This window comes from Cricetulus griseus, chromosome 5 (genome assembly GCF_003668045.3).
Source record: "Cricetulus griseus strain 17A/GY chromosome 5, alternate assembly CriGri-PICRH-1.0, whole genome shotgun sequence".
Taxonomy (NCBI): domain Eukaryota; kingdom Metazoa; phylum Chordata; class Mammalia; order Rodentia; family Cricetidae; genus Cricetulus; species Cricetulus griseus.
In genome coordinates this window covers 129,373,619-129,445,707 of record NC_048598.1, presented here as the reverse complement: position 1 = coordinate 129,445,707, position 72,089 = coordinate 129,373,619, and the positions used below count along the sequence as shown (strand labels likewise).

The window sequence follows — 72,089 nt, the reverse complement described above, 5'->3', positions numbered from 1 at the left end:
AAGGCAACTATGTCACCAAAGCCGAAAGCCCAGCATGGGTTATAGCTCAAGAAAGCTGCATCCTCAGAGCTCCCTGTCCAACTTGCAGTCATCTCCACAGAAGAGAGTCTCTTCCCTCTCTGCCAGCCATGGCTTGTTGATTATTTACTGCTGTGGAGGGGCCTGGGAATTATGTAACTTCCTGAGTCTCTGCACGGATAGTGAGACTATTATTTCTTCAGCTTCCTGGGATTTATGGCCCGCACCTCCCCCCCCACACACACACTCACATTTCCTTTCAGGGGAGACATTTCATTTTTTAAAAAATTTTATTTATTTAAAAGATTTTTTTCATTTTACATACCAACCACAGTTCCCCCTCCCTCTCCTCCTGCTCAACCCCACCTTTCCCCCACCTAACCCCCCATCCATCCTTAGAAAGGGTAAAGCTTCCTATGGGGAGTCAACAAAGTCTGGCATATCAAGTTGAGGTAGGACCAAGCTCCCCCACCCCCACCCCATATCAAGGTTGAGCAAGGTCTCCCACCATAGGGAACCAGCTCCAAACAGTTCATGCACTAGGGATAAATCCTGGTGGCCCCACAGATTGCCCAGGCCACAGAACTGTCACCCACATTCAGAGGGCCTAGGTCCTTTGCAGGTTCCCCAGCTATCAGTCTAGAGTCAGCTGTCTCTGTAGGTTTCCCCATTATGATCTTGACCCCTTTGCTCATCTAATCCCCTCCTCCCTCTTTTCCACTGGACTCCCAGAGCTCCGCCCAGTGCTTAGTTGTGGATCTCTGTATCTGCTTCCATCGGTTACTGATGAAGGCTCTATGATGACAACTAGGATCGTCATCAATCTGATTACAGGGGAAGGCCAGTTCAGGCACCAGGGGGGGATATGTCAACATGGAGGAAATAGCTACACAGTGAGAAGCTAAATTTGACATAAGTGTGCCTTGGAGATGGGAGAAATTAGCTACTCCTCATTAACTTTATCCCAGCTGGCACATGCAGGCCAGGAGTTTGATGACGTAAGCAAACTTGGAATAAAGCCATGGTCCTCTCTCAAGAGTCTAACCCATAAGACAGAAAAGTCACTCCAAGAGAAGGCTGCTGCCTCTATCCCCAGCTCTGAAGTAGTGGCTCCGAGATTCTGCCCACGAAGAGGTATCCATAAGAACAGGACTATAGCATTGTCCTTGTAGGAATCGACTTTATTTGGAACAGGACACAGGAGAGCACTAAAGGTGTTCTTGCAAACAATGCACACTTGGGAGGTAATCAGGAGGCTGGTAGCTCTCTAGAAGCAACAGGGTATGGAACAGGCAAGCTAGTTTACCAGAGAGCCAGGGAAGGGAGCTATTGACGGCCCCAGGGGCAGAACATACATCAAGACTAAATTCAAAGCTCTCTCCACAGACTTCCTAAATTCAACTGGTTTAAATATGGCTTACTTTATGCCCCAGCATGCAATCAGCTACCATTTAGTGGAGGTTGTAATATCATACAACCAGGAAAAGATGAAGAGCACAGAAAATCAGTGTTATCCCAGAGTGATCCTGTGCACCACCGGGGTAGCAATCTCTGAAAACCAGCACTGAAGGTACTGGCCCTGAGTGCATTGTGTCAGAAAGATGGATGAGGGGGTCCTGCAGGCTTCATACAGGGAAAAGAACCCCTCGGAGAGTTAAGAATGAAAACCTGGTGCAGACTGACTTCATCAACCTGGACCAGACTTCAGGGAGACTAATGCTAAGCAGTTCTTTGTCAGCATCATGTAATACTGTGTTTGTACAGTCCAATAGGGAAAATGCTTCCAGACAACAATCATTCCAGTTCCAGGTGCACAATAAAGCTTACGGTGTGATGACACAGAGAATCTTTTTTTTTTTCCCCCACAGAGAGAGCAGATATTAGATAGTGATGACCTTTGGATTTTGAAAGGGAAAGTGTGGACTGTCTCCAGGCAGACAAACTAAATGAAAATTAAAAACCTCAAGACAGAGTAGAGACAGAGAATTTTTACAAAGTACACGTGACCATCAAGTTGGCTTCAACAGCTGAAGGACCTAGAGTGGTCTCTGACGGACAACATAGAAGTCAGCAGGCCATAAAGGACATGTGGCATCTCCCCCAAAGAGGATAATGGTTTAGGGAGGGAAGAATCTGGAATAACCATTCTGAGGAGTCAGGGTGAGCCCTGCCTCCACAGATAGCAAAAATATCACCAGGACATTAACAACCTCCGCTCTCAGCTTTCTGGATGGAAGCAGTTGATTTTTCTCTCCTCCATTAGGAGACACCCTGCATGATTAACACTCCTGGTTCTCTTGGTGCTTCTCTGTGAGCACAAGAACCTCTGTGTCCTCAACAGCCAGACATGTTCGTGTCTTTCCACAATGTCAGAATTTATTGAGTCACAATGGATTCACAAACTACATTAGTTTTGTTGCCTGAAACTTAGAAAAATCACCCCAGTTTCTCTTGATAGATGACCATTCGCAAACACAGGTTCTTTTATTCTAATCTTTGCTAATATTAACTCTTGGGTAACACCTCTCTCTCTCTCTCTCTCTCTCTCTCTCTCTCTCTCTCTCTCTGTCTGTCTGTCTCTCTGCCTCTGTCTCTGTCTCTCTCTCTCTCTGTGTTTTCTCTCTGTGTGTGTGGTGGTGGTGGTGATAGTAGTAGATGCCTGGTTACAAAAGGGTCAAAGAGACCTACTACATAGAGGCAGAGGCAGAAGGCAGAAGGCTGATTGGCAGAGTCTATGTGTGGTAGAGAAAAATTGTAGGGTGACAAGTCGGAGCTGAATCTCAGGGTTGAGTTGAGTTGTTGAAGTAACGAAGCCATAGAGTGCAGAACCAACTGCATTCAAGTAGGCAATGTCAGCAGTGCTGACTGACTGAGTTGAAGCCCCTGGGACATGCAGGAGTTCTTTGTCAGTCCCCTGATGCACACAGTGGTGCTGGTTGGCAGAGCTCCACAGTAGTAGATGTTTTCTACTTTTGGAGGTCCAGATGAGGGTGTTTCACCAGTGCTTGGTCTGGTGATGCAGTGAGTTCTGGAGCCTAGTTTTCAGGATACTCTCAAGTGGTCACAATTGACTTGATTATTTTGTGGGAAGTTGTTTTCTGTTTAGAAATAAGTTATCAGTCTGTGCCTCATGAAATCACTGGAGGGATGATGACATATATGTGTATGTGTGTGTGTGTGTGTGTGTGTATTGTATATATTATATAATATATTACTTATATAATTATATATTATGTAGTTATATATAATTATATATTATCTATATGTAATTATATATTATATGTTATAAATCATAATATCTGATAATGTATCATGTAATTATATATATATATATAGATATATATATATATATATTACTAAAAATGAGTCAAAGGCTGCTTGTAAAATGGGGTTACCCAGGACAAGGCATAACATGAAGAAAATACTTTTATTTTACATGGTATCTTTTTAAAATTTTTTTATTGGTTTTTCAAGACAAGGTTTCTCTGTGTAGGTTTGGAACCTGTCCTGGAACTCGCTCTGAAGGCCAAGCTATCCTGGAACTCATAGAAATCTGCCTGCCTCTGCTTCCTGAGTGCTGGGATTAAAGGCCTGTGTCATCATTGCCCAACAACATGAAGTATCTTAAACAGGACACAGGCTGCCCTTATAGGCATAATGTAAGGGAAATGAATGTCCTCAAATAGTCTTGCCAAATGACTAAAGAAACAAGTAAAAACAATAAGCCATTGGATGTGTGTGAAGAACTTCAGTAACATCCACAAACTAAATTTTGCTATAAACTGTAAATATAATAAATTATTAAATCTATAGGAGTCGACTTTAGACAAAATAACTGTGACATATTAAAAGAAACAAGAAAAATTGGCACATAAACAGAGAAAAATGATGATGGAAAATTATGTATCAGAGGGCCCAAATGGCCAAGTTGACAAAACATTTTAAAGGAGCCTTTCAAAATATATTTAGAGAATGCTGGGTGTTATTGGCTCCCACCTTTAATCACAGCACTCAGGAGGCAGCGCAGGTGGATCTCTGTGAGTTTGAGGCCAGAGAAACCTTGTCTCAAGACACAAAAAACAGGCCAGGCACTGGCCTTTAGCCCCAGCCTTTGGCCCCAGCACTCGGGAGGTAGAGGCAGGCAGATTTCTGTGAGTTCAAGGCCAGCCTGGTCTACAGAGCCAGTGCCAGGATAGGTTCCAAAGCTACACAGAGAAACCCTGTCTTGAAAAAAACTTCAAACCAACCAACCAAACAGCAACAAAAAACCAAAACAAGCAAAGAAGAACAATAAAAAAAACCTACATATTCAGAAAGTCGAAGGAAACCACACTTATGAGGACAAGAATCTATGAAGACATCAAATACAAGCTAGGGACAGATGGTGTAGCAGTTACTCTTCTGTCTCTGTGATAAAATAGCTTGATAGTAAGCAAGCTAGTTCTCTTGTAGTGTACCTCTAAAATCCCACCACTTGAGAAGCAGAGGTCTCTCTCTATAAGTTTGTGGTCAACCTGCTCTACATAGCCAGTTCCAGGACAGTCAAGGCTGACTAGTGAGACCCTGTTCCCCGAAAAACAAAGAAAAAGAAAAAAGAAGGAAGAGAAGCAAGGGTTTATTTGAGTTCACAGTTCTAGGGTGATATGGTGCCCTATGGGACAGAAGTCTTGGCATCAGCAGCATGAGGCCAGTCTGACAGCCAGGAACCAGGCATATCACATTTCCTCCACACACAGGAAACAGAGAGCTGGAAGTCAGACCAGGCTATGAAACTTCAAAGCCAGCACCCAGCAGTATACTTCCTCCTCCAAGGCTCCACCTCTTAGAGGGTCCATAGCCTCCCCGAACAGTGCCCCATCCGGGCACTAAGCGTTCAAAAAAGGGAGCTTTGGGTGGACATTTCATATTCAAATCATAACAGATGGGAATTATTGTAAAGAGCTAGACAGAAATTCTCGAGCCTAAAAGAAAAAGAACAGAAATGAAAAGGCCAGTAGATGCTTTACTGTGCACCCTCTTACACCAAGCTCCTTTAGGGACATACACTCAGGCTTCTACACTTATGTTTAATGTAAGTGATAATTTGAGGCACACCCCTCCACACACATTCATGTTTTATAGTCTTGGTCCTCAGTGCAGCATTAAAAGATGGAGCTGTGAGGGAGTGGTTGGTCTATCATGGTTGCCTTCATCTTTGGATTAATCATTGATGGACTCCTTATTTGACAGTCGTTCAAGAGCGCTCAGAAGTAAGATCCTGTTATTCTTGGGGTTCTGGTCCTGTCCTGTGACCTTTCCTCCTCTTCTTTTTTTTTTCCTCTCTTTTTATTATTATTATTATTAATTCAAGTTAGGGAACAGGCTTGTTTCACATGTAATTCCCCTCTCCCTCCCCTCACCCCCATTCCTTCTCCCCCACCTCCAACCTACTCCCCACCCCATCCACCCACCACTCCCCAGGCAGGGTAGGGCCCCCAACCGGGCCTCCACCAAGTCCACCAAATCTTCCTGTGCTGGGCCTAGGTCCCTCCCGATTTCCTCCTCTTCTTATGACCATTATATGAGCAGTTAGCTGTGGCCACGGCCTCCCACATTGATTCTGTCACCACAGCCCAGAAACAATGGAGACAAGTGACCACAGATTGAAATCTCTGAGACCTTGAGGCAAGATAAATTGGTTTCCTTTCAAGTATATTGAAGGCAGGTTAGATGTAGGCCTCCTCCTTCCTCAGGGATCATTGGCCACCAGTCCACAAGAGTGGAGAGAGCAGAAGTGGGAACAGGGTTTGGATGACTGTTGTATATGTTGGAGACAGCCCTCTGGGATATGACTTGAGTGAGACAACCCAACTTTATTCCAGAGCATAGGAAATATATAGGATTGGGAAGCCTGGGGACAAACCCTAGTTTGCATTAACTGGTATGCCCCTATCATATAGCTGGCCTAGCAACATGGCTAGAGCATTACCCTAATTATCCTGGGCTGCAGAGAAGAGAATTTGCAGGGAACTATGTCAAGGGTCATCCCTGAGATAAGTCAGGCATCCAGGCCTAGAGACATCCTCCAGATAAGGTTAGGTAGGGAGCAGGAAGTCCCTACCTGTAACAGGGAGTCCTCCATGTTACTGAGCTTGGAGAGAGCTGTAAACTGAAACCTCTGACCAGCAGGGCCTCCCCACAGTTACAGGACTCAGTCCTTTCTGGAGGCTTTTCTATTTGTTTGATTTCATCTCTCTCGTTCCCCCCCTTTCTCCTTCCTTCCCTCCCTCCCTCTCTAGAGCTGAGGACCTAACCCAGGGCTTGCTAGGCAAGTAAGTATTCTACCTCTTAAACTAAATCCCCAGAGAATGTCAATGTTAGCTGGTTTTGTGGCAGTTTATAGCCATGATCCTAGCACTTGGGAGGCTGAAGCAAGAGGAATGAGAACATTGCCATAAGAGCTAGGCCCACCTGAGCTAAAAAAACAAAAACAAACAAACAAAAAACCTGTTAATTATAAGTATTTATAGTTGTAGGCACCATTTAATGTTTATTTTTTGTTTTCTTCAGATGAGCTAAGCTGTTTGGGATGCAGAATGTTTGATAATTGTTAAAACCTATACTTGTGCCTGTCTTGAGTGGAAACTCAACTGAGACACTCCTTTTGTGGCTTGGCTGCTTTGAACACTTGAACCTTCACGATATCTTGAGGAAACCACACTCCAGCTTCCAGCATCTCTGCTATTCTAGCTGCCCATGCCTCCACTTCTGCCTCAGCCTTGACTGCGCTAGCCAGCCTGCACCTGGACAAGGCAAGCCTAGGGGAATCCTCCAAGCCTAGTCAGCTTGTGCTAGTCTTTCTTAGACTGGAAAGGAAAGAGTTTGCCTCTGCACCTCAGGAAAAAGCTGTGATGGTTACAATGAGAAGCTTGAGTGTGGTCACTATGTAAGGTTTATTATTATTTTCTTAATTCCATCTTATTTATTTCTTTGCCTCTGTTTCTCTGTCTCTGTCTCTCTGTTTCTGTCTCTCTCTGTCTCTCTGTCTCTCTGTCTCTCTGTCTCTCTCTCTCTCTCTCTCTCTCTCTCTGTGTGTGTGTGTGTGTGTGTGTGTGTGTGTGTGTGTGTGTGTGTGTGTGTTTGTGTATTTGTCCCATGGTGTATATGCAGATGTCAAAGGACAACTTATGAAAACGGGTTTTCCTCTTCCATCATGTGGGTCCCAGGGATTAAACTCAGGCCATCAGTTTTATCGGGAGGTGCCTTTTCTCACTGAGCTAGCTCACCAGCTCCTATGTAAGATTCATGGTTGATAGTTAAACAAGGTTGTGCTTGCTGGAACTGAAAGCTTTGCTGTTATTGATGCAAATTAGAATCCTGCCCTTTTACATTCCACCCACAACCATCTGGCTCTATAGCTAGGCTGCTTGCTACACTTTAAAATATGTTCTGAAATCACATTTGTTTATTTATTTATTCTGTGGGTATGCAAATATGCAATGCAACAGTAAATATGTGAAGGTCAGAGAACAATTTTTTAATGGTCAGTTCTCTCCTTCCTCCAACAGGGTGCTGGGGATTGAACTCAGGTGGCCAGACTTGGTCTAAAGTGTTCAGGCTTGGTGGTAAGCACTCTTACTTGCTGAGCCATTTCATTCTGTCTGTCTCTCTGTACTGTTGGGGACTGAGGGTTCCAGTGCCCAGGACTGAGAGTTATAACAGCAGCCACTGTTAGGGACCAAGTGTGTGATTTCCCTAGACACAGCCTTAACTGACACTAAGTTCTCCTCATGTGAATGGCCATAGAGAGATGGGGAGTATGCTAGCAGCGGTGAGCCAGACCCAGGTAAGGAAGACCCACAGCAATAAACACCTTCCTAAGAGCCTGGAACTATTAGTCTCTGGCTTCTGAGGCTTGGAGCCATGATAACCACTGATCCAACTTCAATCCTGGGACCTATCATGCTCATGAGCTACAGAGACAAGTTTCTGAAGCTGTTAGACCAGTCCATAAACCTGGTACTCAAAGGCCTGGGGTGCCAAATCTTACTCACGAGTTCCATCCAGCTACAGCAAAAGGACCCAAGCTAGCTGATTGGTAACAAATTATGTCAAATATTTTGTCACGGCATTGAAAAACTGACTAGCAGTGAAATAAGAGATTTAGAGCATTGTGCATTGTTGTGAGGTATCTACCAGAGAAGACCACTCTGACATAGGTTCAGGCCAATAGAAAGTCTGTATTAGCCGATTGACCACTGTACTGGGTTGGCTGTTCACTGTCTAGAACCTTTCTTGGGCTGAGATTTTAAGCACAGAAATGACATCCTGGGTTGACACACCTCAGTTAGCAAGAATAGTTATCCAGGAGTAGAACTACAGAAGCCAAAAAGCAAGGTACATTTAGAGACTTCCCCAGAACTATGGGCTTTGATGGGTGAGGTCTTGTTGGCAGGTGTTGCTTGGTTCCAAGGCCTGGATGGTACTTCCGTCATAGCATCAGTCGTGCTAAGATTTAGGGGTCTTTACAGCATGACTGTAGGGAGAAACCCTGATTAAAGGCGCTGCTGACCACACCCACTTGGGCGTGGTCAGAGTTACCTGACATGGGTTTAAGGAGGAAGGCACACCTGTGGCTCTCTTTTTGCCTGGCTAAGCTGACTAGGAAGCATTTTGTGCCTCTGTCCTGCTCCGGTGCAAACCTGGTCACTGGTTCCCTTGCCTGGATACTTTTTCCCAAGAAACTACTGTTTATCAACCTATTTCTGACTACTTTGTAAACATCAATACATGACCATCCTTTGAACCAAGCAACCTCTATCTTGGAGAGATCAGCTATGCCCACTTGCAAATTATCACCACCATCTACGATATGTGGCTTTGCCCTATTTGAACATGGCCTCTGGAGGGGCGAGAGTATATTGGCTGGGGAAAACTAGGGGATTGTGGGGAGCTCATTCTGCTGGCTAAAGGTTTTCCAGATATGGACTTGGTGGGGAGAAGTACCCACACCCCTGTAAGTAGCCCCTCACCCACACTCTGTAAGGAAGTCCAATTAACTCATTGTTCTCCAGTGTAAACTTTGGTGGAATTGTGCCTCAGTTTGTCATTGGGACTTTAGGTTGAGGTAAAAATTATTTATATTTCCTACAGGGAAGGGACTTTAGCAACAAAGAAATAGAAGGAGAGCCAGTCATGGTAGTGCAGACAGAGGCAAGTATTCTGTGCGAGTCTGAGGCCAGCCTGATCTACATAGCAAGTTATAGGCCACCCAAGCTATATATTAACACACACACACACACACACACACACACACACACACACACACACACGGGTGACGGATGAATGAATGTGTGAATGAATAAAGAATACTGATTTAGAAAAAAGAAAAAAGGGCCAGCAGGATGGGCTTAGTTAGTGAAACTCTTGCAATGGAAAACCCAAGACTTGAGTTAAGAGTCCCAGAACCCAGGTATAGAAGGAGAAAACTGACTGCATGAAATTGTTCTCTAGTCTCCACATACATGTCATGGATCACACACCCTCAATAATGTAAAAAAAAAAAAAAAACCAACAAAAAACAAAACAAGCAATGACTATTGTTCTTTTGCTTCAAATGCTAGAATAAAGCTGGAGGGGGGTTCCATGGCAGATTCCATGGCCGGCAAGGGTGATCGAGGCGGGGGACAAACACTCCAGGCAGACAGAGCTTGAGTGAGAAGTTTTATTAGAAAGGGGGAAGGAAAGAAAAAAGAGGTAAAGAGACACAGAGACATGGAGGGAGGTCAGAAGAGAAGAGGGAGACAGGAGCAGAAAGAGAGGAGAGCGGAGAGAGAGAAAGAGCAGAAAAAGCAGAAAGAAGAGTAAGAGCAGTAAGAGAGCAGAAAGAACAATAAGAGGGGGAAAGAGCAGAAAGAGAGCAAGAGAGAGTAAGTGGAAGGGGGTCTGTCTTTTAAAGGTGTCCTTTGCACCTGCTTGCAGACAAGTACTCATGGAACCCTGGGCTGACCAGGGTACTTATTGCCTGAGTGCATTCTGCCAGATGACAGCGACAGGCCAACATAATGCCTGAATCCTTACAATGACACCCCCCCCCAGAGTCCCATCAGATGAGACCCCTCCAAGGCTATTGCCAACTCACAATCAACTGAAACCTCCCACCCAGGAGCCCAATAAATAGTCTATTTTTTAAGTTGATTATCTCAGTATTTTGTCACATGATATAAAAGTTGACTAATATACTCCAAGTTGAAAATACATGAATATGCCTTAAAGTTGACCTTACAATCCAAATTTGATTGGGTCTTCTGTATTTTATCCCTACAAAGTTGGTGGAGACATGTATGAAAGTGATTGTAGTAGTATTGTTATGATAGCAAAACCTAGAATATAAATAAATTCCAAGAGGGAACAGTGAATAAATTGTGTAGTAATTCAACAAAGTATTAATTCAATAAAACATTAGGCAGCAGAGAAAATGAAGAACTATCACTATAAAGTAACAGCATGAATACATCTTGAAATGTTAAGTTTAAAGTTAACTTGAAGAATATGAATTGTAGATTGCAACTCCATTTTCATAAAATTCAAAATCAACTACAAAATAAGTATACATGCCGACTTCAACTTTTGACCTCCACATGGGCCTGCAGGTGTGTTCGTGAAAACACACACACACACACACACACACACACACACACACACACACACACAGAAACAATCAAAGAAATGCACCAATTCTTTCACACTCTTAAATAACTTTTCTAAATATCAGTATGACTTCCAAACAGAAACACAGTTTCAAATACAGAATGCTAAACAACAACAAACTTCTGGGAGAAGCTAAAACGTCAAACATCCGGAGAGCCGATCCAGCCAAACCGTAGTGTGTCAAGTGCTCTTTACTAAATACTGTGCTAGATTGTTAGCGGCAACAAGGGAAGAAACAGCAATTGTTTCCGAGAGAGAGGTTGAATATTAATTACTAGTAATAAAGCCACAAATTGAACACCCAATTAAACAAGTATACACTGTAGGGGATCTTGGCGATCAGGAAGAACAAGGTGAGTTCCTTTCCTAAGAAGTTCTCTTTAGATCCTCTTCTCATTTGGACCGAGGTTGGGGTGGTTGGCTTGTCACTGTAGGGTCACTTTAAAGACAGGAAGGCAGGTTAAGGCCAAATTATAAGAGCCAGGTGGCAAGAAGACTTAAGATTTTTTTTGGGGGGGGGACGCCTCACTGTTCATTGAAATCAAAAGTCTTCACGTTCTACCGACTGAGCGAGCGGGCACATTATTTAATATAAAATGAATTAATTTATTGTGAGTCAGGGTCTTTTTATGTAGTCCTGGATCTCCTGTAAATCACAGAAATCCTCCCGCCTCTGTCTCCCGAGTGCTGGTATTAAAGGCGTGTGCGACCACGCCCGGCTTCTTCGTTGAACTTAAAAAGAGCTGATCTCTGCACAAATGTTTGGGCAAACGTCAACAAAGAGCTCCGCGTTTTCACGCACGCGCGAAAAGGGCTGCAGGAGCTAGGAGTGGCCCGGATGAAGGCGGGGCTTGAGGTCCCGGATAATACGTCATGGGGGCGCGTGTGAGATGCAGCTGGGTTGGCGCGTTGGGACCCGGTTCCGGATGGCGGTGGTTTGCCAGTGGTGAGCGAGCATGGAGACCGCTGCGGACGCCGGGACCCGTCCCGTGGGCGCGGGGACGCTTGCAGGCGCGGGGACCCCGCCGGGCTTGCAGACCGACTGCGAGGCGCTGCTCAGCCGCTTCCAAGAGCTGGACAGCGTGCGCTTCGAGGACTTCGCGGAGCTCTGGCGCAGCATGAAGTTCGCTACTATCTTCTGGTGGGTGTGCCTTGTTGCCCGACCTCCGTCTGGGGATCTCCCTGGCTTGCTCCCCTCCATCACCCACCTCCCCCATCCGCACCCAGCCCTTCGACCTCCTCCAGTTTTGTTCGCCCTGAATGAATCCACGGTTAGAAACAAAGCAACCACAGAGAGACAGGGTCCTCCACGAATGGATTCATTTGGCATGCAACAACCAAACCTGGAAGTGCAGATTTGAGCCTCTGTTGAGCCGCCTAAAAGTGATAAAGCCCAGCTTCAGCCCAGTGGCTGCTTCTGTCCCCAGCCTCATTTCCACTGCTCACATCTTATGTCACTTTCCTGCCCCCGGCGCGTCCTAGCCTGGGAGTTTCCGCCCTCTTTTTGCTTGTTCACTTCTTCAGGCATATTTAAACACAGATGACAGTTCTTGGGAAGTCTTTTGCTCTTCTTGACTAAGTGAGAGTTCGTGTTCTATCTAACCCCCCCTCCCCCCCGCAAGCCCCAAGTTCTTGTCTCACCTGCCACGTTATATTGCATAATGGTGAAGAGCACAAATGATGGGTCCCAGGTATTAGAATTTGAATTCAGGTCCCCAACTCTTCCCCCACCGAGATCTGGGACAATATTTTTTTTTTTTTTTTGTCTGTGGAATAGGCATACAAAACTTCATAGTAGTGTGATGAGGATTGAATGAGCCAATATATCTGGTGTGTTTCATGTTCGAAATTAATGTTCAGCGTTATCACTACTTTTTGATTCCCCCCTTGGATTGATCTTTGTGGAACAGCGACTCGATAAATTTCTTCTTGTTGTTTTTATTTTTTGATTCTTGACCTCATTGTGTAGCTCCGGCTGGCCTGAAATTTGCCATCTAAACCACACTGGCCTTGAGATCTGCCTGCCTCTTTCTTTCAAGGGCTGGCATTACAGGCATTCACCACAATTCCCGGGTTTGAATATGGTGTTTGTATTAATTATCATAGCATATCCATTATTGAAAAAGCTAGATGATTGAATGAAACTTCATTAGAACTTTTTGCTGAGTAAAATAGATAAATAAAAATTAATTCTAGCCGGGCGGTGGTGGCGTACACCTTTAATCCCAGCACTCAGGAGGCAGAGGCAGGTGGATCTCAGTGAGTTCAAGACCAGCCTGGTCTACAAGACTACAAGAGCTAGTTCCAGGACAGCCTCCAAAGCCACAGAGAAACCCTGTCTTGAAAAAAAAAAAAAAAAAAAAAGAAAGAAAGAAAAGAAAAAAAACCCCAACCCCCCAATTAATTTTAGTTATGTAAACTAATTATTGTGTAGTTTGTAAATTACAGGGATGAGGGATGAAGATATTAACTGGTCATGGTGCTGAATACCTCTAAGCCCAGAATTGGGGGAGGTGGAGGCAGGAGAATCAGGAGTTCAAGGCCATCCTTAACTACAAAGAGAATTCCAGACCAGTCAGGCTATAGGATACACTGCCTCAAAAAAACAAATAACAACAAAAACTGTTTACTGTACAACTAATCTTTTATATGCATAACTGTAATGCACTCACTGTTTAATATACTTATAACAAAACTCTGAAAAGCAGCTATAATTGTCCATATTTTAGAGGTTAGAAAATAGAAGCTTTTTGTTTTTGTTTTGAGACAGGATTTCTCTGTGTGGCTCTGTCTTGGAACTCTCTCTGTACACTAAGTTGGCCTCGAACTCACAGAAATCTGCCTGCCTCTTCCTCCCAAGGGGTTTAAAGGTGTGTACTACCACCACCTGGCTAGAAAATTGAAGCTTTAAGATTTAAGGAAGTTAATTTCACCAAGTGTGGTGACATAGGCTTGTAATTAGATTGATCAGGAGGATTTCAAGTTTGAAGTCAGCTTGGGCTGTAAAGTGAGACCCCATCTTAAAAAATATCTAAACCAATGCTTTCCTGTTCCTGTTCCTTTTTAAATTTAATTAAATGTTATTTATTTACATATTATTATTATTAGAGACAAGGTCTTACTGTGCAGTCCTGGCTGGCCTGGAATGTACTGTGTTGACTAGGATGGCCTCTGATGGGATTAAAGATGTGAACTACTCCTGGCTGGAGAGATGGCTTAACACTTAAGAGCACAGGCTGTTCTTCCTAGAGGACCCAATTCAGTTCCCAGCACTCACATGGCAACTGTCTATAACTTCAGTCCAGGGGATCTGGCACCCTCACACAGACATACATGCAGGCAAAACACTAGTGCACATAAAAATAAATAAATCTTAAAAAAAAAGAGTGACAACAGGCCAAATGAATGAGGGTACTCATAGACCCCAATTATTTAAGCCTTGGGTGGTAGCACATACCTTTAATCCCAGAGGGATTAATTTGGGAGGCAGAGGTAGGTGGATCCCTGTGAGTTAGAAGCCATCTTGGTCGAAAAGCAATTCCAGGACAGCCAGGACAACATAGAGAAACCCTGTCTTGAAAACCAAAAACAAAAAAATAAAAGTACACACCACCTTGCCCAGCCTATTTTCTATCTTTTTTGTCTTTTCTGTTTCTAAAATCCATAATCTTTCACTGTAGTAAAGGGGGAGGGGGTGACACCAAGGAAGTTTATCTAGGTTATTCTACTAGAGGGGGTGGTGGTGGACTTTCTTCTTCTTCTCCTTCTCCTCCTTCTTCCTTCTCCTCCTCCTCTTCCTCCTCTTCCTCCACTTCCTCCTCCTCCTCCTCCTCCTCCTCCTCCTCCTCCTTCTTCTTCTTCTTCTTCTTTTTTTTCCTGAGACAGCATCTCTCTGTGCAGCCCTGATTGTCCTGGAACTCAGTATGTAGACCAGGCTAGCTTCAAATTCAAAGAAATCCATCTGCCTCTGCCTCCTGAGTCTGACAGCTGGGATTAAAGGCATGTGCTGTTACACCTTGCTGGATTTTCTTTAGTAATCATTTTGGTCTCGATATTGTGGTAGGTATTTCATGTTCTTTTATTGTACTTATTATATTTATTGTTTGAGAGCCAAAGTGGTCTCCTCCCCCATTTGTAGAAAGATGTAAAAGATTGCACTGGCTAAAGGGCTTAGGTCTTTATTTTATTTTGCTGCTATTAAATGACAAATGCAATATATTTATAGTTATGTGAATGTCAGTTGCTTGCATGTGTAAATGTGTTTTCAGGCATTTTAGCTAAGGTTATATTTAAAGACTGACTTTGTTGTATCAAAATAGGATCTGGCCATGGCAGTCTGCCTCTTGTCTTCTGAGTGCTGGAATTACAGTCTGGGACACCATGCCCAATTTCTTGTTTTGTTTGACACCGAGTCTCTTGTAGCCCAAACTGGACTTGACCTCAGTATGTAGCCAAAGATGACCTTAAACCTTTTGATCCTTCTGCCTCCATTTCCCAATTTCTGGCTTTTTATAAATGGGGAACATTTTTAATCTGCTAATTTAGGGTCTATGGTAAAACACTAACACAATATGTTCAAAGTTGCCTTCATTTTTTAAATAATTTATTTATTTGTATTTTATGTACATTGGTGTTTTGCCCGAATGTATGTCTGTGTGAGGATGTTGGATCTCTTGGAACAGTTGTAAACTGCTGTGTAGGTCTGGGAATTGAACCCAGGTCCTCTGGAAGAGCAGCCAGTGCTCTTAACCGCTGAGCCATCTCTCCAGCCCCACCTTCATTGTTTTATTCAGTTTTAAGAGGAACATCACACTGGCTTTGTGTTCTGGTGAATGGGAGGATTGGTTGTGTTGGGTTATTTCTCTTATATTTAAGCCTTCTGTTTTGGAATATTTGTACACCATGTGAAGATGTGTTGCTGTGCTTGGTGTAATAAAAAGCTGAATGGCCAGTATCTAGGCAGGAGGAGGTAGGCAGGATTTCTTCCGTAAGAGAGAAACTTGGAGGAGGAATCTAGGTAAGGCATTTGCCAATAGACTTGGAACAAGCTGGACATGCTGTACTGAGGAAGGGTAGAAGCCACACAGCTTCTACAGCAAAATGTAGATTAATAAAAGCAGGTTAATAAAGTTATCAGAGTAGTTGAGAACATCCTTTAAAAGATGTTTATGATTGCTATTTGAGGCTGGTGATCCAAAAATAGTCTGACAAGAAAGCTTGCTGAATCCTTCCAGGGACAGAAAACTGCAAATGCTGGAGCCTGTTGGGGAAGTACATGTTACCGAGTAAAATGCACAGTTTTTGAGTCTGTAACAACCATGACTGTTTTCACAGTAAACGTTTTAAATTACGAATCTGAAGCCTCTTCTACAGTTCTCAGTTTGGCAGCAAGGCTAGTGTTTTGGTGGCAGTGTCACAGTTACCTGACTCTGTGGTGACAAGCGTGGTAGAAAATGAGTTCTTTCTGCTTGGCTCTCAAGAGGATCAGGGGTGGCTTCTCCATTAGTCTCCAGCAGTTACAGTAGCATGTGCCCCCGTTAACTTTTGCCCATGTTTATGTAACAGTGGTCATATTTCCTTTTTGTTTTACAGTGGCAAGATGAGGAACTTGAAAAAGAACATGTTTACAAAAGAGGCTTTAGCTCTGGCCTGGCGCTATTTTTTGCCTCCATACACCTTCCAAATCAGAGTTGGTGCTTTGTATTTACTATACGGGTTGTATAACACGCAGCTGTGTCAGCCAAAACAAAAGGTTGGTGAATTAGTTTCCCCCAGTAGAAACTTGAACCAAGCACTGTATTTTAAAAATAATAAAGGATTTAGGTGGAAATACAGTGTTTTTTGAGTTTTCAATACTGAAAAAGGATCCAGTCCATTTTACACGGTGGCTTTTCTCCTCCTGGTTGTAGATCAGAGTCGCCCTGAAGGACTGGGATGAAGTTAATAAATTTCAGCAAGACTTGATAAATGCACAGCATTTCGACGCAGCCTTCATTTTCAGGAATCTTCGACTGGACAGAGCCTTCCACTTCACAGCAATGCCCAAGCTGGTATGTTGCCTTAAAACAAAACAAAACAAACAAAACGACATGTATTTTCAAAACAAGCAGTTACATTTTGTTGTCCATGGCCTGCTTTAATTCTCCTGGAAATGTGAAGTCTATTAGTGGTGATCAAAACTGTAGCCCTTCTTATAATAAGAAAAATGTTTTCTGATTGTTTTCTTTTCCCTGCAGACAGAATTGAGCCTCTGCTCTTGAGTGCAGGGTGTTTCTGGATTTCACACATGATGCCAGTTGTTGTGAATGGGCAGAGATCTGGCATCTGTATCTGTCTGTTTTTTTGTTTGTTTTTTTGGGGGGGGAGGACGGGGTTTCTCTGTGTAACAGTCCTGGCTGTCCTGGAACTCACTTTGTAGACCAGGTTGGCCTCAAACTCACTGAGATCCACCTGCCTCTGCCTCCTGAGTGCTGGGAATAAAGGTATGTGCCACCACCGCCTGGCTTGTACATCCATTTTATCTCCACAGCTGAGGGTTCAGTCCCAAGCTAGGAAGTTAACAAGTTAACAGCCACTGAGCTGCCCCGTTGTCTTTCTGCATTTGTGTGGGAATGTGCAAATGTGCCTTTCTACATTTGAGTGTCAAGAGGGCTTGACAAAGGTATTTAAAGCTCAGTTGGCAAAAAATTGAAATTTGTCATAAAACCCTCCATTTCTTGAGTTTTGTAACAGTTGAGACACTAGATCGGAGGACCAAATCTTTCCGGCAAATCATGTGACTTTTCAAAGCTAGGTAGATTCTGTAGCTTGCAGTGTGGCATCTGATACTTACAAATACCTGATAGGCTCTGGAAATGGATAGCCAACAAGTGTGCTTGTAGAGACTTTCTTCTACTGATGTGAATTTATTCCTCGCTTATATTTAAGCACTTTAAAAATATCCTTTAAAAGATGTTTAACATTTTTGAAAAATTTTTATTGTTGGGTGTGTGTTTATGATGTTGTAACTGGTTCATGTTCCATTGTGCACATTCCACTGTGCGTGTGTGTAGGTATTGGGACAGCTGTGTGGTTGTTCTCTCCTTCAACCTTGATGGGCATTCTAGGGATCTACTCAGCTGAGCAGGCTTGCTTAGCAAATGCCTTTGCTCTTGAGTCATCTCTCCAGTCCAAGATGTTCATTTTAAAAGACATTCTTTGTATTTAGCTTTCATGTAGAATGAAGAAAAAAATTCAGCAAACTGAAGTGACCCAAAAGTTTAAGGACCCAAGTGATCGTGTAATGAAACTTATCACTTCTGATGTATTAGAGGTGAGTTTGTCCTTATACTCTTGAAGCTGGGCAAGTGGTTTTATTGACAATATATACAGAGGTTATACTTTTCATTAACTGGGTATTGACAGTTTCTGTAATGATGTTAGCATAGTCACTTTGGAAAGTAATTATATTTTGAATTAGTGTGCCTTTAAGATTGTCCTCAAAGATGGAAATAAAGGACCAAGTATGGTGGTGCATGCCTACCATTACACCATTAGCCTGAGCTATATAGCAAGACCTTGTCTCTTAATATAAAACAAAATAACACACACACACACACACACACACACACACAGCAGCTCCAGTACTCATACAAGAAATAAAGGGTCTCTGTTTTCACTTTTAGGAAATGTTGAATGTTCATGATCATTATCAAAATATGAAGCGTGCTATCTCAGCTGATAAGTCGATGCCAGACAAAGCTCTCAGCCTGGTAAAGGAGGATTTTTTTGACAACATTAAGAACATAGTTTTGGAGCATCAACAGTGGCACAAAGACAGGAAGGTAATTACTTGTGTGTTGCTGACCTACCTACCCCTGCATGGTGTACAGATGTTTAAATGTGAACAGTTTGTAGAGAAGGCAGCCTGGCACAGTGGCTGCCTTGCTGTCCTGTGAAGATTTAGAGGGCTTTACCCTCCTAGTTAGGGCTCTGTCACTTCAGCCTTACAAATGGGCCTGGGGGAGAGGAAATCTTTTTGAACTGTTTTTAGACCAAACCCAGCCTATAGGTTAATTTTGTTTGGTGCAATATTAATTCCAACATTGTTGTAAAATTTTGAATTCATTTCCAACATGTAAATATTAGTGGACTTCATATAAAATTTTAGAAAACTACCTTCTCTTGTAAACCAGAGAGACCGGCTCCACCGGCTGTACTGGCTCCACTTACTGCATAGTAGGGGGCATTGCACCCCACTGGAGGCTCTTCTCTGTTTCCAGCACTGTCTCATGTGGCTTAGCCACTGTTTTTCAACTTAACTTTCTTTTTTATTTGTTTGTTTTGATACACACACACACTTTTTAAAAAATTATTTATTTATTAATTTGAGGGAAGTTCTCTCTATTTAGTCCTGGAACTAACTATGTCAACCAGGCAGGTCTTGAACTTCACAGAGATCCTCTTGCCTCTGCCTCCAGAGTGCTGGGATTAAAAGTATGCAACACCACACCCAGCCATCTTTTTTTAATACCACAGGAGGTATTTGGCATTCGCCATTAGATAAGGGGATATAGGTAATTTAATAATGTTTTCTGGAACTATTTTGAAACTTTGTGTCCTTTAAAAAATATTTTTATGTGTGCGTGCGTGCGTGCGTGCGTGCGTGCGTGCGTGCGTGCGTGCGTGCGTGCGTGCGTGCGTGCGTGCGTGCGTGCGTGCGTGCGCGTGCACGGGATACAGAGAACAATGAGTGGGAGTTGGTTTTCTTCTTCTAGCATGAGGGTCTTAGATACTGAACTCAGGTCATCAGTCTTGACAGCAAATGCCCTTACCCACTAAGCCATTTCTCTAGCATGGAACTTCATACTCTTAATGCTATACAGTGTGCTGGTAAGTGGTCTGTTAGCTTGATGAAGGCTAGAGTCACTGGAAAAGAGGGAAGAACCTCGGTTGTGTAAATGCTTCCATTCGACTGTCCTGTAGGCAGGTCTGTGGGACATTTTCTTGACTAGTGATTGGTGTGGGAGGATTCAGCCCTCTGTAGGTAATGCTGTCCCAGCACGTGATCCTGGGTGGTATAAAGAAGTTGTCTGAGCAAGTCGTGTGGAACAAGCCAGTCCCAGGGTTCCTCCACGGCGTCTGCTTCAGTTTTCATCTCTAGGCTCCTCCCGAGTCCCTACTCTGACCTCCCTTCATGATGGACTGTAAACTGTAAGGTGAAATAAGCCCTTCCTCCCCAAGTTGCTTTTGGCTATGGTCTTTATTATAGCAATATGACAGATGGTGACCCATGCTGTAGTAATATGAAATGACCTTCTGATTTTTCAGTAATTAAAAGTAACTGTTCTTCACTGTTAAAACTGTAATCCACAGCTGGGCATTGGTGGTGCACGTCTTTACTCACAGCACTTGGGAGGCAGAGGCAGGCAGACCTCTGTGAGTTTGAGGCCAGCCTGGTTTCCAGAGTGAGTGCCAGGACAGGCTCAAAAGCTACACAGAGAAACCCTATCTCAAAAAAAACCCCAAAACAAGAAAAAAAACAACAACAAAAAAAAAACAAAGAAAAAAAACCCTAGTAATTCACTAATTATCTGAAATTAATGGAATTATAAATGTGTATACATTAACATACATAATGTTTTTGTTCTTTCAGAATCCGACCCTAAAACCAAAACTTAAAGAGGGAGAAGAAGACAGTGAAGGCCCTTCACAGGAACCAGAGGTCAGCAGACTGTTAAAGGCAGCATCATTCCCTTTTATGTGTGACTAATTCCTCTTTTAAGTGTTAGGACCCTTGGTCCGGTGTTAGTAAACACGGGAAAATTCCGCTCCGTGTATACTGGGGTAGCCAGTCTGTTCTTCACCGGAATCGTGCAGGGCATTCTGAGCACGCAGGTCAGGGAGTGAGGTGGTAGCTGTTCTGAGCAGGCGGGAGGTGCTCTTCATCCTCAGGGGCAGGGTAAGGCCTGTGTGATAGCATCCTGCTTGTCAGCCTTTCTGACCTTGTGATGCTTGGGTGCTTTTTGCAGTTCCTCATGTTCCGTGTTTCATCTGTCTTGGGGAACCATCGTTAGGCACAGGCAGATGAGGAAATGGCAGTCGAGAGCTTGCACAGTCCCTAAGGCTGTTGTCCCTACTTTCCTTCATGAGTCTTGAAGGAAATGGTCCACAGCTATGAGGTCAGCATTATGCCGCTCACTTTCTGTGCCAGCAGTCAGAGGGTGTGATTTTGTATCGATGTGTGTCTAAACATGTTAGCTTCTTTTATTTATCTTTGTAAATACTTATTTTATTACTTTAAAATAAAATACTTATTTTATTTACCTTTGTCTCAAATCTTAATCCTGACTATAGCTCCTTGGATTTTCGTAACTTCCCTGATGTTTATGTCTGAACTTTGTTTTTCCTTGTTTATTTTCCTTCCAGAGATGTGAAAGAGCGGAGTCCTTAGCAAAAATCAAAGCAAAAGCCTTTTCAGCTGTTGCCCAGGTAGGTTCCTTGTTCAGTAAGCCAACGTACAGTCTGCTGGCTCCTAAGTGGCAGATTAGCTTTCATCCATGTAATCCATATACACAGTTTAAGAATCAGTCACCCAGGCTGGAGAGATGGCTCAGAGGTTAAGAGCAGTGGCTGCTCTTTCAGAGGTCCTGAGTTCAGTTCCCAGCATCCAACCACATGGTTGTCACAACCATCTGTAATGGAATCTGGTGCCCTCTTTTGGCCTGCAGGCATACATGCAGGCAGAACACTGTATACAAAAAAAAAAAGAGTCAGTCACCCAGCAGTCTGGCCTGTACCCCCGGCAGTGCCTTGCTATCACCTCTTGCCCTGTGGTGCTGTGTGCTTCTCGTCTAGCTCTTTCCGAGAATGTTGAAGCCATGTTCTCTGTCCTCTTCTAGGAGGAATGGGAGTTTGCTTTGTCCCCAAAGTTCAGAAAGTCCTTGGGAATGTCACTTGAGTTTTTATTGATTGTTGGCATTCAGCTGGCCATCATTTCAGCCTGAGACCTTTGTGCCTTAAGAATCTTTTTAATTACTGTTTTTTTTTTTTTTTTTTTTTTTTTTTTGTATCTTTCTCTTTACCCATCTTGTTTTTTCTTTGCTGTTTTCAGACTGTTTCTGTTAGGGTGTTTCTTAAATGTTAACTTCTTGGCCATTGATTTTTATTGTTTTTTTTTTAGTATTTGTGCTGACATTTTTGTCTTTACTGAGACTATTCTTATTCTTTGAATGTTTCCTTAAACATATTTTTGCCTTTTTTTTTTACAGGATACAATGTCTGTCATTAACGATATTAATTTAATTACAGTTTTTGATGTTTCCTCCCATTTCCTTTGAATCCCTTTCTCTGTTTATTTTGGTCTCTGCTTTTCATTCTCTTGGCTTTGTTCCAGAAGATCGGAGCTCCTCAGATGTCTCTTTATATTGAGTGACAAACAGTTGATGCAGGCTTTTAACGCCTTCATTTCTGTTCCTTGGATTTAGTCATTTTACCAAAGAGGAGGCTTCCATTTCCTTTCCTGAGAGAGGAGGGCGGGAAGCAAGCCCAACTGCCAGTGTTTTCGGAGCTTTCAGAGGGTCAGTCAGGAGGCGTGGAGTCCGTGCTCCGGCTGCCTTCTGCCGCCTCCTCCACGGTGCCATCTTTGGTTTTTTCCTTCCTTCCTCCCACCTTTCCTCTCTCCCTTCCTTTCTCCCTTCCTCCTTCCCTCCCTTCATTTATTATTAAAATCCTAAATCTCTCTGGTTTGTTTTTCCCAGAGAATAGACTCCTGTTGTCCTATGGAGGTGGTCTACTGCCTAGCTTTGAGGCCAGAGAGTAGGACACGGTTCCCTGTGTAGCTTTTCACTGTCTCCCTATGGTTTTTATGCAGTTCTAGTGGGGTGAGCTGTTTTGTAGTAGTTCTTGTGTGGCCATTAGATTTCTTTCTTTTTTTTTTTTTCTTTTTTTCTTTCTTTTTTTTTTTTTTTTTTTTTTTTGAGACAGGGTTTCTTTGTGTAGCTTTATAGATTGGGCTGGCCTCGAACTCACAGAGATCCTTCTGCCTCTACCTCCCGAATGTTGGGATTAAAGTCATGCACAACCACCACCTGGCCTCATTCGTAATTCTATGTGTTTTTCTTGGAGAGAGAGAGAGAGTGTGTGTGTGTGAGTGTGTGTGTGTGTGTGTGTGTTGTGTGTGTGTGTGACTATTTTATGGAAAAGCAAACATCATTTTCTGACTGTAGGAACAGAAAGTAATAATCATTCCAAATAATCAATATTTGGAATGACTCTCCACTGGTTAGGTGTTGGTGTACACAGTAAGCTGAGTGTAAGACATTGAAAACACACTGAGTGGATTACATTCTGTTATTTTTAACTAGAATTCTCTTTATGTATAGAGAGAATTTGTTGCCAAATGATGTCTAATATATATCTTAAGATATCAGATAATTTTGAAAATCTAATTACATCATACCCCACAAGTTGTTCCAAGTATATCATTGCACAGCTGTAGTTTTTTTTCCCTCTTGAGGTACAACTGTCATCTTACATAATTGCTCTTAAATACTCACTGATAAGGTTTATCTTTGTGACTTCAAGGCCAGCCTGGTTTATATAGTTTATATAGCCAGGGCTGTGTAGAGGGACACTGCCTCAAAACAACAGCAACAAAGCCCTTGGCTTGCTGTGGTCTTAGATACCACTAGGACTGGAACTTCCCCCCTCTTTTCCTGTCTTTCTTTTTAGTGCTGGTCCTGGCTTTGGGTTCGAAGCTGGTGTTTCCTTCCTGGTAGTTACAGTTCTAAAACACAGTGAACAAGTCACAGTGTTGTGGGTATGTAAAACCCATCTTGACTAGTCGGGGCGAGCTAGACAAACAGGGGGAGGTGCATCACTATTAGTCCAACCCCACTCTTGTGAGATTCATTGGCTAACCATTCTAGATAACAGCCACTGCATTTTAACCCAGTGTGAGCTGATGCTGAGGTAGCTGTAGGAATTGGTCATAAAGATAAAAGTCTATGTCTGCATACAAACTATGTATAGTACAAGCCTGGTAATAGTAAAGGGCATGATGACATGTGTTTCTGCTTTCCTCACCTTTGTGGTCTGTCCTTTGGATCCATTTTGTCATTCATTGTGAGTAATTGGATTTCTGTTAATAAGGCATCCAAGTCCAGGAGGCATCGCCAAGCCAAACTTGACTCTTCGGACTCTGATTCCGGGTCTGGACAAGGGCAAGGCAAAGCAGCTAAGAAAAAAAGAACCAGAGAGACAGCAGCAGAACCAAGAGGAAGGAAGAGGGCTTCCAGGAGCAGAGGTACTTTGCTTTAAAAGTCTTACTAAGGCCTGGCAAGGGTGTAGGATCTTATTTCTAGGATGGGTCACAGTTGGGTGTTGGGTGTGATGGGGAGACATCTGCAATGCCAGCATTCAGCAGGCTGAGGCAGGAGGAGTGCCTGTTTAAGGCCAGCTTGAGCTACATATGCATAGTAAGATCCTGTCTCAGAATAAAAGAGATTTGTGTGGGAGCATTGTGGAATTTAATATTAAAAATAACCCATTTTCATAGCTTCTTGGGCTCTTGTTGCTGGAGACCCTAGAGATTTTATCAAATTTACTATTCAGTGTAACTATATTAGTAATGATGTGTGTGAATTAAATTACATCTAGAAAAGGCCAATAAGTAATGCAGTCTATAAACTCTTCTCTCCTTCAGTTAAATTCATTAGGCTATCTCTGTTTTTCCTTTGTAATAGAGTATCCGCAAAATGATCTTATCATTTGATGTTTAAATGCCCATGTATTTTAATGATTGGATGTTTCAAAAGTTGAATAAATGCTATATGCCCAGCACAGCTAAGGTTGGAATGTGTTAGTAGCAGAAAGCACAATAGAAACATTCACAAATACTTAATTTTATCAGACATGCTCCTAGCTACCTCAGGGGTTTGGGAAAGTAATTTAAAGCCTCTGAACACGTTTCTTTTTCCTGTATTGAGACTGTGGAGGGGGAGTTGAAGTTAAATAGCTTCAGTGTATGTCAGATATAATTTTGTGCTGTGATGGTTGCTAGAGTGGGTTAAGAAGTTAGAGGGAGAAGCCGTGGTTGTTAAGCATAGCCAAGAAGTGCTTTCAGGAACTGGCAGGCACAGTGAAGACAGCTTTGGGGACAAACTACAATTGTAAAAAAAATCCTAAAGTACAAAAAACCAGGCCCCCAAACCAAAAGCTCTTCCTGACTCCAATTGTTCTAGGATGCAATCATGATGCAGTTAATTGGAATCTATTAATATAGTTTATCTTATATTGGCCTAAAGGGGAAAATATATGAAAATTGTAATAATTATCAGAGGAGATACTGGCTACTCTCTACTAGCCATCCTTGGTTTTAAAAACACTCTAGATTAGGGGATAAAGGTTCAGATACCTAGTATTTTAGACTTCATCGGCTAAACAACTTTCACAGCTTAGTCATGCAGCTGCTGGTACAATGTGCAAGTAGCTACAGACAATCCAAGAACAAATGGATATAGTCCAGTAAAAGTACACTTCTAAGTCGGTGGTGGGTCAGCTTCACTCCAGACAGAGCCATAGCAACCCTGCCCTGGAGAAAAGAAACAGATACTCCTTTAATTTTTAAAGATAGACAGACAGACAGACAGACAGCCTAACAGACAGCCTAACATTAGCAGTGATACACTAGAAGAATGCTTCATCTGACATTGCTAGTTGGCGTGATTGGGAACATGAACTTGTACATTATCAGAGAAGCTACACAGTTTTCCTGGTGTGTGAGTAGCCAATGTTATATGTAAAAGGTATTCTAGAATTAGCTGAACAAAAAATTAAGACCCAAAGTTTTAGAAAGTAGGAGAACCTGCTACAGAAGTTAGAGCTGGAAGTGTTCATAAAGAGAATCTGGTAATTTTAGTAGTCTAGTAAGTTAAATAGTGACAGATTACAAAGTTTTCAGAAGACACAAAATAGGAAATCTGAACAACCTTTTATCTACTAAAGAAATGAAACTTGAAGATGCACTACTAGATGTCTCTGTAAAATTGTTTTGTTCGGGCCCGGGAATAGTCCTGCGGGCACACCCACCACGGCTCACATCTCTAGTCCTCTGCTCTTTGCAACAGGCTCTTGCCGTCTAGCTCAGGGAGGCCTTGAAGTCTCAGCCATCCTACCTCAGTGCCCGGCGTGCTGGGATTAGTCATGTGCCATGGCACCCAATGTATAGATGTTTAAGAAAAGAGTAATGTTCCTATACAAATGCTTTCAGAAAATAGAAGAGGGAACACTTTTTACCTGCTTGTTATTGCAAGAAGTGAAACTATAAGACCAGTACCTTTCATGAGCAAAACTCCTTGCTAGATAAAGCAGATCAGATCCAGCAGCCTATTGGAAGCAGATCAGATCCAGCAGCCTATTGGAAGGACACATTATGGGCATTTAGACTATATCCCAGTAATTTAAGAAATAATCTGGCGTAATTCATATTAGCTGTTTTTAAGAGAAAACCTCTGGCTGGAGGGATGGCTCAGAGGTTAAGAGCACTGACTGCTCTTCCAGAGGTCCTGAGTTCAATTCCCAGCAACCACATGGTGGCTCACAACCATCTGTTATGAGATCTGGTGCCCTCTTCTGGTGTGCAGATATACATGGAAGCAGAATGTTGTATACATAATAAATAAATAAAATCTTTAAAAAAAAAAAAAAAGAGAAAACCTCTCGTAGGTAAGGATATCGACAAATCTATGATCTGCTCATGGTAGAAACAAAGAATTACTGTTAGATGGAAAAGAACCTAATGGATTGTAGCAGACACAGACTTTAACATCATCTTTCATGAGGATAGAGAATTGGACTCTGGAAGAGCAGTCGGTAATTGCAGCTCCTGATCTTTTTTTTCCAGTTGAGTGGATAGTCACTATTGAGTAGAGAGTGTTACGCATTCTGGATACAAGATCTTTATCTGTAATCAGGATTGTATTTTGCATATATTTTTCCAGACTGTAGCTAGATTTCTCCCTCTCCCTCTCTTTTATAACAGTGTCTTACAAAGATAAGAATTTTAGTGGATTCCCATGCTAGGGAGTTCGAGGCAGGCAGATCTCTATGAGCTCCAGGCCATACACGGCTACATAGTGAGACCCTGTCTCAAGAGGAAAAAATAAAGAAATAATTTGAATTGTGTTTGTCATGTTTTGTTTTGTTTTTGTGAAGACAGGGACCCAGGCAGCCCAAGCTCATCTTGGCTCTCTGTGTAGACACAGATGGCCTTAAACTCCTGGACCTCCTTCCTCTGCCTCCCTGGTGCTGGTACTGTATTCATACATGCTACCACACTGGCTTAAGAACTTTAATTTTGAAGAAGTGCAATTTATCACTTGTTCTTTTTTGACTCATGCTTTTTGTGTGTTACATGTAAGAAAGTCTTTATCTGAGAACAGTTTTTCAGTTTTGTTTTGTTTTTTTTTCTTCTCCTACACATTTTGGAACTTTAAACATCACTTTTATGTCTGTGGCACATCTGAATCACTTTGTTATTTATGCAGTAAAATATATCAGTATCATTTAAGACAACCCTTTATCTACCAAATGGCCTTCACACTTTTGTCAGAAATAAAACAGACCATCTCAATGGCTCAGCAGGTAAAGGTGCTTGCTGCCAAGCCCGACAGCCTGAGATTAGTTTTCCGGACCCTGATGGCAGTAGGAGAGAACCAGTTTTCAAAAGTTGTCCCGTGACCTCCACATGCACACTGACACAGGTGGGCCTCAGTCTTACATACACAGTCACAGTCACAAAAAAGATTTTACTGTTATTGTGTATGCACGATGCATGCGTTTAAGAATTACTTTGTATTTATTTTAAAAATCTAGCAAGGCTGGAGAGATGGTTCAGTGGTTAGGATCACTGGCTGTTCTCTGTGGCACCCAGGTTCAGTCCCAGCATCTGCATGGTAGTACACAACTGGCTGCATCTTCAGATCCAGGGCAGCTGATGTCTCTTTCTGGTCTTTGGGGGCATTAGGCACACAAATGGTACACAGACACACATGCAGGCAAACTACCCATGCACATAAAATAAAAATAAAGAAATCTTTAAGAATCTAGAGGAAGTCCATAGACTTAGAAAAGCAGAGGAGATGGCTTGAAAAGGACAATGTTTGGGTGTATAGAGTGAAGTCCATATTGGGTCACATGGAAGTACTGTTAACTTTTAGTAATTCTGGAAAATATATGTTGAGTATTTTATTACAGCCTGACCTCAAAAACAGAGTCAGCATACTAGGTTTAACATGGTAGGCAGAGGTGAGTGACATGACTTGAGTTTCCTTGAAAACCAGGAGTAACATGGTATGGTATGTTTGAGATAACAGACCACAGTGGGCTGCTATGGTAGCTCAGGGTTAGGAGTGGTACATAATGGCCCTAGCTGTAGGAACTAGAGGGCATCTTGACAGTTACGCAGGTAGATATGGAGTCTGATGTGGGGGATGAGATAGACATGCTAAGTCTCAGCTTGTGGAGGATGCTGGTGGGTAAATGCTGGGCAGATATGGGTGGTGTGATGAGGATTTCATGTGGAGGAAAATTTGCTCAGTCTGCCTGGCCAGATTCAATTCCTATAATGTCTGTCCGTCCTTGAACTTGCTATATATATGTAGTCAAGGAGACTTTGAACTTCTGGTCCTCCTCCCTCTACCTCCCTAGTGCGGGGACTATAGGTGTGGGCCACCATGCCTGGTTTACGGTGCTGGGTATTGAACACATCTATAGATGTGTCCCATGCTAGGTTAACTCTCTACTGACTGAGTTATATCAGCCCAACTCCAGTGTTTTTGAAAATGGAAATTCATTGGGTGATATGACTAAAGAAGTATGTGAGCATGTCTGATAGATAGCAAAAGAAAATGTGACTGCGTTCAAAAATAAAACTGAAGCTGTTCAACTTTAAGTTACTATAACATTGAAGTAACACATGATCAGCCTTCTAGAAACCTTGTTTTGTGTGCTAAAGATCAAATGAGGTATATCTCACTAATTTCAGTTTTTTCTCATTCTCCATTCCACCTAATAGAAGCATTATATACTATGCTCAAAGTACACGGTTTGTTGTTGTTGTTGTTGTTTTTTTGTAGATGCAGGGTTTCAACATGTAACTCAAGTTGAACTAGAACTTGCTATGTGGCCCAGTAAGGCCTCAGACTTGTAATCCTCCTGCTTCAGCTTCTTGAGTGCTGGGATTAAAAGTTTTTCCATCCATCCATCCATCCATCCATCCATCCATCCATCCATCCATCCATCCATCCGAGGCTGGATCTCACTGTAACCCAGGCTGTCTTCAAAGTAAACATCCTTTCAAATGCCGAGATTATAGGGTTGTGCCCAAGTGCTGAGTTTATAGGTGTGTGCCACTGTGCCCAGTGACACAAATATTTTAATACTTAAGAAAAGCTTTGAGGGAGATAAAGAGAGGAACCAGTCAAGGCTAAGGATGAAAAGGAAGTATAAGGAAACCTGGCACTTGGTAAGCTAATGAGAAAATAAACATTTAAAGGGTTTGTATTCTAGAATGCTTAATTATTATTATTATTTTATTATATTATATTATTATATTATTATTGTAATTTCAGTGTTGAAACATGTAAGATTAGTATTCTTTGTTTTTATATACAGCTATGTCTCTCTATCTCTAAATATGCCTAGGTAACGTTCAGAATGAACGGAAGGAAGAGAAGTCTTTATGCCTGAGTATGCCCATAATTGCCGAAGAGGAGGAGGAGACTGACAACTTCAGCGAAGCAGGTACCGGTGCATCTCATTATTAGTGAAGGGACTTGGACTTGCAGAGCGGCAGGGTTAGAGCCCTCCCCATGACAGGTGACTCAGTTCTTCTGACCCTTTTCCTTTGGCTCACTGGAGCACATCAGTGTTACACTGATAACCATGCCTACACTGCTAACCCCTCCTCCTCCTCCTCCTCCTCCTCCTCCTCCTCCTCCTTCCTTCCTCCTCCTTTTTCTTCTTCTTCCTCCTCCTCCTCGTTCTCCTCCTCTTCCTCCTCCTCCTTCTTCTTTCTTCTTCTTACCCCCCCTTCCCTGGCATTCCCTTTTTATTTTTCATTGATGGGGAATATTTCTATCTATCATGTCTTTCTAATGTTCTTCTTTCTGTGTCTTGTGTTTATGATGGTTATTTGCATGACGGTTATGCATTAGCTATGAGAGCCAGAAAGACACAGCACATACATGTTGTGTTACGCTTCCAGGTTTCATTGTAATGGACTCAAAGTCTTCACTTTCTCTTTGCAGTAGCCTAGACAACTCTCACTTATATTGCCCTGGGTTCGTGTTAATTATAGGGAAGGCATCCCCCTGGGGAAATTTAAGCAACCTAATAATTATGAAGTAGGATTTAGAGTGATGCAGACCTCCTATCTTATTGACATCTCAGTAAGACTGCAATCCTGCTGTTTCATTGGAGATAGGAGTTTCTAAACTGCAATTTCATTGGAAGAAAGCACATGTATGTCAAAGCTAAGATTTTTTTTTTTAAGTTAGCAGTAAGGTAATGGGCTCCATTGTGTCATTAAATTCATATATTAAAAATTAATTACATATATGATAATATATTGATATTGCATGTAAATATATGATATATTTGTGTGTGTGTTGTTCATCTTCCTCATTGCTTCCCTCTTGGATCTTGGCTGTGAGGACATTGTTGGGTTAGACTAGTTAAACACTTATACAGGTGAAGTTCATATTATTCGTTAAGGCTGTCATTTAAATGTCAATTTTTTAAAAGAATTGATGGAATTCTTAACCTTATATCCATAGAGTTCACTGCACCCAAGAGGAAAAGAAAGCGCTGACCAGGAGCCTGGTGGAGTTTTATTTCAATTCTGAGCTTTCTTACAGAAGAACAGGTTTGTTTTGTTCTGAGCAGGAGGCTGGCCAGCGAGGACCAACGTATGAGAATGAGGTCATTTCTGTGAAATGGGAGAGCCCGACATAGGTCAAGAGTTGGAATACAAGTTTATTCTGAAGTTTAATTTAACATTTCTGTTAAAAGTCTGTGTGAATGGAGATAAAGTTTGCATTTAGAATGTAAACAAAGAATTGTGCATTTGTGGGTTTATACTATTTCCCGAAAGTTTTTGTGATATCACCTTAATGCATCACTGCAATATTTCTATCCTAGTTTAAAAAATTTTCTTAAAATAATTTTTATACATAAATGACTCATACCTGTCACCTAGCAATGGATTGGACTGTGGTTTAGGTTTAATATTTTATGTGTTATTATGGTTAAGTGCAATAAAATTTTTGTCCCACTTGCTTTATGAAATTTGCAATTTGACTAATAATTTAGAACTTTAACACTCCTTTTGTACTTAATGTTGTATTCCTATTTGTCTATTTACTAGACAGCATCTTGCTGTTTATGCTAGGTTGGCCTTGAACCTTCCATGCTCTTGTCTCAGCCTCCCCACTGCTGAGATTGTAGACGTGCACCACCTTGCCTCACTCGTTAGCTTCTTCAGTGTTTGCTTTAAAGTTCCCGTTGGTCTACTGTCCATGGATACATACCTACATGTGTGTGTCCTTGTCTACACATAACATTAGTTAATAAATTATTTAATGCTTATATACTACTTTCTAGTAAGCCTTGAGGGGCACTAATAGAAATTTCAGAATGTGTCTTTGACACAGAATGTTTGTAAATCACAGGAAAAAATTTCTATAGCATCATGCATGTGCTCCTCTTTTAATTTCTCCTCCCAGGAGTTTTAAGTGGAAGTTGCTTGAGAGTGTTTGAATGCTGCCAGAAAGAAGTGGATTACCTCCATGACATGTGGCTAGTTCAGCCTGACGTGTAGTTAATTATTAAGGTTCCATGTCTGGGTTGAGGAGAAAATTTCCAAATCTGATATGATTGAAAATATGTATCTTGTAAAAAAAGAAAAGAAAAAAGAAAATATATATCTTGTATATGTAGTATTTTAAGATCAAAATATCAATGTTGTATTGGGTAGAACTTGGGTTTGCTATCCTGTTGGCTACTAGGACTAATTTCAGCTCTGTCTGATAATGAGTGGGACACTCCAGATGTTTATAGGCATTTTACAGCTGTAACACTATATGGCTGAGTCGTAATCTATTTTTCACAAAGCACTCATAGAATACGTGATATTATTTTACAGACTAAAGCAATGATGAGTAGTAATACTTGAGGCAATACTTCCTGTCATAATAACCGAAAAGTTGATCAGACTAAGCTTGTTGTTCATTTGACAGCTGAAGGGAATCCTAATTTCCTTATGTTGATTTTTGTTTTTGTTTGTTTGTTTTTTTAGTTTGATACATATACCTTAAGAACAACAAAATTAGTGTTGACATACATCCTTGTGTTGATTTTAGTTAAGTATAATATATACTCTCTTCTCAGCCTACTTTGGGTATAGTGAAAAGATTGATATCTCTGTCTGTCTGTCTACTTATAATCTGCCTTTTTTTTTTTTTTTTTTTTGAGACAGGGTTTCTCTGCACAGCCCTGGCTGTCCTGGAACAAGTTCTGTAGACCAGGCTGACCTTGAACTCATAGAGATCCACCTGCCTCTGCCTTCCGAGCTCTGGGATTAAAGGCATGTGCCACCACCACCTGGCTCAAGCTGCCTATCTCTTGAGAAAATATCTTTTTTTTTTTTTTTTTTTTTTTTTTTTTTGGTTTTTCGAGACAGGGTTTCTCTGTGGCTTTGGGGCCTATCCTGGAACTAGCACTTGTAGACCAGGCTGGTCTCGAACTCACAGAGATCCGCCTGCCTCTGCCTCCTGAGTGCTGGGATTCAAGGCGTGCGCCACCAACGCCTGGCTCGAGAAAATATCTTAAAAATGAACTTTATGCACTGAAAATTACTTTTATTTTTCCTAGGTTAGCTTAGGAAAATAACCATAGTTACTAATGCTTCCCTTACCCTTGCTTCTTGAATTAAATTACAGTTTGAAGAAGGCTTACTTTTTAAATGGCTTGGAAAGAACTCCGTGGGTGTTAAACTATTCACATTTTCATTTATCTTTTGAACGACTATGTAGTAATCTTCATTGCACATTTTCCTTATTCTCTCTCTGTGTTAATGTAAATGTCAGATTCCAGACTTGAGGTTGTATAATCTCTTTTATGTGATATTTTTAAGTGCTTGAATTATTCATTCTACTGTGATGTGTATTACCGGTTTGAATTTTTATTTTAAGAGACATTTGAGCAGGCTCCTTTCAGTTGGAAGAAACAAAAGCATCCTCCCACTCTCTTAAATGCTAGAAGCTTACTGAAAGAATATGGCTAAGTAAGTAGGGACCCCGTCAAAGACACCTCTTCCTCAAGGACTTGGAAAGTAACTGTAGGCCTCCTTTATATCAGTTGATGCTACTAACTAGGATAGAGATCCCTGGTACACTCGGGGTGACCTATGTACACAACAGAAGACAGAGAAGGACCCATCTGTGGCAGCTTTCCTAGAAAAGGTGAACCGGCAGGCATTTTGAACCTCAAGATTTCCCAGTGTGATCATGATGTCATCAAGGAGGGACACAGACATTACCTTCACAGATAGCCACACTGCACAGTGGTAAAGAACATCCACTCTGAGCATCTGGCTTTGCTCTGGCATTACAATGTACACCTGGCATTTAATACCGTCTGTAATAGTTTGGGGCCGCATATACTGTAACTCAGTGTTAGACTGGCAAGAGCTCCCCCACTGAGCTATACCTGTCCTTTGTTCTATTAGCTCAGTTTCACATGATGGACTTGGAATTTACTGTGTAGCCCAGACATGCCTTGAACCTTCTATCCTTCTGTTGCAGCTTCCTGAATAGATGGATCAATAGACTGCCACCCAGCCCAACTATTCCTGTTTTCGACAAACAGTTCTATGTTTACCCACATATAAACCTTATCCATTGCACTTATTTCTTTGTGAAAGCCATGCTTATATCTGCAATGGATCTTTTTCAATCTGAAGAAAGTCCTGATTTCTTGAAGCTCAGCACTGTTGCAGACCAACCAGTTCTATCATATTTTCTTTGTCTGAAAAATATCTTTTCATCCTCATTTTGGAATGGTATTTTTGTAAGATTTAGAATTCTAGCTAGATAGCTTTTTTCCCCCTTCCTGTCAATACCTATAAGATTTTTTCCATTCCATCATCTAATGGGAAACTATTCCTCTGGTTCCCTTGTAATCCTTTTATTTGGCTGTATTATGTTTTTATATTTTGTTGCTGGGAACCAAAACTGCAGCCTTGCATGTTTGGTTATCCAAGAGTTCCTCCAGGTTTCCTCTGGCTGCCTGCAGTCTGGTCTTTTGTTGTTACTGTCACTCAACAATTTGAAATGTGTGTGGTGTGGTTGGTTTTTCTAACCCATGATTCTTACTGTACTGACCTCACTTGCTTTGCTCTCTGGGGCTTCAGTTATGTCTGTTAATCACTTAGGACTGTCTCATGGATCATATTTCATCTTCTCCAATAATACTTGTCCTGTGCTTCAGGGTGCCTATTGGTCTGTCTTCAAGTTCATGAAGTTTCCTCCTCTTGTATTTGATCTGCTTTTCATTTTCTCCAGTATTTTTTAATTTAGAGGCATCAATTTTTCTGAAATTTCTTCTTGATTCCTTTCCATAGATTTCTATCTTCATTGCAATGACTTGTTTGTCACCCACTATATATATATATATATATATATATATATATATATATATATATATATGGGGGGGGGCGTTGAGACAGGGTCCCTCTATGTAACTCTTGTTGTCCTGGAACTTGCTAACCTGAAACTCACAGAGATCCACCTGCAGCTGTCACCAGTGCTGGGATTAAAGGCTTGTGCTACCATACCCTATGGGCACTTTTAAAAAGTTTGTTTCTGAAGTACTGCACTGGCTCACATAAAGTATTCGTCACATAAATATACCCTTCCAGGACTTGAACTTTGGACTCAGGAGCCCCATGAGTGGGAAGCTGCTGAAAACCCTGCCCAGTAGTTTGTGACTCCATCCACTTACCAGCTCAGAATCACTAAGTTGCTTTGTGTATTGCCAGAGAGATGAGAATTTATACTCAGATTTGGGGTGCTGTTGCTGATTGCTCTTTTTGGTGATTTCTCATCTTGACTTACCATGCTAATAGCCAGAGAAAGAGGACTAGCTGCCAGGTGAAATAAACCCTTTTCTCCCAAGTTGCCTTTGGTTATGGCCCTTATCACAGTAGCAGAAAGCAACCAGGTCTATTGTAACCAGAGAACTTAAGAGGGCCATGCTAGCTACAGTTGACTTCTTTGTGAGAGGCTAATGCCCACAAGACATTAAACATGAACTTTTTATGGTAAATGTATTTTTAAGTGATGTGAGTTTTGCTAAAGCTTCAGAAATTGCTCACACTTTGTTAAAGGTTTTGGATGGCTGATTTATCTTAGTTTCCTGCAGCATATTGGTATATTGCCTCCCTTGGTAAGTATATACAATTAGATAGTCAACTGAATGTATTCTCTTTGTAAACGTCAACTGCTTCCCTTCCACCAACAGTGCTCTGAGAAAGAAACTTTTGTATTGTATTCAAAAATGAAATACCCTGTCTTTTTTTAAAGACCATGTTTCTTGAAAACCATCTTGTTTGCAACTTGATATAAACCAAGCAAACAACCAAAAGATTTAATTTGTCTCTGGTATATAACAAAACATTGAATTGCCATACTCCTGATGAATAACTCTATTGTTCTTTCAACAGATTTTCTTAGATCTGCAAATATGATTTATTCTCATGACTGCAGTCTAAGGAGCTAGAACACATCTCGCTGTAATGTTTCTGGGTCTATGTAATTAGGACTTAATTGCTTCAGAGAGGAAAATGAAACTGTAGAATGACTCCTCAGGGCTGTATTGTCAAATTTTCATTTTCTTTTATTCTTTGGTGGATTTATTCCCCCCACCCCATATCAACCTTTAATAAAATGAACAGAGGATTCCAGCCAATTTGTACCGTCTGGGCGACCACAGGAAATGAAAGAAGTCAGATGTGGGCATCCAGGAAGAGCTTGTTAATCCCAGAAGGTGTGGCATCAGAAGGAGGGGCCAGGTCCAGGCAGGGTCATACTTCTATCCACTTAGTTTTTTAGTTTAATTTTTGCTTTTATTTCTTTTAATTTTTTGAGTGCTTTATTGCTAACTGCTAAGATGTTTTAGATGGTATTCTTTGATCAATTTTTCCAGATGCCATTAAAAGATTCAAGCGTAGTTATTTTACCCCGTTTCTGATCATTGCAATATCTGAAATTCAGCAAGTCAGCCACGTTGCTCTGTAGCCTTCATGCTCGGTGGTTGGTCTCACTGGTGATTTCTACTGGGAGCTCAGACTTTCTTGACCAGAGTGCTGGGGCCTTATTGAATGCTTTCCTTTAGGAAGGATCAGTGTCTGTGTTTACATCAGAGATGCTATTATTTTGGCACCCCCAAGCCTCCCTCTGTCTTTCTCTCCTGATGGGGCCTCACCTGCTGCAGGTCTCAGATCAGCTCTTCATCTGTCTCTGCTCTACTGGCCTCCTGCCTGTTTGGACATTCTCTCACTTTTCTATCGGGCACAAGGCACCATTCACAGTTACTTCTGCAGTAGTTTATCCCAGAGTTGCAAGAAGGCCTGTTGTTATTCTTCAATCTTCTTTCCCTTTAAAATATTGTTATTACTTGAGGATTTCATACAAAGAATTGCCTTTAAAAGTATTGGATCTGGGGCGGGAGAAGCAGGCTCAGGACTTTTGTGGAGGACTCAGGCTCTATTCCTAGTAGCCACACCACAGCCCTGGGATACAATGCCCTCTTCTGGCCTCTGTGGGTACTGCATGCATGTGGTGCACTAACAACATTCCCGCGAATACATACATACATACATACATACATACATACATATATATATATAAAACAAATCTTTTCCTATCTGCTCTGACCCACTGCTAGTCCCAGAAGTCATGGTAGGTAGTAGTTTTTCAGAAGAGGAGGGAAAGGCACATGGATGTTACATAACTTGCCTGGGATCATACCGGAGAGTGGGGGGACCAGTCCTGGAATCTGCAAGTCTGACTGCACCACCTACACTTGTAATCACTGACCTGGACCAGCAGGCTATTCTTCAGTGACAGGTTCCTGAGAGGGAGGACCAGCAGATGAGAGGAGGAAATGGGATTTTGAGAAGCTGGGGCCAGGAGGTCTTCCATAAGCTGTGTCTTATGCCAGGCAAGTTTCTGAAGAAGCACAGCATCTTACAGTTTGCAGTGGGCAGAATAGGAGAGAGTCAGCAGAAAGCTACCATAAAACCGGACCAAGTCATCAGGGCGCTATTCACTGTTACACAAGGGGAACATGGGATATCTTAAGCCTCAGGACTGATAACCACAGCCCTTCAAGGAGGGGGAAAAATCCAGTTCCCAGGATCCAAAACCTTAGCTCCCCTAAGGCATTGGCCCCAGGTCAGATCTGGCTTTGCTTAAGCATGTACCTGGTTTTAGACAAGAAATGAAGTTCCTTTTCCATATACCAGGGCCTCAGGGGAGGTCCCAGACAGGCCTGGCTCTCAATAGACCACCACACAAGTCAAAACCTCAGAGACAGTTGTCTAAGTATTGTCAAAACTTGGTTTCATTTTGGGAGCAGGAGAGGAGCGTAAAGGGAGTGGATAGGCTGGAGCACCAAATTCAAGGGCTGCTACAGAGGTTGGTGGGGACCTGGTGATCTTTAAGTCTGGAAGGAAGTTCAGAAAAAAAATTGTTAGCTGAAGGAATGCACCTTCAAAGAGGGAGCAGGGAAGAGCACCAGCTGTGGCGGTAAGAGATGACAACGACATTTTACCCTTGGAGTTTGGCAATTAGGAGGTCGTGATCTGAGGACAAATTTTGCCATCATCTGAGGACTGAATGGGAGGTAAAGCCCAGCCCCTGGGAAGTGCAGGTTGTTCTTTTAAATTGGAATGAAATACAGGGAGAGACTGGGCCAGTGAGAGGTAGGGCATGAGGTCAGGAGGTGGAGATAAAAGATTTAGACGCCACACCTAAGAAGAATGAAATAAGGAATGAATTCACAGGCCACACATTTTTTTTCCTAGTTTGAATATGTTAATATTGCAAATTAGTGTTTGAAACTCATGTTTCCCTTTATAGTTTGAGCCAAATAGGAAAAAAGAAAAAAAAAGACTTGAATTGCATGCTGTGTTTTCAGACACTTTGACGCCCCTTATTTGTGCATCACCACTTAAGAAAGTTGCAGCTCTGAAAAGCTGTATCTCGTTTTAGCTAAAATCGACAAGTACTTTGACAGAGAACTGATGTTACCTCATCAGAAGAAAAGAAAGCAACCATGTCCATAAATGAACCTGTCCACTCCCAAATTTGTAAGATCTAACTCCCTCGGTGATGGGACCTCTGCATGCTGACAGGGTCAGGAGGTGGGGAGGATCCGCCATGAAAGGGGGTGGTGTTCTGACGAAGAGGTTCCAGAGAGCCTCTTCACCCTTTCCTCCCCATTAAGGAGACAGCCTTTTACACGCATCTTCACATACTGTACGTGCAGATCTGCGGGAGATCCATGTTGTTTATGAACACCCTGCTTGCAGTTTTCAGTTAGAGCATCCCAAATGGGCCAAGGCAGACTAACATCTAATAGATAAGGCCCTTTTCTTCCTTCCTTCTCTCTTCTTCCTCCTCTCCTCCCTCCCCTTCCTCCTCTCCCTTCCCACCCTCCCCTCCCTCTCCACTCTCCCTACCATCCCTTCCTTTCTTTTCTTTTTTTTTTTTTATTTTCCAGGACCTTGTACATTCTAGACAGCCACATTCTCTGCTCACATATGAGGACTAATTATAAAGTTGTAAGCAGTTCCTCATCTTCCTGGAGAATAAAAAGACAAAATGGGCTTTCCCCCATTTTGTAATGTGTATGTGTATGGTGTGCATGCATGTTCACATGCGTGTGGTTAGAGGTATGTGCATGCATGTTCATGTATGTATGTGTTGAGATCATGAATCTTCCTCGAACACTCTTCCGCCTTAGCTTTTCAGGCGGGGTCTCAGTCAAACCCAGGCTGGTCTCCTTAGCCAGCTTGCTCTGGGAAGTCTCATGTCTCTGCCTTCTGAGGCTGGAATTAAAAAGGCTGGTTGTCCTTGTCACATCTACTCAGAATTTCCATTGGTTCTGGGTCCCAATAATGGTTCTCTTGCTTGATGGCGTTTTGTTTTGTTTTGTTTCCTGCTGAGAAACTACCCCACCTTTACCCCCAGCCCTGAACTCTGTTTTTTAAGTGGATTCTTTAGGCATAAGAGTCATTTATTGAGAGGATTGGTTAGCACAGAATTTGTTTCCTGGTGGCTGAATCCTCAGAATTAAGACCAAAGCAGAAACTCCTAGCTATGGAATTCCAAGTCTTCAGTGGTTTTGGTCCCTGTAACTAGCTTCTGTTGCCTGGATTAGAGGGTCTCCAACTTCAGGATCTTTTAAAAGCATGTTTAATAAGTAGATTATAGGGTTCCACTTTTGGCTTCCAGACCACTAAGTTTGAGATGTTTGGAGTCTTGGAATTTGCATTTTTACAAAACTTCCCAGGTGGTCAGAGGTGCACACTTGGGGAAAGTGGGCCTGAGATTGCCTTTGGAAAACCAGAGTCATAAGAACGAAGTTCTTGTCCTCGGTGAGCATGTGGATGCCCAATCCCACCCCTCTACCTCCAGGTGAGCTTCTTCATTGAGATATTTAAGAATTATTTCAAGAAGTATGAAGGTTTGTTTGGAGTGCTGGGATCAAACCCAGGGCCTTGCACATGCTAGCTAACTATTCTTTGTGCAAGGTTTTACACACACACACACACACACACACACACACACACACACAGAATTAAACTATATTTAAAAATGAGTTGATCGAATATTTTTGTACTATTTCTTTTTTTGTTTGTTTGTTTGAGACAGGGTTTCTCTGTAGCTTTGGAGCCTGTCCTGGAACTCCCTCTGTAGACCTGGCTGGCCTCGAACTCACAGAGGTCCACCTGCCTCTGCCTCCTGAGTGCTGGGATTAAAAGCATGCGCCACCACCGCCTGGCCTGGACTATTTCTTGAATGATTCCTAGAAAGCACTTTCAAGGAAAGAGGCTGTTCTTAACTCTATAAGAAATGGAAAGCGGATGTAGAGTTCATACATACAGAATTGTGAAGAGCAGGACCACCATTTTGACCCAGTTCCACCACAATCCTTTACCAAAGTCTACCTCTTTCTTGCTCACCTATATTTATGCATAAACATCCCTTAACACATGCTTTGCCTGTATAGGTTTGGCAGCTCAGAGACATCTTGGATCAGGAGACAGACAACCATGACCCTGAGGTTTCCTATTTTTAGGAAATTGTACCCAGGCCCTTTTATCTAGATGGGAATTTAATGCTGTTATTCCCCTATCCACTCTCAATATGACTTGCAAGGTTTAAACCAGAACATAATGGTATTTATTACCCATTGGCTATATTTAAAAAAAGACCAAACAAAATATGGTTTAGTTACCACAATCTGTCATAATTGCATGTTATGAAATATATTTGAGTTTGGTGACCTAGACACCATTGCAAAGAGATGAAGACATCTAATGAAAGTTAAAAGTAAATTCCTTGAAAAATTATTTTACATGTATTTTTTTTTTTTTTTTGCCTGCATGTATGTCTGCACCATATGTGTGCTGTGCCTGTGGAGACCAGAAGAGGGCACAGGATCCTCTGGAACTGGAGTTGCAGATGGTTTAGTTGCCATGTGGGTGCTGGGAATTGAACCCTGGTCCTTTATTAGAGGAGCCAGCTGGAGCTTTTAGCTCATTGAGCCATCTCACCAGCTCCCCAAAGTAAATTCTTACAAAAGAAATAATCAGACCTTGTTTTCTTTCTGTGCCTGATAGAATGTTAGTAGGTAACAGGCACTGCACACAAGTCATATTTAAAATAGCTTTATTTTCACAGAACAACACACAGGTGATAGCTGTTTCAAGCATCAATAGCTGTAAAACTATTTCTCTTTCATAGCCAACAGGAAGTTGAGAGGGCCAACAGGAAGTGGACATAGATCACCGGTGACACCTGAACCCCAACTCAGAACTCTGCCGTAATCAAATCATCTTAGCAAGAACACTGATTTATAGACAGGCTCTCACTGTGTAGACCAGGCTAGCCTCAAACTTAAAGAGAACATCTTGTCTATGCAGCCAGGGTGTGTGCACCATGCCAGGCAGCAAGGGCATTTTAAATACAAATGCTTGGTCCTACCCTTCCTTTATCCTAACCTTGTTCTCCCAGGCAAGTTTGCCCTCCTCCTTGTCATCTTCAGGGTCTTCAGGTTCTTCATCCTCAGTTTTCTCTCTGCCCCCAATCATTGCCACTATGGACCTTCTCCTGTCTCTGACTCCCTAAGCTTTCGGCTGACTGTGACAGGGACTCTGACACTCGCTAGGCATGTGCTTCTGTTACTTACTCCCAAACAGCTGCCTTGCTTTCTCTGCTCCTTGGGTCTAGACCTAGGAGAGTCCTCACTATTTATTACTTATTTATCCTTTTCATTCTGTCTCCTTGTACCAACACAAACAACTTAAAATCCTTTTCACTCTCTTGAGTTCTCAGCTTTCCCTGTGTGCTCTACCCCATGGTTTGCCTTTTCAACCTGATTAGATTGAGAGATGCCTGAGGGGAATGGTGTGTGTGTGTTGCACTGGGTATATCTGAAAGAGCATTTCTAGAGAGAAGATAATGGCATGAGGGCTCCGACTTAATGAATGCATTAATCACTTCATAGATTCATAAATGATGACATTTGGAGGCTGTGAGAATTGGGGTGTTTGGGCCTCACTGTCAGAAGTAGGTCATAGAGGGTGTGTCCTTGGGGGCTATGTCTCACCCCACCCTCTAATTATTCCTCTTTACTTGACTCCCTGGTTATATTCTCTCTCTCCCTCTCTCTCTCTCTCTCTCTCTCTCTCTCTCTCTCTCTCTCTCTCTCTCTCTTTCGGGTGAAAGTTTGATGCTGGCCATGCCAGCACTCTTCATCCAACATCCACTCCTACTCTCCTACTTGTCTTTAATTTACATCTTCCCACTCCTATCACCCTGTCTTAGTTAGGGTTTCTATTGCTGTGAAGAGACACCATGATCACAGAAACTCTTATAAAGAAAATATTTAATTGAGAGTAGCTCACTTACAGTTTCAGAGGTTCAGTCCTTCATGATCAATGATGGGAGCATGGCGGCAGGCAGGCAGATGTGGTGCTGGAGCTAAGAGTCCTACATCTTGACTCAGAGGCAACAGGACGTTGTCTGTCACACTGAGTGAAGCTTGAGAAAAAGACCTCAAAGCCTGACCCAGCAGTGACACTTCCCAGATTAAAAGTGTGCCCTCTGGCCGGGCATTGGTGGCACACACCTTTAATCCCAGCACTCGGGAGGCAGAGGCAGGTGGATCTCTGTGAGTTCGAGGCCAGCCTGGTCTCCAGAGCCAGTGCCAGGATAGGCTCCAAAGCTACACAGAGAAACCCTGTCTCAAAAACAAAACAAAACAAAACAAAACAAAAAAACAAAACAAAAAAACCAAAAAAAAAAAAAAGAAAAAAAAAGAAAGTGTGCCCTCCAATCTCAGGGTCTGGATTAAAGGCCTATATCATCCAGCCTCCTCCAACAAGACCACACTTCCTAATAGTGCCACTCCCTATGAGTTTATGGGGGCCAAATACATTCAAAGTACCACAACCCTCTCCCCCCTTTGTAAGCACACTGGAATATGAGCTCAGCATTGAGTATGGTTTTCATTCTTGCTCGATTTCACTTACCAGGTAGATCTCCCATCTTTAGCTAGACTTTGGCGTTTATAGTCTTTAAAAATATTTTTAGATATTATATATACATATATATACATATATATATATATTATATATATATATATATATATATATACATATGTGTGTGTGTGTGTGTGTGTGTGTGTGTGTGTATGACTTTCCCCTGCATATTTGTATGTACATCAGAAGGTATCAGATCCCCTGCAACAGATGGTTGTTAGTCACCATGTATGTGGGTGCTGGGGACTGAACTCAGGTCCTCTGAAAGAACAAAAGTTGCTCTTAACTGCTGAGCCATCTCTCCAGTCCTCGTCTTAAATTTTGTAGAGACAAAGAGCCCAAGTGTTGGCTTGTAATTTCAAAAGCTGAGGGCAACTACAAGACACAGATTTGCAAAAATCAGGATGTGTTCCAGCCCTTAGGAGAGGGACTTCCTGATCCTTGGAGGGATGGCCTTCAACATAAACGAGATCAGTGAGCTGAGGTCCCATTAGGGACTGGAGAGGACAATGGCGGATGTCATTGTCCTGTTTTCCCCTTGCTGTTTCTCTCCACATAGCAGAATCCACACTGTGCAACAGAAGCTGAAAACACACTCACCTTTCCAGCCTCCATCACAGTCGAAATGATTTCACCTCTGATAGAGGAGGAGGCAGGCATGATGGTCCACGCCTTTAATCCCAGTGCTTGGAAAGCAGACGCAGGAGGATCTCTGTGAGTTTCAGGCCAGTCTGGTCTATGTAGTCAGTTCCAGGGCGGCCAGGGCTACAATCAAGATTTTGTCAAAAGAAAAGAAAAAAGAAAGAAAGAAAGGAAAAAAGGAAGAAAGATGAAAGGAAATCCCCCATCTGCCCGTTTACAGAATGTCATCATGTGAAGAAGATGAGGCTTTGTGATACTGCAGCCTCATTGTGACTGTGAAGACAGAACTGATGACTGAAGCACACAGAGCAGAAAGATAGTGAGACTGAGTCTTTACTGACATCGCTAAATCACCTGTGGAACCATTGCCTTTGGATTCCTTGTTATGTTCCTACTGTTGAAGCTATTGTTATATAGTTGCATGTTTGAATAGAGATAACTTCTATTTCCACCAACGAGGGGAAGTGGTAAACCTTCCAGGTGGGCTGTGAAAACTGAGACCCATCTCATGTCACATTACACATTTTGTTTGTTGGCCCATTATGCCAACATGTGTTACAGACCAGAGAATGACTTAGCAAGTAATGACACCTGTAGCCAAACCTGACAATCAGTTTGATCCCTGGGACCAACATGGTTAAAGGAGAGAACTGATCCCCCCACAGATTGTCCTCTGATCTCTACATGCACGCTATGACATGTCCCCATACCAATAAAGAAATGTAATAAAAACATTTTTACAAAAAGAAATAGTCGTGTGGTCAATGAGAAGAGCCTTGACCCTCCGTAGCTTCTCCTGTTTGCTCAGAAATGGCATGGGTGAATAGCCATGTGTTTCGCCTCAAGGACAATCAAAAAGTCACAAAGGCCAGACTTGAGAGGACTGTGGAGGTGGGTGACAGGGCAGGGAGTAGTGGTTGTCACATGCATGGACTGGTAATATGTCCATCCATGACTGAGAGCTCCATGGTGTACTGTGTGCATCCAACATTTTGACACTTTTTGACACATTTTGACATTAAGTCAGTTTACAATTTTGTGTTTGGTCAAATTCATAGCTATCTTTGACTGAATGCAACCTGTGGCTGTGTCGTAGACTCTATCACACAGGACAGATGGCACCTGATGCCTTTCAATACACCCCATGTTACCTTGTGCCTCCTGCCCCCAATACTTGCATGCTCTTAGGAAATGAGGAATTACCTCAGATGAACCTGAATTCATGGGACTGACTGTGAAGTGAGTGAAATCCAGCTTCCCAAAAATTGGTGGAAGGGCATTTGGGGCAGGAGGTTAATAGCCCTGCTCTTCTAACAATCTCTTCATTTATTTATTACCAAACATTTTGAGAGAATGTCACACTTGGGACCTCCCCATCTTTGGAGTCTAGTAGCTCCTTAACCCTTTCCAGCTGACATTTGGCTGCACTGCCCCAATGCTACTCATGACTTTGAGTCATCACGATCCTTCCTATAATTTAGAAAAGCACTTGGATTAAGGAGTAAAGAACTTCATCGATGTCCTACCCCTTTGAGCCAAACCGGTCTCTTCATCTTGCCCCTCAAAATACCCTAACCTCATGGTTTTGAGCTTCAATGCTCTTTTCTTTTTCCTTTCCCCCACTTAGCTTATTTCAAGGTTTCGTTGTTCCGTTTGTTTGGTGGCCTACCATAGAGGGTTGTTATAACTAATACACGAGCCTGGTGTCTGTGCTTCTTAAGTGTGTTTGAGAATCCCGTATTCTATAAACAGATAAAAGGCAACGTCCCAGGCCAGTAGTGTGGATGTGGCTCAGCCTCACAGTACTGACTCCCTCACTGCACCCTGTGGTCAGAGGATTCCTCTGTTGTTCTCCTGGACCCTCCTTTGCTTGCCTGGCCAAATGGCAGCTGCTTCCCACTCTGCCTTACTCCTCAATCTTGTTGTTGTACAGTCATGCCTGGGATGATGCCACTGGCATCCTTACTGTTTGGGTTGGATGAGCAGCCCCACATGGACCAAATGCATTGTGCCTGCAAAAACCAAATGGCTTCCTGTGCATGCACTTCAGGCTGTGTGTCTGAGCCACTTATTGCTTTTTCCATGTAGGATATGGTGGCCGTTTCTCATTTGCTATTGTTCCCTAAATATAGCAAGAATCCTTCAGTAATTGGTTTCCAGCCTTCAACGAGATGTACTGCACACAACGCCCACAGGTGGGCTCATTTGAAAGCCCTTTCAAACGACGATGGCCCTTGAGGCAATACTGTCTGACTTTCTCATTGAGCTGGTCCTTTACTACAAGTCATCTGACAAGCCTGTCTTGTCCACAATTAGCCACCAGCTAGTTGCTCATCCGGTTCACATCCAATTAGTTATTTGGCCGTTTGTTCACTCATTAGTTCACGCAGGTTTCCAGATATAAAGCCATCCATTAACTCATCTAATAGCTATTTGAGAGCTCTATTTTCACCTCGGGAACAAAACGAGGAGCAACTGGTGAGTCTCGGGCCTCAAACCCTGGAGGCACCTGGGTGCTTCTTGCTGCTCTCTCCCACCTGTTCCCCTGCTTTGCTCCTATCAGCTGGGGCTCAGGGTCGACCCTGCTGGAAAGAAAAACCAGGCCTGAATGAATAGAAACAAGCGAGACAAGAAACCAAGTGTGCAGCGGGGCGAATAGAGCAGGCAAGGTACCTGGAGAGGAGTGGGCCAGGTTGCTGGCTGCTTTGTCTTTGGGAGGGAAGCTGCTGCGGGGTGGGCAGGGCAGAGCAGGGCAGGGCAGGCCTGGCTGAGGGCCGACCAGGCTCGGCTGGGGTGGAGGGAAGCCGGCGGGGGCGACCACGGGGCGCGGGGCGGCGCGGCGGGGGCGCGCGGCGGGAGCGTCTGTGCGCGTCGCGGGCCCCCGAGCGCGCGGGGCCTGTCGAGAAACGCGCGCGGCGGGCGCGGCGTGGGTACCCAGCGCGGGCGGCCGCCCCACAGCCCCTGGCACGACCATGGCGACTGACAGTAAGTGCTGGGGCCCCTGGGGAGGCCGAGGCATCTGGGGTGGCAAGTTCTCCTCCCGCGCGCGCCTGCTTTTGTGGCCGGCTCGCGGGAGCTGCGTCCGGGTATCTCATCTCCGGAGCCGGGGGCCCTTGTCACCATGCCCATCATCCCGTGTAACCGGGCAGGACATGGGAGGACAGGCGGTCCGAGGGCCCCTTAGGAGGGATGCGGCGCCTGGCTGGAGGGGACACTTGATGCAGGGAGTGCAACGGGGCTGGGCCTCACAGCCCTTCGGGGAATGCCTCCAGCCAGGCCCAGAGCTAGCTTTTAGGGAGCCTAGTATTGGGGCGCTGTGAGTTCAAGGTTCTCCTGGAGTTCTGAGTCAGATTGGCACGCCCTCCTCCTGCCAGGTGGCCCCAGTGGACTCTGTTCCGAGGCCCTGAAGCCAGAGAGAGACCTAGTCTGGCTGCCATGAATGAGAGAGAGGGGCGTGCAGGGAAGGGAAGGTTGAGATGGAAGACTGAACTGTTGGGAGGCTCAGACTGGCCTGCTGCTGGCATCTTGGCGTCTTTACTGTTGTCTTTGGAAATTAGGGTTGCTGCTAAGAAAACGGATTACATGTGGCTGGAGCTTGACCTGTTAGTGGAACCTCAAAAGGAGCACGGAGTGGAAGGAACATCTAAAGTCCTCGGCAGTAAACAGGGCACACAGTAGGGACTTCATTCACTGAATGTATGGTATGGTTACAGATGTCATTTATAAGGCAATTTTGAGGGATGAGAAGGGACAAAGATGGATGGTGAGGGTCAAAATTTCATTATTTTTCTTTTAAATGAATCACTACCCAGCAAAGAACACAGCTTGGATACAATATAGAGGATGTGAGTTGCTTCGTGTTTGTTTTTTGTTTTTGTTTTTCAATTAAAAGCTATGCTATTTAAGTCTCCCAAACTCACCAGCAGCAGGGTTGTGGCCCTATTCTCAACCTTCTTTTTTTTTTTTTTTTAAAGTTATGAATACTGTTGGCCATTGGCTATGGTTACTTATTAGCTAGCTCTGACTTAATTATTAACCCATTTCTATAAATCTAAGTATTTCCACATGGTCTTCTCTTACTGGAGGAAAGGTCCACCTGTCCTCAACCTTAAAACTACCACCTGGCTGTTGGATGTGAGGGCACACATCAGTAATCCCAACACTTGAGCAGCTGAGTCAGGAGGATGTGACAAATCCTGTCTCAAGAAAAGCATGTGTACATGTATGCATACATATGGGTGTATCCACACATAAACATGTATATGACAAGACTGACATACCCTGTAAAGCAATGGCTGTGTCATGAAGTGGTGGGCACGCGAAGTGAAATGTACAGGTGTGTACCTGTTCTCGCATCTTCCATTTGCCATGCTTTTATCCCTGTGGAGAAACCAGTGCACTCCCTCTACTTTTAACAAGGTAGATTGGGGTGTTTAGCATAAAATTGACTAATAGAGATCAATCTTTGTTTTTGTTCTCAGTTCTGCTTATATATCCAAAAAGTTTAGTCATTGGAGAGAGAGGGTCTAGTGGAAGAAATGATAAGCTTAGGTTTTTATTAGTAAAGTCCGAAATAGTTACACCTGGCCTTATTCCTGTTAAGTGGTAATTAACAAGTTCTAATGTTATAGAAGTTGTCTTCAGGTAAGGGAGATGGCAGGTGGGGACATCATGTAGTGAGTAGATGGTTTCATTAGGATGCATTAAGCCTGGGCACAATCTACCTTAGTGTTAGCTGATTGCCTTTTCCCCCACTTTTCTCGTCTCCCTACCTTATTTCTCCTTGAGGGAAAATCCAGCTGTGGAGCCAGGGTAAGTCCAGACTGTTGTACTCTATTCATTCTTGGAAGGAATCCAGAAGAACCTTCTCTATCAATATAGCATGAAAGTATATGTACAACACAGAGATGTTTCAAAAATATTTGCCTGGAAAACAATCTCACACACAAATACACTGTGACCCAGAGAGAAGAAGGGCCATTTCCAGAGATGCAGAGAAGTTGGAGCCTCAGCCGGTTCTTGGCAAGTCATTATGAAATGGTTAAGCAGCTAGGTTTGTTTTGTAAGCAGTGGTATTCAGAGTTATCTTGAGCCGTGTTTAATGTAATGGGTGTTCCAGATAATTTTGTCTTTTGAGAGTGAGGTGTTTATCTGGTTTTCTTTCCTTCATGACATTTTTTTTTATCATGGTTTTTCATTTTTGAATCACTATGTCCTGATTTTTTTTGTTTTTGTTTTTTCAAGACAGGGTTTCTTGTAGACCAGGCTGTCCTGGAACTCACAGAAATCCGCCTGCCTCTGACTCCCGAGTGCTGGGATTAAAGGCGTGTGCCACTGACGCCCGGCATGGCCTGATTTTTTGGAAGTGCATTTGTATGTGTGCATGTTCAGTGTGTGATTTTAAGAATAAATTTCCTCAAGGGGCTAGAGAGATGGCTCTTCCGTTAAGAGTGCATACTGCTCTTCTCAAGGACCCAGTTACTGGGTTACTCAGTCATCTGTAATTCCAGCTCCAAGGTGTCCCATGCCCTCTTCTGGTCTCCAAGTGTGCCTTCAATTATCTGCAAATACACCTTCACAGACACATACATGCACACACATAATCTTTAAGAATGAATCTTTTTAAAAGGGAAAATAATCACTCAAGAAGCATTGTATAAAAATATGAAATTGTCAAAGGACAAATAAAATATTCTAAAAAGAATAAATTCTCAGGGACGGCAGGCATGTTTTGAAATTGTTGGACATATCTAACTGAATTGTGCCCCAGAAATCTTGGGCAAATTTTGAGTTGCTGGGTCTCTAGAGATGTTGCTGATAAGTATTTTGTACTGTAAGGAATTCCTCTGGTCCCTTTTGGTTGTTCTTGTTCTATTGCATGGATGATCTAGGGTCATTTTTGCCTGACCTATTCAGAAGCTGATAACCCATAGGTAGTCTCCACCATTCCTTCCCTTCCACTTTCTCCCAGCAACCGGGAGCTTCTTTTATTCCCATCTTTCCAACCCCATTAGCAGTTTCTACTCTGCTCAGTGTGGAGAGAAGTGAGCGAGTCAAGGCAGGAAGGGGTAAATGTAAGCCCCTTAGCTGGTAAAGGTGGGAGTGACTGTCAGATGAGGGCTTGCCATGTTCTAGTACAATGTGGAGACTTTAAAAGAAAGTGCCTGGAGTGAAAATAGACTCATTGTCGAGTAAAATTATCTCCAATCACAGTAATTACTAAAGCATTTACAAATGATGACAACTAAAACTGTGGGCAAAGAGAAAATTACAACCTACCTGGAAACTTAGACTATTCACCAGTAATGGTGTCTTCAGAAAACACATCAAGAGTCCTAACAAACACCACCAGTAATCATTTCGATCAAGAATCACATGTGGTTCCTGAACCATCGTGTAAAAAGTTGAAGAGGAGCAGTGTGCTGTTAGTTTTATATCAACTTGACATAAGCTAGAGTCATCTGAGAGGACGAAACCCCAATTGAGAAAATGCCTCAGTAAGATCTGGGCTGTAGGACATTTTCCTAATTAGTGATTGATGTGGGAGGGCCCGGCTCATTGTATGTAGGATATTCCTGAGTTGGTCTTGGGTTCTATAAGAAAGCAAGCTGAGCCAAGGAGAAAGCTGGTAAGCAGCACCCCTCCATGGCCTCTGCATCAGCTCCTGCTTCTAGGTTCCTGCCCTGTTTGAGTTCCTGTCCTGACTTCCTTTGATGATGAACAGTGATACAGAAGTGCAAGCCAAATAAACCCTTTTCTTTCCAACTTGCCTTTTGGTCATGGTGTTTTATGACAGCAATTGAAACCCTAACTAAGACAAACAGAATACTTAAATTCTTAAAGAATTTCCTTCCAGATTTCTCGTTAATTGTAAAAAAGGGTAAATGGTAGTTTTATAGTGGAAAATTAAATTTAAAATCTTAAATGAGAATTGCTAGAAGCTGATGTCCTGATAGGAAGGAAGCATGGAGGAAGGACACGACACCACTTACAACCCAATTCTAATCATGAGAAGACACTAGCTAAGCCCTAACTGCCACATGTTTTGTAAATGTTAATGTCATGGGAGACCCCTGAGACTTTTGTCCATACTAAAGAGACAGCCAAGGCAATGTGGAGGAATTGAGATCAAACCCTGGATCAGGAAGAGCAATGCTGAGGAGGACAAGTTTTGTGACAGCTGGTGAAATTTAAAGATGGATTGCAGTTAATATATGAGGTAAATAGCATGAATGTCAAATTTCACAAATTTTATATTTTTATTGCATTTAAAATGGATTTCTAAATAGGGGAAATTGAAGTAGTTAGGGAGAGGGAGCATGTATCTGCAACTAAATCTCAAATTTGCTGGGGAAACAAATATATATATATATATATATATATATATATATATATATATATATTACATATATATATATGCACATGTATGTTTATAAGTGTATGCAAAGTCATATGGACAAGAAAGGGCTAAGACAAATGAAGCAAGATGTCATTCCATAAGCCTAGTGGCTCCTTATTTTGTTCTTGCAATTTCTCAATAAGGTTTTGAGATGTTGATTTGTATTCTAGTTACTCTGGACTCATATTTTAGAGTTTACTTTTTGAAAGACTCACAGTGATGGACTCCTCCTAATTTTTGATTGGCACAACAATGTTAGCTCTTTTTAAAAAAATATTTACCTATTACTTTCTGTGTATGGATGTTTTATCCATATATATACATGTGTCTGTTCATCACATGTATGCCTGGTGATGGCCAGAAAGATCCCCTGGGACTGGGGTAACAAATGGTTGTGAGCCACCACGTGGGTGCTGGGAATTGAACTCTGGTTCTCTGAAAGAGCAGCCAGTGCCCTTACCACTGAACCATCTCTCCATCCCCAAATGTAATATATATGTAATATAAACTTCTTCTTCTTCTTCTTCTTCTTCTTCTTCTTCTTCTTCTTCTTCTTCTTCTTCTTCTTCTTCTTCCTTCTTCTTCTTCTTCTTCTTCTTCTTCTGCTGCTGCTGCTGCTGCTGCTGCTGCTGCTGCTGCTTGCTGCTCTTCTTCTTCTTCTTCTTCTTCTTCTTCTTCTTCTTCTTCTTCTTCTTCTTCTTCTTCTTCTTCTTCTTTTTTTGAGACAGGGTTTCTCTGTGTAGCTTTGGAGGCTGTCCTGGAACTTGCTCTGTAGACCAGACTGGCCTTGAACTCACAGAGATCCACCTGCCTCTGCCTCTTGAGTGCTTGAATTAAAAGCGTGTGCCACCAATGCCTGATGATAATGTTGTCTCTTTATTATGGAAAATGTTATATTCATTAAAATATAATGGACACCCATGTATCTGAGTGCCCCAGCTTTAGCAAGTATCTTGTTACATCCTTTGCTTACATCCTGATTTAATGCAGGTGTTTTGGAAGCAAAGTCCAGACGTGGTTACATTATCTGTTGCGGCTTTACTGAACCTGTGTGCCCACTTCCTGTGTCGGGCTTATCACACTTAAGTAGAAATTCAGTAAGAGGGCAGCCTTTAGGTATGGTCAGTGTCTTGTACTAGCAACAAGCGGTTTGGTGGTGTTTGGCGTGGCGTATATGGGGTGTATTCAGGTTTCAAGGTAGTTATCAGCAGTGTGGAAGGAAAGCTCCGAGAAGTTCCTGGTTCCTGTCTTGTCTTCCAAACTCCTACTTCTGCTTTTAAAGCCAAGAATGAAATTTCAGAAGAAAGCATAAAGAAGGTATGGAGACAATATTCTAAGCTGATTAATTCAGTTGACGTATCAATAAAGCATCCTGGGAGTTAATCCAAATATATACTTTTTCATACTGTTTGAGTTGAATCCTATTTGTTTTTAATTTCTGCTTGGCATTTTGAATTGGTACACACACTGATACTGTCTCATGGCTGACTTGACCCTCTCAGTGCATACAGAATGAACCCTACATGTTTCGTAACAGCAGTGGGCCAGCTTTCTCAGGAGGAATAGGCTTCTTCCTGAGTATGGTGGGTTTGCATGACATTTACTCTTAGGTCATTTAGATGTCATTTAGTCGCTAACTGCTATTTAGCATCATGTATTGATAAATACATGCCTGAGATTCCATTTAACATGGAATCTGTCTATGGTGATCTATATAATAAAATAAAACTGGACAGTGACAGCTCTTTGTAGGGCAGTGGTTCTCAAACTTCCCAATGCTGTGATCCTTTAATATAGTTTCTCATGTTGTGGTGATTCCCCCAACCATAAAAATTATTTTGTTGTTACCTCATAACTGTAATTTTGCTACTGTTATGAATCATAATGTAAATATCTGTGTTTTGTGATGGTCTTAGGTGACCCCTGTGAAAGGATTGTTCAACCTTCAAAGGGATCTTGAAGAACTGATGTCCTAGTGGATGAGGGAGGCATCTGAAACACACTGTGAAGTTCTGCATGGCGGTCTTCCTGTTAAGTGCTGCATATCTCATGTTAGGGAGTTTACAGTTGTGGATGGGTGCCATCCCTTTAGAATAGATCTCTTTTTAAAACTATCAATTTCTAGTTTTTTAACAGCATAGATTTTCATATTGTCAGCGTGTGATATTCTTTGCATTCTAATTTTAGGAATGCAGCAAGTCTCACTTTGTAGTTTGATTCACAGTGGAGTGAAGGTTAAGATTCATAAAATGATTTTATCTACTCTACATGAAAACTCCCCTGGTTTATGTCAAGAAAACACGCTAATCTACCAATCACGCCTGGGTTTTCGAATGGGGTTTTCAAATTCAGGTATCTTAGAAGCCTGGATAACTGAGTTTGGGGCAGTGGGAAGGACCTCTGCTTGGTTTCAGAGGTACCTAAGCTATGAACTCTGGCTTTGCCACTCAAGGGTTTGCTGATAGCAGGTAAATTACCTTCCTAGAGGACCTTACTTACTCTGCTCCTGGGAGGTACAAGAAGCAAGTGAGATGACGCAAAGCTTCTGTCACGTAATAGGTGTTAAATAGATATCTCTCCTTGCCCTTTCTACAAGATGCTTTCCATAGTTTACAGCTAATCTCACAATAACAACCCAGAAATTGGGTACCGAGTGATTAATTATATTATTGTGAAGAATATAAAATGAAGAACAAATGTTCTGTTCAGAAACATAAGACTCTAGAACAAACCACACAAGATGCTGAGCTCTAGATTTTAAGTAGAAGCATTAACCATAGAGTTTTCTTCTCACATGTTAATTGTTTTGTGTAAGTGTGCTTGTAGTGTATGGTGTGTGTGTGTGTGTGTGTGTGTGTGTGTGTGTGTGTGTATGCGAGCATTTACGGTGCATGTGCTGATAACTTAGATGCTAGTGACCTTGAGAAAGTTTAGTTCTGGTTTGAAAGGACACACAAGTTCTGGAAACTTTTATGCTGATTTGAAGATGGCCATCTCTCTGAATTTATGGCCTAGCCTTTTTTGGGTGTTACTGATGGGTGCCATATAAGTGGATGGGTTCTGCTTCAGGGTACCTCCTCAATCCCATACCATCCGTCTCTGAAGTTTCATAAGAGTCCCTCCAACAATGTTGGTAGCATGAGGAACTGTTAATTGTCCCATTGTTATCAAGCATTGCAAAACTGTATCTTCTAGTATGTACTCATGACCTTATCTGTTTGATGCCTCCACTGGTCCTGACCTTGTCTCTCTTAAGTCTTGCCTCTGAGAGTAACCCATCTTTCCTTAGAATTTGGCTGTGGCAGGCCTTGTCTTCTTATTCCTATTCTGTTTCTTTCTCTTTGCCCGTGTGTGGACTCTGTATTTCCAATCTGCTTTCTTCTTTGGTTTTGTGATTCCTTTGTGTTTTGGTAGACATATGATGTAGACTATCTTCTCAGCTTTGGAGAGTGCCAGTAGCTAGTCTGTCTTCAGCCAGCCTTCCCCTGACTCTCCACAGTGAGCAGTACAGAGAACTACCCTCTACCCCAGCACCCCTCCTTGCTTGGTTAGAAGTGTATTGCAATGATCAATTAGCATAAAAATCAACTCTTCAATTTTAGTGGTGATGATAACTCAAATACAAATGTTTTTCTACGTTGTTACTTTTCTTTGTGCTTACATTGAGTTTGTTACCTAGTGCTGTGCAGAGAATTGCCACAATTATAACAGCTTAGAATGGCAGATCTGTCAGCTCACAGCATTGTGGGTCAGAAATCTGCAAGACCTCAGCTAGGGCTGAGTTCTCATAGGAAAACTTGACCAGGAAGGATCCACTTCTGATATCATAAGAAATTGGCAGGAGTCAGACCATAGGCCAAGGGACTGAGGCCTCAATTTCTTACTGGGTATTGGCTGGGGGCCATCCTTAGATTCTTTCTGTGAGATTCTTCTAGCAGATAGCTACTTCTTTCATCCAGGTAAGCAAGTGGAGGGTGTTGGGGAGTGAAGTACTTGCTTCAAAAGCATGAAGACCTGAGTTTGAATCCCTAGTACCTATGTAAAAATCTGGGTGTAATGGTGAGCGCCTATAATTCCAGTTCTGGGGGACAGAGACAAGGATGATCCCTAAGGTTTCCTGGCCAGCCAGTTTAGCCCAACTGGGAGGGAGAGACAGGTTCAGTGAGAGACCTTGTTTCGAAATTTATGGTGGAGGATAATTGAGGAAGACATTTGGCATCAACCTCTGACCTATGGACCACACACACAGGCACACATGCACATGATCCTCAAAGGAAAGTTTCTTAGGAAGATGGATGATAAAGTCTTCCATAATAGAGTCACAGCACTGATAACTCCTCATCTCTTTGGTAGTTAGTTGCTTAAAGCAAGTCATGGGCATGACTTCCAACTATAGATGACACAGGCTGCTAAAGTCTGAAATAATTGCTTTGGTCAAAGAAATTCTCTTTCTCCTGGGGCTAATGGATGCCCAGGTGCTTCACCAATGTGTGAGGTATTTTGGAGAGGACAGGATGTTGCTCGAAGCTTAAACTGTTTTCATTGAATTTATTTATTGCATGCGTCCAAATGTGTGTGTGTGCACCCAGAAGCCATGGCATACTTATTGAGGTGAGAGGTTCTATGGTTTAAGAGCACCACATATAAAAACTAGCTAAATGTATGTCTAATCAAAGTTTATTTAGAAGTATCCAACTATTAATATATTATCCAGCAGTCAAAAGTAGCAGACTGGTATAAGTGATCAGGGTGTTTGATAACCATATTTGAAGTCTACTATAATGTAGTCAGAGAGACTAAAAAGGAGAATATTTTCCCCTTCATCCTCCAAGGTCAGTGAAGTCCCAAGGGACTGTGTGTCATCTCTCAATGTTCTGCAGTTGTGGAGAGTCACCTGTTCTCTTGTTGAGGGAGGCCATGGAGACCCCACAAGTGTCATCAGCTCTTAAAATCAGCCAGTTCCACTAACTCATCCAACTGCTGGGTCTGCCTGCCTGTTATGATAAATCTTTCTGCCAAAAGCTGCCGAGCCCCCCTGCCATGTGTGCGCTTTACACCAGCCACCCGCCCGAGTTAGGGCCCAAATTAATACATAGAAACTTGTATTAGGTTCAAATATTGCGTGGCCAATGACTAGGATTCCTCATCTGTTAGCTCAGTCTTAATTATCATAAATCTATATATTTTATAAGACTTATAGAGGATGCCTTTCTCTGGCACCCTCTCTTGCCGGTGGCTAACATCCCACCGCTGGAGAAGCGAAGGGGGAAAGGGAACACTTCCTGTTTCTCCTTGCTTAAATATGAGTCTCCTTGCTATGTCACTTCCTGCCTGGATCACCACTTCTCTACTACATTTCCCAGAATCCTCTTTGACTCCTAGTCCCATCTAACTTGCTGTCTCATTGGCCAAACAAGTACTTTATTCAATAATCAATAAGATGAACATACATAGTACATTCCCCATCACCTGCCCACTAAGTTTCAGCAGTCCTGAGCTGCTCCTGCTTCCTAAGCATTGTGGATCCACACCCTTCTCACACTGTGTCTTTCACAGTGACCGACTCCTTTTCAGATCCTGTACCCATTACAGACCTCCCACGACAGCCCTTGTTTTCTCTCAACTTTTACCTACTCTTCCCACAATCCTAAACACTGAGCTGTTGCTGTCTTCCATTTATCAACTCTCCTGGCATCCTTCCCTTTTGGACCCAATTGACCCCTGCCAAATACCCATGGCCCTTTGAGACACAATACAAATCCTCCTTGCCCTTTATGCAAGCTCCTATCTATCTATGGACACCTCCTCTCACCAGCTCACTCTGTTCTATTCTCCTCCTCCTCCTCCCTCTACCTTCCTGGGGCAATTTCTCAGTTTCATTCTGGAACAAAATCATCTGTTTTCAGCCCTCTGACAATTCTTTTTCAAAAGTTTCTTCAGGAGGACATGAGAGCAATCCCATGATCCATCACAGCTGATCAAGTTAAAACTCTCCTGCTAAGTGATCAGAGGATCCACCCTTCTTTCCTTTCTTCCTTCCTTCCTTCCTTCCTTCCTTTTTTATTTCTTTTCTTTTTGGGACAGGGTTTTATTATGTAGATCAGGCTGTGCTTGAACTCACTATGTTGACTAGACTGACCTCTACTCACAGGGACACTGCCTCTGCCTCCCAGGTGCTGGCATTAAAGGCCTGTGCCACCACATCTCTTTTTCAACAGACTGTAAACTACCCTCTTCAGAGAAGACCCCTTTCAGCTTGAAACAGCTAAGAAAGAGACAATGCCCCTACTCCTTTTGTGTTTTGTTTCAGGGTCCATAATGCTAGAGTGCCCTGGCTGCAGAAAACTAGAAACCAGCCCTGGGTTGTAATAATAATTCTTTCTGCCAGCTGCCTGAGTTCCTCCGCCAGGTTAGGGCCCCCAAATAACACACAGAGTCTTATATTAGTTACAATGCTACTGGCCAATGACTAGGATTTCTTATTTGCTAGCTCTGACTTAAGTATCAACCGTGACCATTAATCTATATATTTTATAAAGACTTATCTTATCGAGGATGCAAGTGGCACGCGTCCTCTCTTCCCGGGATCACATGGCGACTCCTTACTACATTTCCCAGAATCCTCCTTGACTCCTAGGCCCACCTATCTTGCTTCCCTATTGGCCAACAATGCTTTATTCATCAACCAATAAGACAAACATACACAGAAGGCCGTCCCCCATCACTGAGTCAGTCTAGCTGTCTTTGCTTAACACTTTTCAGCTAGCTACATCTACATCTCAGTGAGAACTGTTTGTTGAGACAGGCAGTTTCTCAAGATAGCCTGCTTTGGCCTGAGCAAGCAGCTCCAAAAGCAGGGGCTGGTAAATTTCTTAGGAATGTCTTAACCTAGATAACCCTTCTCAGCTGTATCAACTTTCACATATCTAAGCCCCTTGCCCACTCCTATGAGCCCTGGCTAGCTCCCTCTGTGGGGAAGTTGCTGTCCCTTGATGTGCAAATAAGCACGGTCTCATCTGTTGAGATCCCTGAGTTGTGTTTCTACACTCTGCACTCCTAATTCTAAGACTCAAATTTAAGAGTGTCACACTTTCTTTTATTTTCATTTTAACCTCTGTATGCAGATTTGTTTTTATTTAGACTTCTTGATTTTAATTCTCAGCTCTTTCTTTAATTCTGGGAAGTTCTTAGTCATTCTTTCTGAGCATTACCTTGTCCATGCTCCTCCCTTCTTTCTGATTTAGACCCCCACACAAGACATCGTGTAAGCTTCACAGTATCTCACACCTGCTAACCACATGCTACTCCCCTCCTCTCGTTTGCACCTGGGAAATTTCACTTTTCCTCCCTTCCGGCGTCCATCCTTGCCTCCTCCTCCTAGTGATTTCTCCAGATCTGTCTCCTACTCCCTGCTCCTCTTACACTATCCTAGTCTGCTATAGAACCTACTGAAAACTATTTCTTTGTAATACTTTTCACTCACAAAATTTTTATATAGTTATATGAAAAAATCCCATTTTCCTAGTGCCTTCTTTGCCTCACACTTCTCAATCCCCTGGTGTCCCCAACAGAAGTTTTCACCAGTGCATTGTAGTTGTGCCTGTTTATGAGCCACAGTGTGGCATTGCAGTGTGTGTAAGGAGCAGGGTAATGGTGTCTATCACCTCAAGCTACCATCACTTCGTTGTTCCAGCCCTAGGCCTTCACGCCCACATTCTTTATACAGATTTGAAATTAAACTCCTGGGGGTTGATCACTCTCTTAACTCCCTGCACCCACCCCTGAGAATCTCTGGAGCATGCTCCTTTGCTTTGAACAACTGTTTTTGCTCTTGCATTTATGCTGCAATGCTACAGATGGACAGAATCTGTTTTTGTTTTTTTCTCAACACATACAGATACACATGATGCATTCACTTCAAAGGCATTTGGATATTATGGTTTAAATGAAAAAAAAAAAGTCCCCCATAGTTTCTGGCATTTGAATGCTTGGTCCCCAGTCAGTGCCATTTAGGGAAGCTTAGAAGGCATAGCCTTGCTGGAAGAAGGTCAGCTGGAGTGCGCTTTGAGAGTTCAAAGACTCAGGCTATCCCCTGTTTGCTCTCTCCATTTCCTCCTTGATGTGAACTCTCAGTGGCTCCTGCCGCCATGCCCGGTGCTGGCTGCCATGCTTCCTTGCTGTGATGGTGATGGACGCCCAACCCTCTAGAACCAAGACCAAAGAAACCCTTCTTTCTAGAGGTTGCCTTGGTTGTGGTGTTTCATTACAGAGATGGACAGATGACCAGTACAGAATGCAGAGAGCCCAATGGTGCTTAGAAACATAAAACAACCTCAAATTGAAGATAGCCTTTCTGCTCTGCCCCTCCCCTGCCCGCTCCTCAGTGTCTTCTGTTCTCTACTGCATGAGCTTTTCATTCATTTTTCTATAGAGTATTGCCTCCATTATAGAGTATTGCCTCCATTCTGTCTCACCCACACAACTACAAAAACAAAAGCAACCACCCCCCCCGCGCCACCAAATCCCAAACCGATCTAGCTCTTGACTATATGGCAGCTTCCAGAGTCAGTGAGAGTACCAGGAGAGTCACTTACAGGCCACCAAGTCACAGGAAATGTCTGCATTCATTTATGCTGCTCTATTTTCTTGATGCTTTTCTTATTTTTCATTTTTGAGTCAAAGCCCTTGCTATATAGCCAGCACTGACCCCAAGCTGGTGATCCCCCTGCCTCCTGTGCTGCTTACTGCTGGGATTCAGGTGTCTGCCATTATGCTGGCATGGTTTTCTAGATTTCTTTGAATATGTTTAAAAATTTTATTTAGATTTAATTTATGTGTGGGTATGTTTTGTCTGCGTGTATATATGCACACCTCATGCATTCCCTGTGCTTATATTGATACGAATGTAAAAGGTCCCCTGGAATTGAACTTACAGATGGTTGTAAGGGACCATGTGGGTGCTTGGAACCAAACTTGGGTCCTCCGCAAAGGCAACAAGTGCTCTTAACCACTGACCCATCTTTCCACAGTGCATGTATGGAGGTAAGAGGACAAATTGATTTTCTCCTTCTAATGCCTAGGGATCAAACTCAGATCATCAGGCTTGGAAGCAGGCATTGTTACCCACTGAGCCATCCCACATGCTCTGCTTTTCGTTTTTTTTTTTTTTTTTTTTTTTTTTTTGCTTGTTTGTTTGTTTTTGTGGCCTCAAAAATTAATGCCAATTATGTTTTTGATTTTCTGTTTTTGGTCTTTTTCGGGTTGCTCTCAGATTTTCCATCTGCCTACCTCCTTGCAGAAAGTAAGCTGATTAGAAAAACATGAAGCCCCTCTCAGCTGCTGCTCTTGCTTGTCCGGGACATCTGACTGTGTGTTGGATGAAGGATTTGACTTTGAGACTTTTTCTTTCTCTTTAAAGACCTTATCCAGACAGGCCTGTTCCTAATGGAATTCCATTGATCCTTCTCCAAAAGAAACGTCATTGCAGTGTATCAAAGCCACATTGGCCTCACTAAGCTCTAGAAGTGCCTGTCTCCGTGAAACAAACACACCAGTGAGAGGAGAATTAGTTGCTCAGCTGGAAAGCTCCCTAGGACTAGGCTCTCCTTCCACCTTAACTTTAATTCTCTGCTGGAGTCACTAACAATGCTAAGGTTCCAGACTGTAGCTCTAGCATGCAGTCACTCTGCCACCGTGTGGCCATGTTGAGAGCTGCACATCCCCAGGTGCCGGCTTCTTTCCTCCACCCTAACGTCCTGCAAGGCTGGAATTGGTCCGCCCTCGGAGGTTTCTGCCAGCGGCTTTTTGAACTCATGCAATTTGAAGAGCTTATATAAAAAGAAAGCTTTTAATAACGTTTAAAAGAAATATGCATTTAGTAAATTTCTTCAGTTGTGTAAAAACATCTTGGTGTGTAAGATAATGTAGGCTCAAATCAAGACTGGGCCAAGGTTATGTACCAAAGCTGGTTGGGGGGATGCTCTGAGATAGTGGCTTAAAGCTGCAGGCATGGCAGGCATTAATTTTAGATGGCAGTTATGTTTTAGGTCACATCCTTTTCTTTTGCTATGTTGATTTTCTAATTAGGTGCTCCTGACTGAGACGGTGAAATGCAGTTCCTGTCACTATTAAGGTACCTTCTCATTCCTCAGGATAGCATGAGTCCCAGGCTGGTGCCAGGATACTACCCCCACAGAAGGTCCCAGGCGCTGCTGCACACTCGGCTCTGGGCAACTAAGTTGTCAGAGGACCCTTTTTAGCCATTCATACCATTGGCCGATGTTGGGCAGAGCCATCTGTGGGCTTTCTGGAATAGTTTCTTCAGTCCCTACTCACCTGGTAGAGATAGGAATTGGACTTGGAGTTCAGACAAAACACACTCCCTCCAACCCATTCCTCACTCAGTGCTAAAGAATATCGGAGTTCTGTTTCTCTCTTACACAAACCACTGCCTGTATGGGAACTGCATGAAACTTCATTAGGAGTCTGTAATAATGAAACTACTAGGTATATGTTGTGACCATTGCTTTAGTAATCTAGAACTCCTATACATAATTGTCTGCCGCCTTTGGAGGGAGTGTGGCCAGTGATAACAGAAGCTAGTGTCAGGAAGAAGGCATGTGCTACCATCTCCACTGTGTTAGGTGTATGAAGTAGATCTGAAGCCTCTGCTGGGTGAAGTCGGCTCCTTGCTTGGGTCAGCCCTGGCAATTGGGAAGACACTTATCCAACGAGGCACAACCTTAGTGTGAGCCCTATACCAGGTCCTAGCAGTATGAGGATGATGTCATGGCCACAGGCACTGAATGGCTATTAAGTGCTAAACACCAGAGCAGGCTCTGAAGACATGCAGAAGGAAACTCTTGTAGTCTGAATGTGTGTCTCAAAGATCCCAGTGCTATCATGTTGGCACCTAGTGGGAGGAGTGTGGGTCACCAGGACTCTGCTTCATGAGGGTTAATAGTGTTATACAAAGGCTTTCACGAGTGGCTCTCTCACTTTTCTGCCATGTGAAGATACATTTTGTCAAATGAGAATATAATAAGGCCCTGGCCAGGTGCTGAGACCTTGATCTTGGTCTCCTGGCCTCCAGGATTGTGAGAAGTGAGTTTCTGTTTGTTTTGAGTTACCCCATTATTCTGTTACGGAAGCACAAGATGGGCTAAAGTCGAGGCGACAACTCTGCTCTGAGGTCAGGAGGTAAGTCATAGAGCCTGGCACCTGGCTGTGGGCACACTCCACTCCAGGCAGTGGGGACAGCATCAGAGCGAGTGTGAGGAGTGGCTGATGCTGGCAGTGTGCTGTGGCTCAGAGTGGTGCACCTGGAGAGTTAATTGGAGAAGTGAGTAGAGGTGAGTTGGGCAGAAGCCTAACCACAGAGGACTTCATTTACTGTGCTAATACAATTTGCTCTCTCAGCCCAGCACACCACAGTCCATTTTCTATCGTATTATGTCCCCATGGGCTTACTTAGAGGACTGTGCAAGTCCCTCGGGGCTAACTGCATGTCTGTGGTTTTAATTTTCCGATCAAGAAAATGTTTCTAAACTGGGAGTACTGCAGAGAGGAAGAGAAGATGAACAGAAGGAAGAAGACAGGGAAAATGAAAGAAAAGACAGAGAGGAGTTAGCTGTCATTAGCCTGGGCAAGCTAGGGGTGTTCAGGGTTGAATTTAGGCAATGTGCGGACATAGGAATCATTTTAGAGATGGTGTCAAGAGCATTCCTATATAAGGGCTGGCAGGTCTGGGCTTAGACACTGTGGGTGAGGGGAGAAGGAAAAGATGAGAGTTTTCAAGTTTGGGAAGTGGCTACATGAAAATGGTGTCCTTTGAGACAGCGATAAAGCAGGAGCAGCTTTGGAGGCCAACTGTAGTTTAGGGGTGCATTTAATGCGCACATCAGATTTCTGGGAAGAGAGGCAGAGCAGCATATTGGAAGGCTGAGTGTAGAGCTTGGCAATGATAGAGATTTGAGGTTGGGGAGCACTCATGACTAAGCCTCAGAGAAACACTAGGTGTGGGCGGTGTCACACAGAGATGAGGAGAGTGGGCCGAGGAGTCGGGTCGAAAGCTGCAAGATTGGATTCCCAGCACCCACATTAAGATTCACAACTATCTGTAACTCCTTCCAGAGGACCCAATGCCCTCTTCTTGCCTCTGCAGGCACCAGGCATGCACACTATGCCCAGGCATATATGTGGGTAAAGCACCCATACACATAAAAATAAGTAAATAAGTGTTTTAAATATCTATTTTGTAAATGCAGACATTTATTTGCTACTATTTGACTTCCTTCTGGTTTTACTTGTTCTAAATAGAGATGCAAAATTGGCGTGAGAGAGAGAGAGAGAATATGTATGCATTCAGGTTCATTCATGGGAAAGTTTGAGGTTGACCTTAGGCATGTTCCTCAATTGATCGCTATTTCCTCAGGTGGGGTTTCTTGCTGAACCCAGAGCTTGCTGATTAGGGAACCCTAGTCAGCCAGCTTCCTGGGAGCTGGGAGCTGTCTATGCCTATCAAGGAGGAAGAGTTCAGAGGAATCCAAGCCTACCTGGCTCCAGCCCTTCACCTATACACTTTCCATAGAGCAACTTCCCCAGCTCTGGGGAGTCATTTTTGACCCTGAAGTTGCTAAGGCTCCAGAGAAGCTGGGTGTCTTTGCTTTATTACTATGTTCAGGGTCAGTTTTTATGTTTGTTGGCCTGAGCCTAGCCTTTAAAATAGCTGAGCCATCTCTCCAGCCCTTGGGATCGTTTATTTAATCCTCAGTATTAAACTGACTGCCATGATCTGAATGTGTGTGTCTCCCTCCCCCAAATTAATTAATATACCTTTAAGGTTGATGGTGTTGGAGTGTGTTTGGGGAGGTGATTAGGTCATGGGGGAAGAAGCCCTTATAAACACAGCCAGAGAACTTCTTGGCCTCTCTTAGGTCTAGGAAGACATGGCAAGAAGGCACCCATGAAATAAATTTGTGCCAGAAGCCCCAGACCCTCTGATATCAGTTTGAGCTTGATCTCAGTTTCCAGGGGGTGGGAAATAAGTTTCAATTGTTCATAAAGCATCCAGCTCCGTGTATTTTACTGTAGAAGCCTACAAGGACCAAGATACTGCCATTTTGAAAATGAGGAAACTCAGCCTGAGGGAACAAATAAATATGAGTTCTTTGGAAAGTTCCCAGGGAAGTTGTCATGGGAGCACAATTTACTGGAAGGCCAGTTACAGGTGTGATCACTTTTAGAATGATTATTTCTCATAGGCTTCTTATTCACCAAGCATTTAAAATTCAGATTTTGGATCTCATGTCCAATTGAGGTTGGCATGTATGTATGTGAGTGTGTGTACAACTGAAGAAAATGTTTTACCCAGAGATACATTTTCAAGACTGAACCAAAATAAACTCTAGATTATACCACCATGAATTACGATTTTTATAAATCTTGTGGTTATCTTATAAATAACATAATTCCTTTCCCTCTTTAAAAGTGGCTAATTTGTTGAATGAAAAAACTTAAAGCACTCATTAATTTTAATGAGCGTGTAGGCACGAACACACCATAGTGCATGTATGGAGGTCAGTGGGCAGCTCCCAAGAGTTGGTTCTTGCCTTCCATCTTGGTTCTGAGGTAAAATCTGTTTTTATCTTTGCTACTTTATAGGCCATGGTAGGTGGCCTGTGGGCTTCTGGGTAATTTCTTCTGTCTTAGTCACCCATTTCTCATGGGAGTGCTGGGACTACAGATATGCACTCTACCAACTATGTGGGTTCTGGGGGGGTCAAAGACAGGTTGTCAGACTTGTGTGCCAAGCCCTTTTACCCACCAAATCAGTTCTCTGTCTCTAATAATGTTTAGAGTCTGTTTCAGTCATTCCTAATTTAAAAATGTTTAAAATCATGTTTAAACTATAATGTATATAAACTATTATGTACGTTAGGTGTGTGTGTGTTCAGGCATGCATGTATGTTTGTGGGTACAGAGGACAACTTGTGGTTGGTTCTCTCCTGTTGTGGGATAGATACACCCAGGGATCCAGTGCAGGTCATCAGGCTTGATAGTACCTTTGCCTTCATATGTGTCCCACCAGCCCATTAATATATTTTTATTATACCATAAAAATACAAACTCTAGCACCCCCCATACATACCTCTCTCTCTGAGGTCTTATTATTAATTACTTGTCATTACCTGTCACTAATTTATAGAGAAGATGTGTTTCAGGTGTTCTTTTGGCTAATTTAGCAGAGTGGAGAAGGAGACACAGCACTGCTTTCTTTTGTAGGAGCCTCCCCTTCACTCACATAGAGCAGTGCAGTGATGGGCCGCAACTCCCCAATTTTATAAAAACTGTCATTTACTCTGGTTTTCTCACTTGCTCAACATACCACACATAGCAATAACCCTTCCACCCTGATTCTGCTTCTGCCTGGAAAGGGGTGGGGGAGGGGTCCTCCTTTTCCTTGTCTCCTGACAGTTTTAGCAATTCAAGCTGGTAGTGGTGTGGTACATGCCTATAATTCAAACAGTCAGGAGTTCAAGGCCATGTGGTACAGCAAGGGGAGGGGCTTATTCAAAACAAACAAACCCTGTATTTTATTTTGGTTTTAATTTGTTTTAATTTGTTTCTTCCTAATGGAAATAATGTAACCATCTTTGTATATGCTTATTCACTACCTAAGATCTTGGTTGGGGAATTGTGTGCATTTTGTTCCTTTGATAACTGGGTTTATTTGTTGTGTTATGAAGATTCTTTATTCCATGTATAAATTCTCTGTCAGATTGCAAATATTTTCTTGTGGTCTGCAGTCCACTTTTCATTTTCCTAACACACACACACACACACACACACACACTCACTGAAGAGTAAATGTTTTACATCTAATGTAACTTTCATTTAGTTTTTGAGACAGAATTCATGCTGTCCTTGACTTATGATCTTCCTCGTTCAGCCTAGCTAGAATTGCATTTACATGTGTGTGTGTGCCAACATACATAGCAGGTTTTAAGTCTGCTAAAACCAAGCTCGTCACTTCTGAAAATTCTTTGTACTTACTCTACTGCATCTAAGAAACCTTTGCCTAACATAGAGTAACAAAGATTTTCTCCAATTTTTTAAAAGATGTTTTATTAGCATATATTGATGCTATATAATAATGAGTTTCATTATGACATTTAATCAAATTCACTCCTTCTTGTCCCTCCCACTGATCCCCTTTCTCATCTCTAATTTTTATTGACTATTTGCTTGCTTTTTATTTATTTATTTGTTTATTTATTTAATTTTGAGACAGGGTCTCACTCTGTAACCATGGCTGGCCTGAGACTCACAGAGATCCAACTGCCTCTGCTTCCTGTCTTCTCCAATTTTCTTAAATAAAAGTCTTACAGTCTTAAATTTAAGTTTGGGATGAATTTTCCAGTTTTGTTTATGTTATAGAGTAAGAGTCAGGTTTCCTTCTTTCTCTCTCCTTTCTTTCAGGTAGACATCTAATTGCTTTAGCAATGTTGTTGGGTAGACTTATCCTTCCCCAACTGAGATGCCATAGTGCTTTGTTGGAAATTAATGGCCAGAGATATGTGGACTGAATTATGGATAATCTCTTCTTGTTCAGGGTTACATTTGTCTGTCTGTATGTTAATACCACACTGTCTTGGTTACTGAAGTTTTACATGTAACCAATGTTCACAGTAGAGAGTATGAAGTCCTACTTTTTTCCTTTTTGACACAGTTTTGAATAATTGGGGCATTTTTATTACTTTGTATTTTAGAATCAGCCTGTCAATTATTAATTAATTAATTAATTAATTAATTTTATATCCCAACTGAAGTTTTCACTCCCTCCTCTCCTCCTAGTCTCTCCCCTATCTCCCCTCTGCTCCCAGCCATCCACTCTTCCCGTTTCTATTTAGAAAAGGGAAGGCCTCCTATGGATAGTCACAAAACATGGTATATCAAGTTGTAGTAAGAAAAGACAAGCCAAAAAATTCAAGAAATAAACAAATCTCTTAAAGAATCTAAAGAAAGCCAAGAAAAAACAACCAAACCAGTGAAGGAAACAATTCAAACAGTTCACGGTTTGAAAGTAGAATTAGAAACAATAAGGAAAACACAGAATGAGGGGATGCTGGAAATAGAAAAGCTGGGTAAACGATCAGGAACCATTGATGTAAGCATAACCAATATAATACAAGAAATGGAAGAGAGAATCTCAGGTATTAGAGACTCTTTGGGGGCTATACAGTCATTGACCAAAGAAAATCTCAAATTCAACAAGTCCCTAACACAAAATATCCAGGAAATATGGGACACTGTGAAAAGACCAAACCCAAGAATAATATGTATAGAAGAAGGTGAAGAAATTCAGCTCAAGGGTACATAAAACATATTCAACAAAATCATAGAGGAAAACTTCCCCAACCTAAGAAAGGATATGCCTATGAAAGCACAAGAAGCTTACAGAACACCAAATAGATTGAACCACTAAAAGAACTCCCCTTGCTTCATAATAATCAAAACACAAAACTTACAGAATAAAGAAAAAATATTAAGAGAAACAAAAGAAAAAGGCCAAGTAACATATAAAGGCAGACCTATCTGAATTACACCCGACTTCTCAATGGAAACTTTGAAAGCCAGAAGATCCTGAATAGATGTTCTACAAACGCTAAGGGAACATGGATGCCAGCCCAGATTACTGTATCCAGCAAAGTTTTCAATCACTATAGATGGAGAAAACAAGATATTCCATGACAAAACCAGATTTAAGCAATACATATCCACAAATCTAGCCCTACAGAAATTACTGGATGGAAAACTCCAACACAACAAAGATAACTATGCTCAAAAAAAAAAAACCATAGGCAATAGATAATCCCACTTTACCAAACACCAAAAAAAAAAAAAAAGAAGTGGGGAAATCCACACATAATACCACCACCACCACCAAATCCAAAACAAACAATAATCAACAATCAATGGTCATTAATATCCCTCAATGTCAATGGTCTTAACTTGCCTATAAAAAGATACAGGCTAACAGAATGGATACAAAGACAGAATCCATCCTTCTGCTGCATACAAGAAACACATCTCAATGTCAAAGACAGATGTACCCTCAGTGTAAAGGTTTGGGAAAAGATTTTCCAATCAAATGAACCCAAGAAACAAGCTGGTGTAGCAATCCTAATATCTAACAAATTAGACTTCAAACTAAAATCAATCAAAATATGAAGAAGGGCATTTCATACTTATCACAGAAAAAGTCCATCAAGATGAAGTCTCAATCCAGAACATCTATGCCCCAAATACAAAGGCACCCACATTCATAAAAGAAACATTGTTAAAGCTCAAATCATACATAAAACCTCACACATTTAAGTAGGAGACTTCAACACTCCGCTCTCACCACTAGATAGGACCACCAGACAGAAAATTAAGAAAGAAACAAAAGAACTAACAGGAGTTATGACCCAATTGGGATTAACAGACACCTATAGAACAGAACACAAAAGAATATACCTTCTTCTCAGTGCCACATGGAACCTTCTCTAAAATTGACCACATACTTGGCAATGTGGCAAACCTACACAGACACAAAAGAATTGGATAACCCCCTGTATCTTATCAGACCACCATGCTTTAAAGTTAGAATTCAACAACAACACAAATTGTAGAAACCCTACAAATTCATGGAAATTGAATAATGCCCAATTGCACCATTCCTGGGTCAAGGAAGAAATAAAAAAAGAAATTAAAGACTTCCTAGAATTTAATGAGAATGAAGACACAGCATACTCAAACCTATGGGACACTTGGAAAGCAGTGCTAAGAGAAAAGTTCATAGCACTAAGTGCCCATATGAAGAAACTGGAGAATAGTAACACTAGAGAAGTAACAGTGCAACTGAAAGTTCTAGAACAAAAGGAAGCAAACTCTCCCCGGAGGAGTAGATGCCAGAAAATAATTAAACTGAGGACTGAAATCAATAAATTAGAAACTAGGAAAACACTACAAAGACTCAATGAAACAAAGAGTTGGTTCTTTGAGAAAGTCAGCAAGATAGACAAACCTTTATCCAAACTAACCAAAAGGCAGGGAGAGGGGGGGAGGGGGGGAGGGGGGGAGGATGCTAATTAACAAAATCAGAAATGAAAAGGGGGACATAACAACTGACACTGAGGAAATCCAAAGAATCATCAGGTCATACTTTGAAAACCTGTACTCCACAAAATTCGAAAATCTAAAGGAAATGGACAATTTTCTGGATAGATATCACTTACCAAAGTTAAATCAAGAACAGATAAGCAATTTAAACAGATCTATAACCCCTAATGAAATAGAAGCAGTCATCAAAAGTCTACCAACAAAAAAAAGCCCAGGGCCAGATGGTTTCAGTGTAGAATTCTACCAGAAATTCAATGAAAAGATAATACCAGTACTCCTCAAATTGTTCCACACAATAGCAGTAGAAAGGACATTGCCAAGCTCTTTCTATGAGGCTACAATTACCTTGGTACCCAAACCACACGAAGACACAACGAAAAAAGAGAATTGCAGATCAATATCCCTCATAACATTGATGCAAAAAATATTCACCAAAATACTGGTAATTCGAATCCAAAACACATCAGAGAAATCATCTACCATGATTAAGTTGGCTTTATCCCAGGAATGCAGGGATGGTTCAACATATGAAAATCCATCAATGAAATACACCATATAAGCAAACTGAAAAAGAAAAACCACATGATTATCTCCCTATGAAAGACCCCCGAAGGGATACTTTTGTAGAGGGAGACTCACACCCAGGAATCAGCGAGGCCACGAACTGGATGTAAAAACAAGAGGCTTTATTGGAGACGCGGGTACCCGGGACGACTTAGCTTTTCTGAGGCCAAGCGCCGAGCCAAGGGAAAGGGGTCCTTATATAGGGAAAAAGGCGCAAGCTAGGAGCAGGGATTCTATTTGATGGTTCAAATGAGGCACAGAGCCATTCCAGATCAGCATATTCTCAAGGTCTGGTGTCTGGTACAACAGACTTGATTCCTCCCTCCGCGCCCAGGTGGCTGACCTTGGGGGCGGAGACCTTGGGACGGAGTGTTTCTCAACGGGGGGGGGCGTGGGGGCGAGGGGTGCCCTTTCCCTGCTCGGCCCCAGCCCCGGCGCGGTGCCAGGGCAGCCCCGCCTGGGTGAACCGGCTTGGGAGGGAAAACGGCAGCCGGGGGAAGTGGAGGCCGGCGGGGGCAGGGACAGCAGGATAAAGGGGAAGCAGGGCGGCTCTGCGGCAGCTCGCCCGTGCTGCACTCTCCAGCCCCTGGCGGTATCCTGGCTCTACCCTGCTCCAGAGAGAACACCCAGCATCAGCATAGGCGGGGGGAGACAGAGAGGCAGCGGGCCTTTCACCTAGATGCTGTAAAAGCCTCCAACACCCCTTCATGATAAAGGTTTTGGAGAGATCAGGAATAACAGGAACATACCTAAATATGATAAAAGCAATATACAGAAAACCAACACCCAACATCAAACTAAATGGAGAGAAACTCAAAGTGATTCCTCTAAAATCAGGAATAAGACAAGACTGTCCACCCTCTCCATAGCTCTTCAATATTGTACTTGAAGTTCTAGCTAGAGCAATAAGACAACAAAAGGAGACCAAGGGGATACAAATTGGAAAGGAAGAAGTCAAGCTTTCACTGTTTGCAGATGATATGATAGTTTACACAAGTGACCCGAAAAACTCTACCAGGGAACTACTACAGCTGATAAACACCTTCAGCAAAGTCGTAGGATACAAGATTAACTAAAAAAAAATCTGTAGCCCTGCTATATACAGATGATAAATGTGCTGAGAAAGAAGTCAGAGAAACATCACCCTTTACAATAGCAACTAACAACATAAAATATCTTGGGGTAACACTAACCAAAAAAAAGAGAAAGACTTACATAGTAAGAATTTTGAGTCTTTAAAGAAAGACATCTAAGAATATACCAGAAAATGGAAAGATCTCCCATGCTCTTGGATAGGTAGGATCAACATAGTAAAAATGGCAATCTTGCCAGAAGCAATCTACAGATTCAATGCAATTCCCATCAATATCCCAACACAATCCTTCACAGACCTTGAAAGAACAGTACTCAACTTCATATGGAAAAACAAAAAACCCAGGATAGCCAAGACAACCTTGTACAACAAAGGAACTTGCAGAGGCATCACCATCCCTGACTTCAAACTCTATTACAGAGCCATAGTCCTGAAAACAGCTTGGTATTGTCACAAAAATAGACAGCTTGACCAAAGGAATAGAATTGTAAACCCTGATATTGACCCACACATCTACAAACACCTGATTTTTGACAAAGAAGCTAAAGTTACAAAATGGAATAAAGAAAGCATCTTCAACAAATGGTGTTGGCATAACTGGAATTGGATATGTAGAAGATTGCAGATTGATCCATTTCTATCGCCATGCACAAAACTTAAGCCCAAATGGATCAAAGACCTCAACATAAATTCAGCCACACTGAACCTCCTAGAAGAGAAGGTAGGTGGTACCCTTGAACAAATTGGTACAGGAGACTGCTTTCTGAACATAACACTTGTAGCACAAACATTGGGATCGACAATTAGTAAATGGGACCTCCTGAAACTGAGAAGCATCTGTAAGGCAAAGGACATAGCAAGACAAAACGCCAGCCCACAGAATGGGAAAAGATATTCACCAACCCCACATCTGACAGAGGGCTGATTACCAAAATATACAATGAACTCAAGAAGCTAGCCACAAAAAAATCAAACAATGCATTTAAAAAGTGGAGTGCAGAACTAAATAGAGAATTCTCAACAGAGGAATCTATAATGGCTGAAAGACACTTGAGAAAGTGCTCAAAATCCTTAGCTACCAGGGAAATGCAGCACAAAACCACTCTGAGATAGCATCTTATTCCTGTCAGAATGGCTGAAGACAATAACACCAATGACAATCTATGCTGGAGAGGATGTGGAGATGTGTACAGGCACTTTGGAAATCTGTATGGTGGTTTCTGAGGAAAATGGGAATCAGTCTACCGCAAGATCTAGCAATTCCTCTCTTGGGCATATACCCAAAGAATTCACATTCATACAATAAGGATATATGTTCACCTATGTTCATAGCAGCATTATTTGTAATAGCCAGAATCTGGAAGCAATCTAGATGCCCCTCAACTGAAGAATGGATAGAGAAAATGTGGTAATTTACACAATGGAGTACTACTCACCAGAAAAGAACAATGGAATCTTGAAATTCACAGGCAAATGGATAGAACTAGAAGAAATCATCCTGGGTGAGGTAACCCAATCACAAAAAGATAAAGATGGTATATACTCAACTCATTTTTGAATTTTAGACATAAAGGACTACCAATCTACAACCCACACTGCCAGAGGAGCTAGGAAACAAGGAGGACCCCAAGAGAAGATTGCATAGT

At 42.4% G+C, this 72,089-nt stretch overlaps 1 protein-coding gene across 3 annotated transcripts; it reads left to right on the top strand.

Annotated features, from left to right (window-relative positions):
• The first annotated feature begins 11,586 nt into the window (after window positions 1-11,586).
• Snapc1 (small nuclear RNA activating complex polypeptide 1) lies at window positions 11,587-31,035 on the top strand. 3 transcript variants are annotated; one of them, XR_004770275.1, is made up of 11 exons: window positions 11,587-11,848; window positions 16,300-16,459; window positions 16,617-16,757; window positions 17,915-18,019; window positions 18,372-18,530; window positions 20,342-20,410; window positions 21,115-21,177; window positions 23,839-23,992; window positions 27,328-27,449; window positions 29,392-29,490; window positions 30,525-31,035. XR_004770275.1 is itself a non-coding variant. In XM_027418249.2 (10 exons), exons 1-10 carry the CDS (start codon window positions 11,664-11,666, stop codon window positions 30,557-30,559), a joined length of 1,170 nt encoding a protein of 389 aa, XP_027274050.1. In that variant the 5' UTR covers window positions 11,591-11,663; the 3' UTR covers window positions 30,560-31,035. The 3 variants fall into 3 exon arrangements, 1 of the variants encoding a protein (XP_027274050.1); XR_004770276.1 differs by lacking the exon at window positions 11,587-11,848 and adding an exon at window positions 12,072-12,090; XM_027418249.2 differs by lacking the exon at window positions 27,328-27,449 and having other exon boundaries at window positions 11,591-11,848.
• Window positions 31,036-72,089: the final 41,054 nt, after the last annotated feature.

Excerpts from the sequence above, each read along its gene's own strand:
- Snapc1 (XM_027418249.2), top strand. The coding sequence starts at position 11,664 with ATGGAGACCGCTGCGGACGCCGGGACCCGTCCCGTGGGCGCGGGGACG. Across the intron at positions 20,411-21,114 it reads GCCCTTCACAGGAACCAGAG|AGATGTGAAAGAGCGGAGTC; the intron begins GTCAGCAGACTG and ends TTTTCCTTCCAG. Across the intron at positions 23,993-29,391 it reads GAGGGCTTCCAGGAGCAGAG|GTAACGTTCAGAATGAACGG; the intron begins GTACTTTGCTTT and ends AAATATGCCTAG.